At 39.1% G+C, this 72089-nt stretch overlaps 4 protein-coding genes and 1 pseudogene across 4 annotated transcripts; 2 read left to right on the top strand and 3 right to left on the bottom strand.

The window, feature by feature from the left end:
* The first annotated feature begins 8748 nt into the window (after positions 1-8748).
* Positions 8749-12421, top strand: LOC120434993 (digestive cysteine proteinase 1-like). Its single transcript, XM_039603675.1, has 5 exons — positions 8749-8803; positions 10200-10317; positions 11482-11588; positions 11749-11812; positions 12325-12421. Exons 1-5 carry the CDS (start codon positions 8749-8751, stop codon positions 12419-12421), a joined length of 441 nt encoding a protein of 146 aa, XP_039459609.1.
* Positions 12422-15074: 2653 nt separating this feature from the next.
* On the bottom strand, positions 15075-17293 carry LOC116327232 (annotated as a pseudogene).
* Positions 17294-21945: 4652 nt separating this feature from the next.
* Positions 21946-25203, top strand: LOC120434992 (cathepsin S-like). The gene is made up of 4 exons (XM_039603674.1): positions 21946-22045; positions 22244-22386; positions 22535-22732; positions 25180-25203. Exons 1-4 carry the CDS (start codon positions 21946-21948, stop codon positions 25201-25203), a joined length of 465 nt encoding a protein of 154 aa, XP_039459608.1.
* Positions 25204-38304: 13101 nt separating this feature from the next.
* On the bottom strand, positions 38305-40714 carry LOC116327228 (procathepsin L-like). The gene is made up of 8 exons (XM_031748754.2): positions 40630-40714; positions 40252-40367; positions 39973-40115; positions 39667-39855; positions 39402-39593; positions 38845-39007; positions 38635-38740; positions 38305-38468 (listed from the first exon to the last, which is right to left on the bottom strand). Exons 2-8 carry the CDS (start codon positions 40349-40351, stop codon positions 38369-38371), a joined length of 993 nt encoding a protein of 330 aa, XP_031604614.2. The 5' UTR covers positions 40352-40367; positions 40630-40714; the 3' UTR covers positions 38305-38368.
* Positions 40715-59903: 19189 nt separating this feature from the next.
* On the bottom strand, positions 59904-64104 carry LOC116327229 (procathepsin L-like). The gene is made up of 8 exons (XM_031748755.2): positions 64020-64104; positions 63642-63757; positions 63363-63505; positions 63049-63237; positions 62764-62955; positions 60810-60972; positions 60605-60710; positions 59904-60402 (listed from the first exon to the last, which is right to left on the bottom strand). The coding sequence occupies exons 2-8, from the start codon at positions 63739-63741 to the stop codon at positions 60303-60305; spliced, it is 993 nt and encodes a 330-aa protein (XP_031604615.2). The 5' UTR covers positions 63742-63757; positions 64020-64104; the 3' UTR covers positions 59904-60302.
* Between the last annotated feature and the right edge of the window lie 7985 nt (positions 64105-72089).

Raw genomic sequence — 72089 nt, 5'->3', positions numbered from 1 at the left:
ATGCACAACATTTAGGTACATACAGGATGTGACAAGACAGGACCTACACATAACATATAATAAAGTGTTCCACAGTGCGCCCTGGAAAGTAGTGTACTTGTCTACTTGACGTAGTCCCAGGTTGTGGTTGGTAAGTGTTTTTGTTTTAATGCAGCATAAGACTGTAGCAGCAGTAATAGTAATATAAATAATATAAATAGTGCTAAAGAAAATACTAAAAATATATAGCAGCAGGTGTGTGCAATTGTAATGCAGAGGTAGTCGTTTCCAGTCAGGAATGTGGAGAGTGTTTCCTTGTTGTGGAGTGTGTGTGTGTGTGTGTGTGTGGGGGGGGGGTCCAGTCTGTCTTCCTATACTCCTGCCAGTCTGGTGGTTCTGCTGGCTGGGAGCCGGAGGAGAGAGTTCAGCAGTCTCACAGCCTGGTGGATGAAGCTGTTGGTGAGCCTGGTAGTGCGGGAGGCGGAGACTTCTGTATCTTTTTCCGGAGGGCAGGAGGCTGAACAGACAGTGCGCGGGGTGGGTTGCATCGTTGACAATTGTGATGGCTTTGCGGGTAAGGCGGGTGGTGTAGATGTCTTGCAGGGAGGGAGTGGTACACCAACTATCCTCTCAGCTGTTCTCACAATGCGCTGTAGAGCTTTTCTGTTATAGTCAGTGCAGCTACCGCCCCACACAGTGATGCAGCTGGAAAGGATGCTTTCAATGGTTCCTCTGTAGAATGTGGTCAGGATGGGTGGTGGAGCACTTGCCCGCTTGAGTTTGCGCAGGAAGTAGAGGCGCTGTTGTGCTTTCTTGGCCAGTGATGCTGTGTTGGTGGTCCAGGAGAGGTCCTCACTGATGTGCACCCCAGGAACTTGGTGCTGCTCACCCTCTCCACCGCAGCGCCGTCGATGGTCAATGGGGGTGACAGGTGTGGTCTCTCTGGAAGTTGACAATAACCTCCTTGGTCTTGCTAACATTTAGCAGGAGGTTGTTGTCTCTGCACCACGTGGTCAGGAGCTCAACCTCTTTCCTGTAGTGGGTCTCATCGCCCTTGGTGATGAGCCCCACCAGCGTGTGTGTCGTCCGCAAACTTCACAAGGTGGTTGGAGCTGTAGGTTGGTGTGCAGTCATGTGTCAGCAGGGTGAAGAGCAGAGGACTGAGCACACAGCCTTGTGGAGCCCCCGTGCTCAGGGTGATGCTGTTTGAGACCTTGTTGCCCACACGCACCGCTTGAGGCCTCTGGCTGAGGAAATCCAGCAGCCAGTTGCAGAGGGAGGTGCTGAGGCCCAGTCTGTCCAGTTTACAGATGAGTTGTTGTGGTATTATGGTGTTGAATGCTGAGCTGAAGTCTATGAATAGCATTCTCACATATGAGTCTTTCTTGTCCAGGTGAGTTAGGGCTGGGTGGAGGGCAGAGCAGATTGCATCTTCTGTGGATCGTTTCGCTCTGTATGCAAACTGGTATGGGTCCAGGGTGGGAGGCAGGGTGGATTTGATGTGTGACATGACTAGTCGTTCAAAGCACTTCATGATAATGGGTGTCAGTGCCACGGGGCGGTAGTCGTTGAAACAGGCTGGGGATGGTTTCTTTGGCACAGGTATGGTGGTGGCAGTCTTGAAGCGTGATGGGACAGTGGCTTGCCTCAGGGAGATGTTAAAGATGTCTGTGAAGACAATCTTCAGCTCCTCTGCGCAGTCTTTCAGCACACTACCAGGGATGTTATCTGGACCCGCTGCTTTCCGGGCGTTGATGGTGATGAGTGTCCTCTTCACGCTGGCAGCAGACAGGCACAGAGGCTGGTCGTGTGGAGGTGGTGGTGTTTTCTGTGGGCGTGTGTTGTTCTGTGCTTCAAATCGTGCAAAGAAGCTGTTCAGGTTGTTGAGCAGAGTGGTGTCGCTCTCACAGCTACTACGCTGCAGGCTTGTAGTCTGTAATAGCCTGGATGCCTTGCCATAGGCTTCGTGCGTCCTTGCTATCATTGAAGTGGGAGGTTATCTTGTGTGTGTAGTCCTGTTTCGCTTTCCTGATGCCACGGGACAGGTTGGCTCTCGCTGTTCTCAGGCCTATTTCATCCCCAGCTCTGAAGGCCTTGTCTCTGGCCTTCAGCAGCCTGTGGACATCTCCTGTTAGCCATGGCTTCCGGTTGGCTCGAGTTGTGATACTTTTCATTTGTGTAACATCATCAATGCATTTGGTGATGTATGAGCTCACCGTGTCTGTGTACTCCTCAATGTCTATGATGTTATTGTAGGTGGCTGCTTCCTTGAATATATCCCAATCAGTTGACCCAAAGCAGTCTTGAAGAGCAGAGGTGGCCTCCTGTGGCCACACTCTTACCTCTTTCATAACAGGTTTGGTGACTTTCACTCTCTGTCTGTATGCTGGCATTAGCATAACAGTGAGGTGATCAGAGGTGCCGATGTGGGGGGGGATGGCTTTGTATGCTCCTTTTTCCTGTGTGTAGACCAGGTCCAATGTGTTGTCTCCCTTGTTGGAAAATGTACATGCTGATGAAACTTTGGGAGAACAGTTTTAAGGTCAGCATGATTAAAGTCTCCTGCGAGGATGATGAAACCGTCTGGGTGTGTTGTTTGTTGCTCACTGATGGCCTGATACAGTTCGTTCAGCGCCGCATTTCTATCGCTGTTGTTGCTAGATGGAGGTATATAAGTAGCGACCAACAGGATCGAACTTATCTCCCTGGGCAAGTAGAAAGGGCGACACTTCTCGATCATGAACTCCGCCAATGATGAGCAGTGTTTGTGTACTACAGTGGCATCACGACACCATTCGTCACGGATGTAAACACAGACCCGCCACCTCGGGTCTTGCCTCCGTCTCACGAGAGCCCTGTCGGCTCTGTAGCATGCTAGCTGCTCCAGTTGTATGGCCGAGTCCGAATGTTGTCATTAAGCCATGTCTCAGTGAAAACTAGCACACAACAGTCACTTACTCTGCGATTCGCTGATCTCAGAAGTCGAATGTTATCCATTTTATTGTCCAGAGATCGTACGTTGGCCAAGAGGATCGATGGTATGGCTGGGCGAGTTGGCTTAGCCTCGAGCCTGACTCGGACACCTCCGCGCTTGCCCGCTTCCTTGTCCTAGCGCACCGCCTTCTCGGCGCCTCCTTGCCCGGGAGGGGTAGCAGGCGAGTCCGGTGAGTTGCTAGGCCAGCTAGCAGGCTGCCGCAGAAGTCCTATCTCCCTTAGCATCTCAACGTTCGTGTTCAAAACTTGGCAAATCTTGCTTCTCCGAATGTGTAAGAGAGCCTGACGACTGTACACATATTCCGACGTGGACTGACGAAAAACACTTGCAGAAAGACACTTACTTGACGAACAAAACACCGCATTTTCAGGAGAGCGTGAGGTCGCTGCGTCTACACACGCCGCCATCTTGATAATAACAACCATGTGAAAAAAGCAAGCATTCAAAAACTTTGGAACTTTGTCAAAAACATTTCAGCTCAAACGAATGACTCATTACACTTAAATTCACTTAAAGCTGCCGGCCCAGACAACATCCCCAGGCGGGTGTTGAGGAACGGCGCTGATCAGCTCTCTTGGGTCCTGGCAGACATCTCTAACTCCTCCCTCATCCAGGCAGCTGTCCCCACCTGCATGAAGACTGCTACCATCATCTCAGTCCCCAAGAGCTCTGCAGTGACAGCTCTAAATGACTATTGGTCAGTAGCCCTCACGCCAATTGTCACAAAATGCTTTGAGAGGTTGATTGTAGCCCACATTAAAACTACCATCAGTGTCACTTCAGACTCACACCAGTACGCCTACCGGAAGAATCGAGCCGGAGAAGACACCATTTCTTCTGTGGATCGCACCACCCTCACCCACCTGAAGCAGAAAAACTCTTACATCCGTATGCTCTTCGTGGACTTCACATCTGCTTTCAATACAATGATCCCGCAGACCCTAGTTGATATATTACTTACCCCTGGACTTAGCTCTTCTCTTTGTAACTGGGTTCTGGACTTCTTGATTAATAGGCCGCAGTCTGTGAAGATCAACAATGTCTCCTCACCCTCCATAGTCCTCAGCGCTGGCTCCCCTCAAGGCTGTGTGCTAAGTCCACTTCTGTTCATGCTGCTGACATATGACTGCTCACCTATCCACCCTGGCTTTCATATTGTTAAGTTTGCAGACGACACAGCTGTGGTGGGATGAATCACAAACAACGACAAGACTGGCTACAGGAAGGAGGTGGAACAATTGGAGGACTGGTACAGGAAAAACAATCTCTGCTTAAATGGGAAGAAGACGAAGGAGATGATTGTGGACTTCAGGAGGGGAAGACACACATACACACCCCTGCACGTCGGAGGTTCTGCTGTTGAAGTAGTACCCAGCTACAAGTACCTTGGTATGCACCTGGAAAAACAACACGTCCAGTCTGATCCGGAAGGCACACCAGAGGCTCTACTTCCTGAGGCGGTTGAGGTGTGCAGGACTTGAGAGCTCAGTCCTCATCTCCTTTTATCGATGTGCGGTGGAGAGTGTTCTGTGCTCCGGCATCGACGCGTGGCACGGAAACTGCACTGTGGCAGAGAGGAAAGCCCTTTAGAGGGTGCTGAGGGCTGCACAGAGAGTTGTCGGAGGTAGCCTCCCAACTGTCACAGAAATATACACCTCCAGATGCAGGTAGAGGGCCACCTGTATCATGAAGGATTCCACTCACCCAACACACACACTCTTTGTCCCGCTCCCCTCAGGCAGGAGGCGAGGAGCATTAAATGCAAAACCACCAGACTGAGAAACAGTTTCATTCCAGAAGCGATGAGACTTCTCAATGCATAATGGACAAGAAACTGCTACTGTAGCACCTTAATTACTACTGATACTAAAATATTTATACCTACACTTCTAAATCTACTCAATACTGTTACTCAGGTTGTTGCACTTCATTCATTTGTATTATTTGTATTACTTATCTGAATTATTTATCACTTATTTGTATTATTTTATTACTATTTGGTATTATTTTATTACTTGTCATTCTGTTGTTTTTATGGAAAACCGGGACCATGGGTACGTAATTCCATTCCACCTCATGTAAACATGTGATGAGAATGACAATAAAGCTTCCTTGAATCCTAGATATGGCACAGAAAACTAGACACATAGACAAGCGCAAATACACTTTTCAGCAATGCATTACAGAGATTCATTCATGTGAGAGAATCTGAGGGAGGGATGAAACAAAAAATGTAACATTCTCTTTAACATTGTGATGGGAGATATCCGCAGCGCTGAACTACAGTGTGCAGAAGATTAACTACAAAATGTGCTTCTTAATTCACCACGATGTGTTCTACCCCTGTTGTTTTATGCAGCTCATTTAAATTAGAACAGCATGTGAAAAATACCACTGTAATTTGCTGCCAGACTGCAGAAGTGCAATTGCTTCTTTTGACAATAAAATGTTTCTACCAGGCACATTGTCATTTTTGGAACTGAAATTGTAAAATGGAAACATATGTTCCAGACAACATTCATAAAACCTGAGCTTACACTATTATTTTGGTTAATAGCCCTACAACTCTCTCCCTCATGCTCCCTCATGGGTTTTCTGATTTTTGAGCCATTAATTTGCACTGTGCTTGGCAGGATGCTGATCCTGTAGTGAACTGGTTGCATTATTGTAAGTTAATGACAGCATTTGTTAGTAGATCACACTGCAACTGCAAGATCACAATTAATTTCCTCACTTACTAGATCTAACCGATAGCCTATAAAATTATCCATCCATCCATTTTCCCTTTTTTGGATTTCTTTTACTGAAGTAAAATAAACTCCATCCGTCGCTTTTCCCAGCTGACCTGAAGTAAAAATTAATTTATGATAATCCTAAAGGCTTCAACACAGACCTTACTAATGCAAACTGATTATTCAGAAACATATACACTTATCACAGCACAGTTAATATAGCTGATGATAATCACTAGAGAGCTTATATAAATTATCAGTTCATCAATAAATACAACAAAAAACAGTTTTCAGCTTTTCTCCTCTCCTCTCCTCATAAAGGATAACCCCAGTATACCCTGCACTAAAAGAGGGAATAAAGGGAACATTGAAGATGTTTTTTCCTTAGAATTTGGAGAATATGAACAGCTCTGATTATGGTTGCAATGCAGATAGTTGCGGGTGATGTCTCTCACTTAGAAACCTTGCTAAAGCACAATGAACTTTTGGAATGCATCCACGGTAATGAAACCCAACAGTAACACATGACTGCTACTTGATTGATATTGAATTTATGTTAAATTAAACACAATATTGTTAAATTCAGGATCTTCATCAAAAGTGAACAACCTGTCAGAAGTGCTTATAAATCATATTTTGATCAGCCGCTAATCTAATTAATTAATAATTTAGTTTCTATTACCATAAGTCCTGTATAATGAGAATGATTATTTTAATTAAACATGAAAGAAAATATTTAACATTTTTTATTTTATGCTTCAGTATCTCAAAATATTAGAATATTTGCAAAGAGTAATCATAAGGCAGTTTACCATTCAAAAGTTAAGTTAGAATATAAGAAATGATATTGGGTAATGTTCTAAATGATGATCAATTATAATTTATATGTGATTTTGCTGATAGTTAATCATGCTTGGTACTAACAGGAATATAATCAAGTACAAGGTTAACCTAAATCTAATCTGAGTAATGAAATGATTCAAATAACAGGCCTCTCACTGAGATTCTGTTTGGAGTGGCTTGTTTGTGGTAACAATGAACTTGGAGGATGTGTGTGAGAGGAATGGGACGGTAAAGTGAGAGAGACATTAAGGAGACACTAACCTTGGAGAATCTCTGACTTTACTGTGTATAATTTTTAAAATAAGAATTTATGAATTTATGAATTTATGTTTCACAAACTGTTCACGTCTCACTTCACTCCTGTTGCAATCACTCTTGACTCCAACTGCACCACCCTTTCTTCCACCCTTACGGCCTTTGTACAGAAGGGCCTACTGTTCATCATACTATTGCACGTCTCTCATTCAGTATCATTACAGAATTGACATTGGCATCTTACCCGGAGATGATGCCAAGTTTGTGATGATGGAAAGATGGAAATTGGAAATGCTTCTGTTTTGAGATTAAAATAAAGTTTGCATTCCATTTGGTAATCATAGTCCTAGAATTTGGAGAAAGAGGCACCAATATCTCAATCGTGTATTGATTCTTTTGGCTGTATCTCTTAAAAGAATAATACCTCATTATTATACAAATCTTAGGACAATAGAAGCCATGCAGAAAGGTCAAGTTTGACAAAGAATATGAATCTAACAAAGTATAATAAAATAGCTAGTACTGTCGGGTTTAGAGGGCTTAGGGCTACTATTTCAGCAGTAGTATACATTGCTTTATACATTGCCATCATGATTAACACACCCTGAAAACTGCTGCTCACTCAGGGACCCAGCTTTTTGTCTTCACGGTGTTCTGACCCTCTAGTGAGTCAATCTTTAATAAGGATTAGTCCATTTCAAACCAGACAACAGTTTAGCAAATGTTCCTATTTTACAACCAGTCTCTCACCCCAGCTTCCTCAAAATGCTTTGCATAATTTTACAACACATTGCTGTTTTTTTCTGGGTTTTTTCATCTGTATTTCTATCAGAGAATGAGGAAAAAATGCTTGACAACACATCGCTATTCCTACCTTCATTAAAAAGTGATTACCTCACTTTTTAATGAAGTCCTGATTTCCCTTTCAATTTCTCCATAATTTAAATAAAAACATTTAAATATATTTTGTTTAGCAGGTGCACAGATTTTCATGTGAACTTCATGAACAAATCAGAAAATTTCAGGATTTAGAAATATTTGAAAACACAAGAGGTTCCAACATAAGGAAAATGCTTATAGGTTTGGAATACATGCCCAAATTTCTGAGTTAATTCTATTGAAGAGGAGATTAGTGGCATTAACATAATGGTGCTTGTAAGTAGACAAACCAGAGAATTATCCCACAGTCTTTCAAACCCACAGGTATTTTAAAATTCAATTTCATCAGCCAGAAATGCAATGACTTACACACATACCTTGCTTAAATCAGAAACACAGCAGAAACACCACAAACATACATGTGTACCTTGCTTTGACCAGAAGCTCACAAGTAATACTAACTTCCTCAAAACGCCTTGGTTACAGAAACATCAACTTCCTCAAAATGCCTTACTTGCAGAAACGGTAACTTTTCTTAAGCAAGGCATTTTGAGAAAGAAAGTGTCTGTGCTGTGTTTCTGGCTTAAGCAAGGGACTTTGATGCTGCAGTGTTGTTTTGGAGCATTTTAGCTGGTTCATCATTTAGCAATGATGAACCAGCATTTTAAAATACCACAATGACACAGCATTTTAATCTGAAAAAGAAGGGAAGAGGAAAAAAAACAAACATCTGTAAGTATCAATGCACAAATCATAAAACGAATTTAATGTGATGCTCCGATAAGGCATACCCAACGCAACATGTTATTTGATTGGATTTCTTTGGACTTGCTTTAGCTTTTACACCATACAACACTATGCATGCTTAACATTCAGTCACCCATCCAACTATTAACACACTGAAAGCACTGATTGTTACACCTTATTGACTACCACATGTTTAAACTTTTCTTTTTGGTTTTATGTTACTTTTTTTTAATCAATCAGTAAATCAAGCCTTTATTTGTCACATGCAATGTCACACATACATATTACCTGCTGTGAAAATTTGACCCCTCTCCCACCATGCATACATTGCACAAGCATCACATTGGGAAGACAGGTCGGAACAAGTTGGAAGGTAAGAAAAACAATGAAAATAATACATAAGGGGAGAGGAGAAGAAAAAAGAGTTCCACGCAGACTGAGTTCCTAGAGGAGGGATGTCCAAATGGACAGTTTTTCTTCCAAACTTGCAAGAAAAAGATTTCATTCACCTCTGAGCTCAGCCAAGTATATTTATCTTTTATCGCATTTATCTTTTTAGTCTTTCCTCAGGGAAGAACTCTAAAAAGATTTGTTTTTGAGAGCCTGCATGTTTGTCTAAATGCACTGTAGTTATTACTATCTGCAATGTATGACATGAATTTGTCAATTATATTTTTTTCATATTTTGGTATTTTTATTGTTTATTGCTATAAATTAAACATGTAATACATTGTACATGATTTCACAGCATTTAATTAAATGAAGAATACGAATTAAAATAAAATTAATATGCTAGAACAGGATAGGTTGTGTCAAAAGCACAGTTAAGCACACCAAAAAGTAAATATGTCATTAGATGATCAATGCTCAAACAAGCACCTCTAAACCACCTCTCAGGAGAGGAAACTGAGGGTGAAAAGTCTTTTTTTAACTGAAAAAGGCTAAAGTGAGATTAGTGACATTAGCAAGATGGTACTTGTTAGTGGACGGATAGGAGAAAAGTTTGTACCAGTTTCAAACCCACAGGGTTGCATAATCATGGCTGCGTTGTGCAAGTCTGTTTGTAGTTACAGGTCAATGCAAATGAACCTGAGGAATCGTACAAACCAAATCAGTGCTTAATATGAGAATGAATAAACAACTTGACTTGATCACTGTATTTTTCCATGATTTTAGATTATGAATTGTAATTATTTAATTACTTAAAGTTTGCAGATTAAGCATTTGTTTCAGTAGCTTCAGTTACCTACTTTCATATATAGCTTATTTATTTAACAGTGATTTTTGTTCTGCTCAAAATACCTTAAAGGTGATTAATACATTTTTACTATCCAATTGGTATAAATGTATTAATTACATATTAAATTAAATTTTAATTACAGTCATGCTTTCATAGACATCAGGTTAAAGAATATTGCAAAACAAGTTGAGCTTTTCTGGGTAATGTGAGTGAGAGCAGAATTTATCCTCATATTATTAGGGGCTTAATATCAAGAATTTTGATCGTACTTATCTGGACTGACATAAACTAGTTTCAGTTAACAAAAAAATAATTAAAAATGAACAATTTTGTTGTATAAAAACGCGAAATGTGGACTCAGTTGCCATGTGAAACATTGGCTGCTTATATGGCCTTAGGCTTGCAAACCTCAGAAGAAGGAGACAAACTGGAAAGAAATCTTTTAAATGAATGTCTTCTCTTGGTTTGCAAAGGTTTATGTAAGATTTTTATTAAAGGATTTTAGCTACCGCTCACCATTTGTCTGCAGGCTTTATTAAAGGATTGTATGATGAGCCTGCATGCAGCAATGAAACGTACTCCCATGCTGTGCTGGTTGTGGGTTATGGTACTGAGAATGGAAATGACTACTGGCTGGTCAAGAACAGGTAAATACCCGCATGTGATGTCTATATTAAAATTCATGCATTTCGTTCCTGCTAACATTCATTGAGTGCTGATACACAGCCAGTGTTGGGAAGGTTACTTTTAAAATGTATTCCACTACAGAATACTGAATACATGCCCCAAAATGTATTCTGTAACGTATTCCGTTACGTTACTCAATGAGAGTAACGTATTCTGAATACTTTGGAATACTTAATATATTATCATGCTGTTTACAACTACATGAATGTCCTATTGCTGTGATTTATTACTGTTACTGAAGGTCCGCGGCTCCGAAACGTAGTAAAGGGACCTCTGGCTAATACGTCGGGTTCGTGTCGGGCTGGTAGCCGAAAAATAGCTTTACTTTGTTGTCTGGGTCAACTTTGCTTGCGGGAGACAGAGAGTGGCGTTGAAAGGCTGCTCCAACGGAACTTATTTTTTCCGGAGGAAAACACGAACACAGTGTACAGTTGAGTCTTAATAGCTTACTTACAGCTGGGCTCGTCAGGCACTCTTCTTGGCTGCTGTGGTTATTATTATATTTACATGCTTCCAGCTCCCGTTTTTGCTCCGTGACAGCTCGGACTTTTCCTTTCTCTCCCTCCCTCGCTCACAGACACATAACGGGTATGGTAGTCCATTCTCCCTGCAGCACGGACTACACTGCCCATCAGGCTACATGCTTTAGCGCTATGCCTGTAGCATTCTGCCTTTTAGCTTAGCACAACAACAACAACAAAAAAGCGCTCTCTCACCCAGGAAACACGCAGAGAGAGAGCGCGTCACCCTGTAACCATGGCAACCGTAACGCTGCCGCCTGGAACAACAGAACGTAGCTGTCAAACAAACCCAAACAATCCTGACCCGCGACAATATGAAACAGGGAAGTACCGCCGTGTATTCCATTTATTTCAACAAAGTAACTGTATTCTGAATACCACCTTTTTAAACGGTAACTGTAACGGAATACAGTTACTCATATTTTGTATTCTGAATACGTAACGGCGGTACATGTATTCCGTTACTCCCCAACACTGTACACAGCTGCATAAAGGCATCTTATTTATGGCTTCACAACAAATTACAGATCTACATGCTGTCAATCTGTCAGTGTGAAAACAACCATTATCTCCTAAGTGTTGTTAATTTCTTTCTTTCTGCAGCTGGGGTATTAACTGGGGAGAGCAGGGATATATTAAGATGAGCAGGAACAAGAACAATCAGTGTGCAATTGCTACTATAGCAAGCTACCCTCTGGTCTCAAGAGGCGGTAAGAAACTCAGCTGTATCTTTCTTTCTTGTTCTAGCTTAACCAAAATTGGTTCAAAATTACATATTAACATCTTAACCCCTGATAATCTGCACAGATTAGGCTAAAAATATGTTTGCATCCTACAGATAATTAATTGCTATTTTTATTGTATTTCCAGGTCCTGCACTTTCCTCAGTGAGGTGGAAACCAGTGGTGCTTATTTTCTTTATGTATTTAATTAGGTAATTAATTAATTAATTAGCAAGTTTTGTAATAACATATTGTTTTGTTTCTGGTGTGTTGTTGTTGATTAGGGGTATAACTCTTTAAAAGTTATCAATAAATGTGGGGGGGAAAAAATGTTGCACACTGAAATATAAAAATTTCCTTGTGTGTTTTTCAGTGTGTTGGTGATGTGTGGTTTTTAGCACGCATTTTTCAGAGAGAGATATTTTGCATCTGTGTGCACAGTTTTCTGCAGACTTTTGTGTTCCCCAAAGAATAAAACCTGCTTACTGATCAATTCCTGTTTTTTCCTGTAGAGCCTCCAAGGATGATATTTTTGTTTAAATGAGTTTAAATATCTTTAATTAATTTTTTTTTTACCATTTAATGAATGTCTCAACCTGCAGTTGGTACTTCATAACAAATTAATAACAGTTTGTTAGTAGTAAAACCTGTGCCTTGAGGCTACAATGTCAATGAAATGTATAGAAAGACTCTACTGAATTATAGTCAGGTTTTATTTTTACAGTGTGAGTTCACAGCAACAGTGGCCTCAAGCCCTTTCTGTCAACAGAGAGAAACCTCCAGCAGAACAAAGTTCAGGGAGTGACTGCAATCTGCCTTGATCACGTGGGGGTGAGGCGAAAAAATGATGAGTCATGCACCTGGAGGAGGTCCAAGTCAAACTCCAACAGGAAATAAACAAACTGACTTGATCATCTTCCTCAAATATGATTTCCAAAGATTGCAGATTAAGGGTGTGTCCCATGAACTAGATTCAGTTCCTTTACCTTCTCTCAGAGTTTATATGTTTAACAATAAATTTTGCTCTAATCAAATTACATGAAAGGACCTTTGATGTTACAAATGCTTGCTTTATCTTATTCACGCCTAATTTCAGCAGAACTAAACTAGTTTCAGCTCGTATGGCAAGTGGAGTTTACCTGAAGGCAAGCTGTTTGTTTTGGCTGATGACAAATAACAAAAGGCGAAACCTAAATCTTGGGAACGCTGAAATTAAACTCGTCACAGCTGGTATGGGAAGTGGAGTCTATCTGAAAGTGAGGTGTAACAAAAGCTCAGCTAAACACAACAACAGAAGACAAGACAAGGAAAAACTAAAATAGTGCACATTTAACAATTGAGAAAACTGAAAAGGAAAAACAGAGACACATAAATGAACATAATATGGAAATCCTGAGAAGGCAGGATGGAGGCATGAGGAAGGAATTACAGTAAACACTAAAGCTACTAGAAAAAGAGAACAAACATTAATATGCTTAGAAAACATAAAAGAAATATACACAATAAACAAACCAGGAATCAAAGACAGAATGTTTAAGTAAAGCAAACGAATAAACAAATTCAAAAATGCTGGGTAGCTGAGCCTCCACTCAGGAAAAATGATTCTTTGTCCTTATTATTATTATTATTATTATTATTATTATTATTATTATTATTATTCTTAAGCGATTATTTTGAGAAAAAAATGCAACTGAAATATTTTAAAATCAAAGGTTTATTTAGACAAATAATTAATCCATCCATCCATTTATTTTTAAAGACAAGAGAAACAACCCTCCATTTGTGTTAATGTTTGTCCACCAGAGGGCAGTCTAAGCAGTGTGTTTACTTTAAAATTATTTTTCAGGCTCTAGATGCTCTCCACTGTACACTTGTAAAAGGCCAGAGCCTCCTCAATAGGGAGGCACATAAGGGTGGTAAGTAAGCATATACTTTAGCCTTTGCACACACTGTGCTTCTGCATTTTGCATATTTTTTGTTAAAGAAATAATGACACGGTGTAACATGTTATGTTTTGCAGTTCATGTGAGGTTGTGGTTACTTCATTTTAAGAACATTGTAAAACCTTAAAATTTGAAAGGGGTTTACTTCCTGTTTTTTTTACTATAAAAATATGTTGTCTAATTTGTTTTTCACATTGTGAAATTCACTGCACAACAAAATGAAGTTAATGGTTTTGTTTTATTCAGAATGCTACGTGGTGTAAGCGTGAGGGTGAAGTTTGAGTCTCATTTGCATATAAACCTGTGATTAATCACGTTTCAATCCACTGGGATGAGTGTGGAGGTGTTGCTGTTACTCTTCTCAGAAATGGCTACAGATTGTAGTAGAGTCTGACAGCGGTATCACAGTAGGGGGGCAGAGTTGGCTCCACAAATGTCACTAGTATTTTTAAAGAAGCAAAAAGACATGTAAATTTCCGACATGAAGAGATGGAGTGACATGTATGAAAAAGAGAAGAGGAAGATGAGAGATTATTTTCATAAGTAAGGACTGCTCATACAAGCCAGTGACCTTTGCCAAGTTTTCCGCTTTCACCATGACAAAGTAGTTCAATGCAAGAACTGAAACAAAGTCTCCCACTCTGTGATCAGGTAGAGCTGGTCTACTTTTAAATTAATTTCCAGGCATTTATTTTCAAAGGAATACAAAAGTTATACCGAAAACAAGGTCTGTCACTTTTAAAATAGAGTTAATGCACTGTAAATATCACAAAATGACATTGCATATTGGATAATCACAAATATTACAAAAATAAAGGAACAGGTGTTACAACACATCTATGCTTATATATTGTAATTATCCTGCTTTTTGGCTATTTACTTATCAAATATTAGCTTTATTTACTTTATCAAAATCTGTAGTCTATAAAGGTTTGTGAATGTTAAATCAGAATACTGGATAAGTAGTAACGTATTCAACTAAAAAACTGTAAAATGCTAAACTTTATTGACCTTTGAGTTTTGTTTGAAAATGAAATGTGCATTACTCATCTTGTATGTGACTGTATTATTTTGTGACAAATTTTAAATCGTCATGATTTTTAAAATCTAATGAGACATTTCTGAGTGAAGCCTCTACAGGAACAAATGGGGGTTAATCAGTGAGTCAGCTTTATTTTCTGGGAAACACAAAAGTCTGCAGAAACCCTGAAACCCCATCTCACAATTGCTGAATATCTCTGTGTGGATGAAAGTGGATTAATTAACAGTTTCTAATATTAAAAACCACTGCATGGTTATTGATTCAACAAAGTGAAACAGACACAAGTAAATTCTTAAGTCAGTGTGACACATTTTATTTCTTAGTTATTTAATTAACCACCAACCAGGAAAAAGTAAGGCTCTTGAATCCATAAGCAAACTATTAGTTTTTTAACTTTAATTAACTAAAAAAAGAATTTACAAATTGTAGAATGCCACATGTTTTAGGTTAATCTGTGCAGACCACCAGAGGTATATTATGTCTAAATGCCATTTTAAGTACATTTTTGTCAAACCAGAAGGAAAAAATGAGAGTGTGTTTACTCCCACCTCTTCAGACTAGAGGGTATCTTGCTGCAGAAGCAATCCCACACTGGTTTTTCTTGTTCCTGCTCATCCTAATATATCCCTTCTCACCCCATCCAAGACCCCAGCTACAGAAAGAGACAAATGATCAACATTTAGCAACTAAAACGCCACAAAGGTTGTTCAACAGCACTTAATAATCTGCATCTCTTCGTGAAACCATAAATAAGATGCCTTTATGCAGCTGTATATCATCACTCAGTAAATGTTAGAGATTAGCACATAAATGAAAATATGAGAATCACGTGAGGGCATTTACCTGTTCTTGACCAGCCAGTAGTCATGTCCATTCTCAGTCCCATAACCCACAGCCAGCACAGCATGGTTCAAGAATATGCTTCCACATCCGTCATCATAATATACTCCTTTAAGTACATATCAGTTAGACTGACAGTTGAAAACTAAACAATATTTTAAAGATATTTTGCTTTCCACTTTCTACAGTTTTTCAATTCCTGCACCTGATTCATAGAGTTGGAACGATGGCCGAGATGCATCAATAGTTACAGATATTGGTCCAACGGTGGCCACAGCCTCCTTCAGGGCTTGTTCTTCAAAGCGTTTAACAATAATATAGCCGGAACATGTGGCACCAATAGAATCATGGTTGTAACGGCATAGTCCATTCTAATTGAGAGAAAATAATTCACTAAACTTTTTATGATACTGACACATTATGAAGTGGAGATCACTATTATAATAATTCAATTCAGTTTTATTTATATAGTGCCTCCTTACAACAAAAGTCAAAGTCAAAAGTCAACACTGTGGGCTTTACAAGTCTCGGAGCTACTATATATCTAGCAGTATTATATATTACTTCATGCATGTGGTATATATGTAGTACTGCTTCAAGATTAATACTATCTGAATGAGTTTTCAACTTGATATTTATCAAAAATAATCATAGTCGGGTGATGAACACCTCATAGTTTACATTCAATGACTTTGACTTTTAGATAAACGAGACATCTGGTGTGACATGTTTTTGACAAACTGTTGTCTATTTACCTTAGCCTCATAAGGGTAGGACTCCTCGGTGTCAATACCTCTATTGTATTTGATGTACTTAAAGGCAAAGTCCATCCAGCCTCCCATGCAACCACTGTTACCAAAGTTGGAAGAGCAGTCGACCAACTGTTGCTCACTCAGAGACACTAGCTTTCCTGTCTTCCTGAAGTGCTGACCCTCCAGTGCACCAGTCTGCAATAAGAATGGGTCGCTTTGAAACCAGACAACAGATGAGCAAAGTTTCTCACTAACAGAGAACTCTGTTATGTGTACTCACTGCACTGAAGGCCCAACAAGAGCCACACTGTTTCTGATCCTTGACTTCAGTGACATATCCCTTATCCCTCCAGTCAACAGTGTCGGGCAGAGCTGTACCATTAGGAAGCTGGACAAAGGTAGAGCCACGGTGAGGCAGAGAAGAATTGAAGGAGCCCAAGGCAGCCCTGGGAAACCAGCTGTTTGTACTCTTCGTTTTCCTGGTCAAGAGAGAAAAAAAGATAAAAGGGTTTTTATTCAAATATAATTTTACCAATTGCAACTACATATACCGATGACAATTAAAATGGTGACAAGTAAAAACCTGAATGACATGTTTTTCTACACATACCATGTCAGCAAAGTAGGTCATACCAAGGCGGTAGGACTTCAATCCCTGATCGGTCAAGATGTTGTGCATTAGCACAAGTTTACGGTTGCTGAGCCAGATCTGCTTCCGATGAGCCTCCTCTGATGGAGAGTCATAGGATTTTTCTGCAAGTTGGTAAAAGAGATTATAAGAAAGAGAAAGAAAGGAATGTATGTAATCTGTCATGATCATATTATTAAAGAATGAAAATCTAATGTCAGGTGAGGGATTTTACTTTATTCCTTTTAAAGCTTAACACAAGGAAACATGGGGATGAAATCATACTTCTCTCCAAATTTAAAGTTAAAGTTACTGATCACAAAACATAATCAACAGCATCTGACAAAAAGCTAAAAAAAAAGAGGAAAGAAAGTGTTTGCTGTCTCACCAAACTTGAGTTTCCAAGCGTGAAACTCCAGATCTTCCAGAGAGAAGCTGGCACAGCTGACTACAGCCAGAACAGCAGCAACAACAAGCAGCAACTTCATCTTAACTGCACACAAACAGAGAAAGACAGATATCTTTGTGACTCACAAGAAGCCACACAGACTGTTTTCTGATGTTTTTTTTACCAGCTGTAGAATGGTTTATCTCATAAAATGTCACTTTAACACTTCTGATTCTTTGAGTTTATTTTTCATCTCACCAAACAATTCTTTATCAAATGTATCAATCTTGCAGTGCATTAGCGAAAAGTGTATTTGCACTTGCCAATGTTTGCTGCTTACCTGTGTTGGTGTCTGTTGCAAAAACTGAGGTATAATCACCTGTCAGTTATATATCCATCTATGTCAGAGAATAGTTCTTATATGGCTGATTACAGTTATGACTGCTGGTGGCTATCAGCAGCTTGTCAACAAAGAGAAATGATGCCAGAAATAGAAAAAGGTTGGGCTATATATTAATACGACGATCGCATGACACCACGCCTTTAACAAAACGTTTCCACCACCCACAGTTGTTCATTGGAGTTGAGGTCAGGGTGGAGATTCATTGTGACAGTCAGCAGTCCTTGATCCTCTTTGTTCTCAACTTGTTTTTGTATCCTCATCTTCTCTTCAAACAAAGTATGCAATATATTATGCAAAAAACCCCAAATGTGTCAGAATAGCTTTTAAATCTTTAACTTTTGGAATTTTGTTATTTTATAACAATTCTATTTTTATCATATCAGAATTATTAAGGAAAAAATGTACCATAAAGAGAAGATTTATTGATGTTGTTTTGTCTTGTTTACTCAACATTCACCGGCGTCCATGTTGTCTTCACCCGTGAAATTAACTAAGCTTAGAGTATAAAGCTCTAATGAGAAAACACAATGGCTCTCGTTTGGTATTGCAACATTACACAGAGATACAGTACAAAGCAAATCCCCCCAGCTATCCAAACATGTTGCTTTTCATATTGCCTGTTGTTGCCCACAAAATGCCTTCCATGGCCATGGGGGCATCTGTTGACACTGTTACCTTTGCATTTCCTGTCCAGGTGCCTCTACTCTATTCTCCACTCCTGCCGGTAAGACTAGGTAAAGGAAGTTTTACCAGCCGTCTCGACAACAGACAGCTCCTTTCTGCCTCTGGCTGTTTCTGTATCCGGGAGTTTTTAAGGCACAAAGAAAATCAGCAAGCATGGAGACCACAATGACCTCAAACACACACAACAACCCCTCTCTTATTAACACACATACTTGGTGCTGCAGGTTCAACCCGTTTAGAGGAGCTAAACAACAGCTGAATACACAGATGTTCATTTAAACAGAGACGTTAATAGAAAAAAAGCATGGCAATGCATCGTTAGCTGTATGTTTATAAGAACATCATTTTGACTACAAAACAAAACACAGAGCCAAATTTGCATAGATGGGAGAAGAGCATTATTTATTGCATTTTTTTAAGGCCTACCCAATTAAAGTGGTGCAATTTTAGTGCCCAAGTTTGATAAACGTAAGAAGGTTTGGACACAAAATTAAACATTATTTTTTTTAAGATTTTATAAGATTATTTATAATTATTATGGGCGGCCTAGATTATTTAGTTGATTTCTGAGATGCCTTACCACCATAAAATTAATAATAGTATCAGAGTGTAAGAAGGTTAACAGGCTAATACCAGTCCTCTATGCTTCATCAGTAAAGAGGGTCCATCTGTGTAACAGACAGTGAGTAAGAATTTTTTAATTCCACATGAAAGACAAATCATTAAAACAGCAACCAAATAATTTATTGAATGAATTTATTTCATTCAAGAAATGAATGAAATTTCTTACAATTACAGATTAAGCATGTCTTTCATGAAGTAGCATCAGTACCCTTTTTTTTTTTATTTAGAGCTTATGTGTTTAACAATAATCTTTGTTCTCCTCAAAATATCTGAAAGGGGCTTCATAAATTCTATAAATATACTTTTTAATAAAGTTTTTCAGTAAAATCAGGTTAATTAGTGAGTGTGCAAAGAAAGATGAGCTTTTCTAAATATAACATGAGTGAGAGCAGACTTTATCCTCATATTCTGGGGATTAACATACCTGAATTCACTGTTTGTACTCGTTTCAGCTGACATAAACTAGTTTAAATTGACATAAATAATTAGAACTCAACATTTTTTGTTTTTCAAAAAGCCTGAAGTGTGGACTCATCCTGGAGAGGGAGGAACGCTGGTTTGAGCGGGGAGTCAAGGACGCCATCTCTGAATAGAGGAAGGGGCCTAAGGGTGCATCTTTCACCATCTTACACTGTTGTGATTGCAGCCATTCCGCAACTCTGTGAATGGTACCTTACCTTTGATCAGTGGTCTTTAATTAGTGGTTGTTGATCATGGCCATGACAATTTGCATCAATAAACTGACCTCACAGCCTTGTGAGATCATTATGCATATGTACTGCTTATAGGGTTGGGGAATCTTGCAGTCAGCTGAGACTGAAGAAGTCACTTGGATGAGTGACGAAACGTTTCTCCCACTGAAAACGCTACGTCCAGATGAAAGGAATCAACTTTTTGGGACTGGTTTGCAAATGTTTATCTAATATTCAAATGCAAGTAGTAGGCAAGTAGGTAAAAGAGGTGATTGGACTGAAAAATGTGAAGATACTGTACAGTAACAAAGTAATGGAGCCTAGATTTGATATTTTTTAGCTGACTTTATTATCTGTTGTATTAACAAGTCAGTTTCAAAGGAAATTTCTCAGTGGTACATATTTTGACTTGTATTATGATCAATATATTTTATCAATACTTAACTGCAGAGTGTGTGAATTATAACCAAGCATAGCTTGAGAAGTCTGGGCCTGTCGAGTGCAACTAATCTGCTGCTCTCATGCCATCCAATATCAGCTCATGGCTCATGCTCAGACAGAACAATGTCTCTAAACAAAAACAAACTTGAGAGGAAAGAAGATCCAGGAATGCTGACTGTCATCACTGTTGTTTCCAGTGAACAACTGTGGGAGTTGGAAAAGCCAAGCTTTCAGTGATCTCTAAAAGCTCTGTACAACTTTGTCAGATCCTACAACAAATTGCAGAGGACCTGATGTACCCTCAAAAAGGTTTTGAGCTTTTGAAGAATGATTCGTGACACTTAAATTCACTGCTTTTGCTGAATAAAATGTTTTGTTAAAAGAGTGGAATCATCACTTGACAATGTGGGTACTTGAGTATGTGAATGAGCAGTCATAGGTCAGCAGAATGTACAGCAGTGGTTTCAAATACATTTAATTCTCAGCATCTGACTCAGAAATACACCTTTATGACTTCCTATGGAAGGAAGCAGTAGCTTTTGTCACAAACTGTTTCTGCATTTTCTCGTAAGTTTTGTGAATTAAATAATGACTTGATGTAATATGTCATGTTCTGTAGTTTAACTGAGGTTTTATTTACCTCATTTTAAGACCATTTTAAAACCTTAGAATTTAACAAGGGTATACTTTCTTCTTTAACATGACTGTACAGAATCATCAACATTAAGTAATCAAGTGAAGTAAGTAATGCATTTCTGGCTGATTAATTTTAAAATGCCATTATGATACACCTTAATTAAAAAAAAGACAAGAAAAAAATCATTTGTCAGGAGTCACTTATATATCTCGAACCTAATTTAATCGAATGCATTTTAAGATACTGCTTTCAGACCTACACAACTGAAGTGCCGTACTTTTAGTGTTACATTCTGATAAACATAAAATAATGTCAGAAAAAAAAATGCTCCACTAGCAACAGGGAGTGCAGGCAAACACAAATAAAATGAGCTTTAAAGCCCACATAAATACAAAATATCCACTTGTTTTCAGTAATGACACATTTGAAGAAAAAAAAAAATTATGAGGGACTCTACCAGCAGGCACATAACACCTAAACATATCTGGTGTTTAACTGGAAAAAGAGGTTATCATTTTTTCAGGTTTCTCAACACTTATTCTTTGAGCTTGTCCACAAATACATCCAAAACCAGGTGTTTGTTTTCACAGAAATGTAAACGTTATGCTGCCAAATTCACTGAATATGAATATGTGAATTAAATAATTAATTAAAGTTTTCACTGAAACATTCAGAGAACTTTTATTGACTTTGCAGCTGATTAACAATCATTATAATCGAATGCTTTTTAATAAAGAGAAACATGGAAGAGATGAGGAGCTAGTTGTAACTTTGGAGGACAAAGATAACATTTCACTCACTTGCTCTGACCTCAACCAAATATATTTTATTTTGAACAGTGTCCAGTAGGGAAGTGGAGGATTTTAACAGTTTTAAATTCCAGTGGATATTTGTTACATTTAGTAATTAAATCTTTTATCACCAAAGCAGTGAGTGTTTTACCTTCCCACTATCCTCAGGTGCTTTCTCATAGGGGGTCATCTGATGCTTTCTCTGAATTATTGTAGGGTCTTTAGGACACTGGGGTGACTACAGTCTAAATAAAACTGATTTGAATTGAATTATATATATTTACTATAGCTATATTCTTGAAGTATACAATGAATTTATAAAATGCAATTGTTTCTTTTTGTATTAGATGGACAAAAAAGTTTTACAGTATCATGTTGCAATTTTAAACCTATTATGTTGTTTTTATTTTGTTTTTGCTGTATATAAATTATAAATTACATTTTTTGTAATGTAGTCTTACTGTAATGTATTCAGTCAATATGAAGTTGCTGCTTGTTGTTGCTGCTGTTCTGGCTGTATCCAGCTGTGCCAGCATCTCTCTGGAAGATCTGGAGTTTCACGCCTGGAAGCTCAAGTTTGATGAGACAGCAGACTCTTTCTGTAGTTTCTCATTTTTCCTTTTTGTCAGAAGCTCTGATCATGTTTGTGGTCTTTAAAATATTTTCTCAAATAAAGGAAAATTCTCTTTGCTAATGTTAGACTTTTATTCATATGAAAATTGACTACACATGATTTTCTTTTAGTCAGTTTCTGATATTTGACTTTTCCGACTGACAGGAAAATCCTACAACTCTCCATCAGAGGAGAGTCACCGGAAGCAGATCTGGCTCACCAACCGCAAAATTGTGCTAATGCACAACATCTTGGCCAATCAGGGCTTCAAATCCTACCGCCTTGGTATGACCTACTTTGCTGACATGGTATGTGTAGAAACAGAAGCCAATCAGGTTTCAGAATGACACATCAAAGTTCATTATTTGAGTAGCCATGAGTATTTTTGGTTACAATTTGCATATAACGCCTTTAAAAATTACACTTAAAACCATGAATTTTGATCTTCTTCATCAGGAAAATGAAGAGTACAAAAAGCTGATTTCTCAGGGCTTCCTTGGCTCCTTTAATGCTTCTCTGCCTCGCCGTGGCTCTACCTTCCTCCGGCTCCCTAAAGGTATTGATCTGCCCGACACTGTTGACTGGAGGGATAAGGGATATGTCACTGAAGTCAAGAATCAGAAGATGTGTGGCTCCTGCTGGGCCTTCAGTGTAGTGAGTATTTTGGAATCAGTCTTCTTCATTGTTGTAACAGGTATTTTGCTGAACTGTTGCTTTTTAAAAATTGACTCAGTCTTATTGCAGCCTGGTGCACTGGAGGGTCAGCACTTCAGGAAGACAGGAACGCTGGTGTCAGTTCAGCCTTTTTTACATTGGTGTGCATAATGTTTTCAGCTGGTTATGTTTTCATTAGTGTCTAATACCTTTAATTTGACTCTCTTTACAAATCGGTCTGACCGATCATCACTACAGGTACACATAAAATAATGTGATATAGTTTGTTCTCTTTTTTATTTGTTTTTTGTTTTTCAAAAACAGTTGAAGAATAGAAATTAAGACAATAAAACTTCTTCTCTTAAACCTTTGTCACACATTCTTGATGAGATTTTCCAAGATAAGGTGATAAGTTAGTTTAAATTGCAAGCAGGACCTGTGGATTCAAAATATGTGATTAGTAACAATTTGCTCATCTGATATTAACTTAATTTTCTCCATCAAAATCTACAGTCCATGATGGTTTATGAGTTTTAAATCAAATAAAATGTTGGATGAGTAGTATTCTGTCCAACTAAAAAAATGTAAAATATGAATCGTTACTGACCTTTGACTTGTGCTACCTATTTGTATGTGACTGTATAATTTTGTGACAAATTATTATTAAAACGTAATGAGTTGTCAACCTGAGTTGTCGGCTCATTTATTTACTGAAAAATATTAAAGATTGACATGAATGTGGGAAGGAAGAGGGTCCGTCTTTAACTGTGTCGAGAATGTAGATGTTACAGTGTCTGTCCACCAGAGGGCACTCTGGGGGACTCGGAGCAGCTTTCCTAAAGTCCGCGTTTCTTTTGTTTTCTTTACAAGGATGCATGAGTTGTTTGCTCTGAGCCATGACACCAGATGTTCTATTGTTAGCCTCTACTTTGTTACTTAACAGTCATGGATTAGCAGAATGTACAGCAGTGGGTTCATGTCCATTTAATTCTCAGCACCTGACAGAGAAATACACCCTAATGGCTTCTTATGGAAGGAAGCAGCAGCTATTTTGACACACTGTTTCTGCATTGTGGCTAAATTTTTGTGTGTTAAATAATGACTTGGTGTAATATGTCATGCTTTGTAGTTTGTCTGAGGTTGTATTTACCTCATTTTAAGACCACTTCGAACCTTAGAATTTAAAGTGGGTATTCTTCCTTTTTTTTTAATATGACTGTACAGAGATTTGTTTGTTTGCCATAATGTGAAATGCCTTCCACAACAATTAATGATTTTGTGTTGTTCAAAGTTTAGATGGAAATCCTGGACAGTTAATTGTAGTGGCCTGTGATCACTTGGTCACTTTTCAATCCACTGGCATGAGTGATGCTGATGTTGCTCTTGTCAGAAATGGTCACAGTCTGTAGATTAAACAATCTGGCAACTCTGTGTTGAGTTGTCTGTAGCTACTTACCTGTCTCAGTATCTGCGTCTGTCACAAAGACTCAGGTATAACACATGATACCTATCTGTGATATATGTCTATGTCAGAGAAGAGTTCTGATATAGCTGAGTGTAGTATGATTGCTTCACTCCGGTCTGGTGACTATCAGTAGTTTATTAACAAAGAGAAAATGTCAGAAATGGAAAAAGGTGGAGCTCTATGTTAGGAGGAGATTTGAATGACACCACTTTTAATGAAACCTTTTATGCAATGTCAGCAAAAACAGTGAATTTAAGTATGATGGGTCATTTGTTTAGAGGTGAAATATTTTTCAGGACAATGAATGAATCTGCAGTTTTATTTGTAGGATTTGATCATGTGTCACAGAGCTTTTAGAGATTTCACTGAATGCTTGGCTTTTTACACATCTAGCAGTTGTTTACTGCAGTTGAGGTCAAGTAGTTGCTGATTTGGGGAAGTACTGAATGGAGAAACACTTGAATATGAGTTGAATATGAGCTGAGCCATGTGATGATAATGTGGACACTTTGCACTTATGTGGCTTTCAAAACTAATTTATATAATGTTTGCAATGTGGTTAGTCCCCTGTTACTGTTGGACTGCTTTTTACAGACTCCAGATTTGCCATTATACAGTACTGTGTGAGCGACAAATTTGTACAGTGAAAGAACTTTTTATCCCACTTGAAAGAACATATAGTAGAGCCTATTGCATATATAGTAACTGGCTATAAAAATATGTTTTCTTTGAAAATATAATTCTTTGACATATGTCTGGAAACAGGGGCACAGAACAGAGCACAGAACTCTGGTCCTTTCATATAAGGAGTCTCCGCAGAGCCACTTTTTTCTCAATGCTTATCTCTCAGACATTAGTTCTTTTTCAATAGGAAATTGAGCCACACACTGTTTGTGTGGTTCAACTTCTTGAGTGGATGCACACAAGTAGATCCTCTGCTGGGCCTTTTTGATGATAGTGTGTATATTGGGTCCTATTTCAGATCCTGGCAGATTGTGGATTCTAGAAACCCAAAGGTTTCCACAGCAGACACAGTGCCATTGAGTAAGGTGAGGGGGGATAGTGGAGAGGGGCTCTTCCTGAAGTCCACTGTCATCTCTACAGTTTTGAGCATATTCAGCTGTAGGTTGTTCTGACTGGCCCATAGGGCCAGCTGTTCGAACCCACATCTGTATGCAGACTCATCACTCTCCTTGATGAGTCAGATAAATACCTGAAGAGTACAAAGGCAAGTACAAAGGAGTCAGTTAAAGACAAAGAACAACAATCAATATGTACATCCCCGAGTCATCAGTGCTGGGACCAGAGAAGGAGATGGAAGTACTGACATCAAGACAAAAAACCTCCTTAGCATCCTAAGACTGAGACTCTATGGTACAGTAAGTGAAGGGAAGGAGGAAGAAGACTAGTCACGTTCAGGATCACCAACCAGGATGAAACAATAATATAATACAAAAATATAACATCCATGAGTACATCAGAAAGAAGGCCACAGCTGATCATGTGCTTAGTAAATACCTCAGTTGGCAGAAACACAAGAAAAAAGAACAGCAAGAAGAGGAATCACGGTGGAAGGACAGGCCCATGTATGGCATGTGGTACCAGCAGATAGAAGAAGTTGGTGATAATGAAAAATCCAACCAATGACTAGACAAAGCTGGACTGAACGACAACACAGATGCACTAATCATGGAAGCACAGGAACAAGCACTAAGCACAAGGTCGATAAAGGGTGGGGTCTAGCACATCATACAAGAACCCAGGTGCAGGCTGTTTAGAGATGCTCCTGAGATTAATCAGCACATAACAGCAGGGTACAAGATGCTGGCTGGCCATGCATGGAATGCTGGCTTAGTATACAGGAACACTCTGTGTATACTCAGGAACATACTCTGTGCCACGCTTGAAGGACAAACAAAGTTTTTGTGTTTGTTAGGGATTAACATAATTAATTGACATCAACACGTTTCTCTTTCTGTTGAATCAAGTCAGATTGTTCAGGTAGAAGTGGAGGAAAAAGACTGCTATGCAACATGTTATGGCACATGCTAATTTTACTTGTGGTTTTGGATAATGATAGCCTTATTGAGAGAGAAGAGTGACTTACTGAAGAAACTACTATTGTAAGGTGAGAATCTTTATGTTGTAAAAGTGTTCCTTGTATTGCATATTTTAAACAGAAAATAATGTAACTATGTGACTAATTATTCAGTTTCCTTTTTTTTGCATGAAATACTCAACTTCAATATTGCTTTGAGTAATTGCACAACTATGTGAACATAACTGGATAGTCTACGCTGTTTTGACTGACCATGACGGGCTGTGCAATTTTTTTGTCCTAGTCCAGAGGTAATGCCTCAAGGTGGAGTGATAACTAGTACTGCCATAATGTAGTATAACAGCTCAAAGCCCTGTAGTTTCCATCTACTTTATCGACTTCTTTGTTAAATTCACATTCTTCATCAAAAGTGACTGACCTGTGTAACTTGGCCTCTATTATCACAGCTGAATGCTGAATTATTAAAGATGACTAAAAGCAAAAGTGATTTAGTTGTTTGTTATTCTTGAATAGACATTTCAAATGTCAAAGTATTTCTTTTTTTCCCCTCATGATTGTTATATTTTTGTTTAATGGCACAAGAAGTATATTCTGATTTTACTTGAATAACTGAATGGCTAACTTTAATTCCAGTCCTGATTTTCCTGTAGGATCACTGTGGAAAGAAAAAATAAAATCAAAAGCACATGGCCAATAACTAAGGGTCCAATTAGCATTTAATTAAATTACATTTAAGCCTGAAATTCTTCCACCCCGAATTCCCTATGACAGCTGGAATAGGCTCCAGCACCCCCCGTGACCCTGAAAAGGATAAGCGGATGGATGGATGGATTGATGATGATGATGATGATGATGATGATTATTATTAATATTATTATTATTTTTGTTGTTGTCATTATTGAGGAGGGTCTGTTTGTACAGTAGATAGTAGGGGTGCAACGGATCACGGTTTATCCGAAATCCGAACCGATCCCACTCCACGGTTCGGTACGCACGTGATCCGAAGATTCGAAAAAGAAAAAAAAGTATGTGTATGGTGCGCGTCGTCAGTCTGTCAAGCGGTAGCGCTAGCGGTCCAAGTAGCGGAGCAGAGGAGTTTGCGGCATTTAAGCAGCCCTTTGCTGCCCAGTCCGACGGCTAAAGCTAAAAGCTAATGGGGTGTTTAGCTGCAGACGGGAGGCCGTCGTCTGTTGTGCAAAACAAGGTTTAAACTGTGATGAACGTGCTTGACCCACGCTATGATATCTCGTTGCGCGTCCACTTCAGTGACAAGATCCTTCCAAGCATGTATGAGCACGAGAAGTTTAAAGTTATGGCTGAACTGTCCCAGGCATCTTCTGTTGCTCCAACTACAAATGGGTGGAGCTCCAGGGCAACGGAAAGCCACGTGACCGTGACCGCCCGTTATATCACAGCGGAGAGGTAGATACAAAGCCCTGCACTGCCCTATAGATTACATTAGATTAGATGAAACTTTATTTATTTCTCGGGTGGGTTCCTCCGGGAAATTCAGTTTCAGTAGCACAGCACCCACAGAAGTTGCAGAATGTGAGCAGAAATATACAATGTTTACACATATATAAATACAGAGTATACAAAAGGGATAAATAGAATAAATAGGAATAAGGATACAAGGAACGGCACATTTCAAGTATTGTGAGTCTATTGCACCGTTGGATATTAACAAAAACTATTGCACAGTGAAAAGGCACTACAGCTTACTTGTTCCCCCCTCCTCTGTCCCGTTTCCCCTCCAGCGAGGAGTTAAACAGTTTGATGGCGTGTGGGACAAAGGACTTGACTTTGGGAGAAGCAACCTGTCACTGAACAGACTCCTCTGGTTGTTTATGGCCATGTGCAGATGATGCAGAGGCTGCCCAGCATGGTCCATAATGTCCATATTGCACCTTAATTTGTTTTTATATAAGTGCGTGGAATGAGTCTTCAGTTGAATGTTTTTAATAGGCAAAAATACTTAAATAAGTAAACGGCGGTAGAATTTTTGTCTTTTTTTTCTATTTTGCTGATCCGAAAATTGATCCGATCCGTGACTTTAAAACCGTGATCCGATCCGAACCGTGAGATTTTTGATCCGTTGCACCCCTAGTAGATAGTAAGGTATTATATACAGTAGAGAGGGTGAGGGAAGTAAAAGGAGAGAGGAAAATTAAGGTTGCCCTGAGGGTGGTGGGAACAATGAAGAAAGGGCAGAGTGTGTTACAAAAGTGTTAGAAAACTCAGATCACATTTTTTCTTTGTGGTGTATGAACACACATGAAAGTTGTGAGTGAAGAAGAAATACTCAGGTCATCATGGGAAGCCTAGGCATAACTGTTGGATATTTCAGAGTCATCTGATCCAGCCCTCACTACAAGCTTTCTCAAAAACAAAAGTTTTAAGACTAATCCAACCAGATTTAAATATTCAGCAGCAAGTCATGGATCATGGGAGAGCATATACACCGATGTTCTCCAGGATGCTTTATGACAAGCATAGTTGGCTAACTGGATATCTGGTGAGAAATGGCTTCTTTTACTTTCCATGTCTGCTGTTTCAAGTTTAACTTGAAAACAAGGTTCTAGAAATATTAGTGTTTGTGTTGATTTTAGATTTTGCTGACTTGTAAGATTCTTTACATTGTTTGATAAAACTGACATAATTATAAGATACCAAAACTAAACATGTTATTTGAATACAACAAGCTTCGCTCAAATAAGCGGAGGTCTCTAAGCCATCCCTCTGGAATGGAAACGAGGGTTGAAAAGTTCCTTTTACTGAAAAATGGAAGTGTACAATCAGTGGCATTAACAGATGGTGCTTGTAAGTAAAGGAACATGAGAGAGAATTTTCCCACAGCCTTTCAAACCCAAATTGTTGCATAGTTGTGGTTGCATTATGCAAGTCTCTTTGTGGTTACAGTGATTTGCAATAGTACAGAAAGCATCAAGTTACAAAATAACTTGGTTGTTGAAATTAAATTAAATAAATAACTTGTATTAAAAGTGTGCATTTTAATGATTCATAAAGACTGCATATTACATATTTCATTGGATTAATATACCTGGATTCATTGTTTGTACTAATTTAAACTGACCTAAACTAGTTTCATTTCACATGAAATAATTCAAAATCAGGCCGGTTTTTTAGGTCAAAAACTATAAAATGTGGACTTGGATGTCATGTGAAACACTGGCCGCTTCTATGGCCTTCAGCTTGGATGTCACAGCACTGGGTCTGGTAACCCAGTGTTTGTGTTTTTTGGGTTAAGTTGCACTCTTTGAATTATGGTTTTCTGTTTTGTATTATATTTACAGTTTCTGGTTTCTAGGTTTCTGTTCTGTTTCTGTTCTCTCCGTGTTATATGCTTAGTCTTAGTTTCTTTATGTCTTCCCTGTGTCCCACATCTTGTTACTTTTAAGTCTGTCATATTTCTATTTCTCAGTGTCAAGTCCACATCTCTGTGTTACGCTTCCTGTTTTACTTTGACGGCGGTGTCCTTTGTCAATGTATTCTGCTTTTCTTTCTTTGTCTCTTTATGTCTGATTTGTCCCAGCTGTGTTCCCATCTGTTCCCCATCCTCTCGATCTTGCCTGTGCATTTAAGCCCTGTGTTCCCTTTGTCCTTTCTTGCGTCGTACCCTCACTGTGCTGTGCTTCTCCCTTTGTGTTCCTGATGAAATTCTAGCTCTCAGTCCTTGGTTTGTTTTTTTGTAGTTTGTGTTTCTCATTTTCTAGTGTCCAGTCTTCCCAGGCTGCTGCTTTAACCCTTTAAGAACTACCATAGAACCAAGTCTGCCAGAGACTTGGTTTGGGAGCATTTCAAGTTGCTATACTGTTATAGCCCAAATTTTAATAATATGTATGCATTAAGTCCATAGTAACTACAAAAAAATTCAAAATCTTTTTTTTTTTTTTTTTTTTTTACATATATTTCTAGTTAGAGAAATTTAAGAGATTTATCCCTCAAAACTGTAAAAATCTTTAAAAATCACCCAAATTCATAATTTGGAAACATGATCAAATTCAGCAGTTTATTTCCTGTCACAGTTTGACCTGGAACTTGAACTGGAACTTTTGTGATGACTCGTGCACCCTTCCCCACTCATCATTCTTTGCCTTCACCGACAACTGGTCAAGGCAGACTGTTGTCACTCCCTGTGCTTTAATCTTTTTTAAAAAAGAGGCCTTGAGTTGATCGTTGTTGTGATTTAGCTCTGTATAAATAATTAATGCACTGAATTAAATTAAATCCAATTACCATTATAGCCATTTGTCACTGCAGTTGTAGAGTTTCCTAATATAGTTTTTCTCAATGGACTTTGCTCAGTTCTCACAGCAGAAAAGTCATTCTCAATACCCCTAATGCAGTTATCAAAATGCATTAGGTACATTGTTGTTTTTTCCCAAATGGGTCCATGTGAAATGTAGGTTTAGTCTGCTGTTCTTAGTGGACAGGTATGACTCCCAGTGTGGTCTTCTGTTGCTGTAGCCCATCTGCTTCAAGGTCAGATGTATTGTTCTTTCAGAAATGCTCTTCTGCATAACTTGGTTGTAAAGAGTGGTTATTTGAGTTACTATTGTGTTCCTATCAGCTCAAAATAGTTTGGCCATTTCTTCTCTGACCTCTGACATCAATTTTTTCACCCAGATAACTGCTGCTTATTGGGTATTTTGTCATTTCAGGCAGTTCCTTGTAAACCCTGTTAATAGTTCAAGTTAAATCTCCCATTTAACAGGAAGAAAACCTCCAGCAGAAGCAGTCACACCAAGGCATGGCCATCTGTCAAAAATGGTGAGCGGAGCAAGACAGGATAAAAAACAGAGATTAATATTAACTAATGATTAAGATATATAAACACATAGTGGGTGGAAGAGCTGACAGAAGAAGGAATAGTAAATGTATCATGGGACTCCCTCAGTAGCCCCCCGTAGACCAACTGCAGTGTAACTAAGGGAGGATTCAGGGTCACCTGATCCAGCCCTAACTATATGCTTTAGCAAAAAGGAAATTTTGTCTCCAGAATCCAAACTAGATGCTGGTTTCATAGAAGGGGGGCATGAAAGCTGAAGGCTCTCCCTCCCATTCTACTTTTAAATACTGTATAAACAACTAAGCCACAGTCCGAGAGCAAAGTGCTCTAATGGGGTGATATGGTACTATTAAGTAATTAAGATGAGATGGGGCCTAATTATTCAAGACCTTGTATGTAAGGAGAAGGATTTTGAATTCAATTTTGGATTTATAAGAGAAGCCAATATAGGAGAAATATGCTCTCTCTTTCTAGTCCCTGTCGTTATTCTTGCTGCAGCATTTTGGGTCAAATGAAGGTTTTTCAGGGAGTTTTTAAGACTCTGATCTTTTTTAGGGCATGAGTACTTTAGCAGGCTGTCTTGACCATGTATACATACCTAAATGCTTTGAGTTGCTGCTGATGTGAAAGGCTGATTAGATATTTGGATTACTGTAATGAGTAGTCATAAAGTAGTTGCTGAATGTATGTAGAGTGACTTTACTGGACTATATGGTAGCTGGTGCTCTGCTCTCAGACTGTATATATTTTCTTTTTCTGTTCTCTGATGCATATAGTTTCACTGATATTATTTTGCATTTCTCCATTTCATCAGCTTTGTAAAGTTTCAAAAAAATCCTTCACATTTCATTTTTGTTTCTGAATGAATTTTACTCCACATTAGGTCTACATTTTGGAGAACACTTTCGAAAGTCAGTAAGTGTTTGAGAAAAAAACAAACAATCAAAGAATCTAAATATTTTGATCACTGTCTCTAAAGGGTGGTGAAAGGTTTTTATTCATTCATCACAGAATTGACATGATTGACTGAGTTTTCATGTTTTGACAAATGTGAAAGAGGTTTTTATTGTTGCTGTGTATTTTGCACAGGTGACTACAAGTCATTAGTGAGTTTGGGGGTTTTTGTTTGTTTTTTTTACATTCTGTCCACAAAAAAGGACATTTTCTATGAATTAACAGAATCTTTCTTTTTTATAATTAGGGCAAAGATCTTTTTTTTATACAATTTCAAACATTTATTCCTTAAAATTTAAGACCAAAGATTCATGCTGTAGTGATCTGACCAACTTAAGATCAAACTATGTGGCCCTTGAAATACAATGAATTTGACATCCTTGATTTAGCAGCTAAAACTCAGCCGTGTTTACATGATTAGTTTAATAGCATGCAGAGACATAATTCTCTGATTGCGAAAACATAAATAATGCCTTTCTTCAGCTGTGTATCACCACTTAGTGAATGCTACCAGAAGTGAAACATGAATTAGAATATGAGCATCACATGTGGGCAATTTACCTATTCCTGACCAGTCAGCAGTCATATCCTTTCAAAGTACTATAACCTACAACCCTCACACCAAGTCATGGCTCCTGCAATCAAGCTCATCGCATACTGACAAGTGTGAAAAAAAGTTTTCTTGGCCTTTTCATTATACCATTTCCATGTCCACATGTAATACAAACAGTAGGAAGAACACGTGAGAAGCGTCAGTGGTTGAAATACTGGTCAGATTGTGGTGACGGCTTTTGCCAGGGCATCTTCATCATCTTGTTTAGCATAACCATGGCCGGTACATGTGACACCAATACAATCTGGCTTGTATCGGCATATGATCCTAACCGACCGAAATTATGCTATAGGTCGCTAAATATTTTACAACACTGAAAGATTATGAAGTGGTTATTTATTCATTTATAAAGCACTATGTTGTTAAAGATGGATTATGAAAGTTGTAGCTAGTGTTATAAACTAGCTACTGTATATTTTGGCCACAAGATGGCATGCTGCACCATCATGATTAACACTGTCTGAATGAGCGGAGTTGCACCTGCAACTTTGATCTTTAGCAGGATAATGATAGTTAGGCCTGATAGCACAAGATCTGTGACTGGTGATTTTTCTGCACATACCAGGTCAGCAACATAGGTCCCACTGAGGCCAGTAGAACTGCATTAGCATAAATTCATGCTTTCATACCTTCTGTCATGATGTTGGATGTCACTTTCACACAACCACAGTATCCACTGTATTTCCAAGTTTCTTTGTGTTTTTGTTTTATCTCTCTCTCCACCTCTTTCTTAAATGCATTAATCTCTGCTCTTCCTTTCCATCTGTGCATTACAGAAAAGTATATTTGCACTTATCTGCGTGTCTTGTTGTGTCTGGGTTTTAGACATTTCTCTGCCACAGTATCCATATCTGCTGTGAAGATTGGTAAATAGTAAGTGGGCCGGTACTTATATAGCACCTTTCTATTCAGTTTAGCACTCAAAGTGCTTTCTACTGTGTCATTTACTTATTCACACAAACACATACAGCACTTTGCTCATTGACAAGACTGGCAAAGGATACCAGCTACAGAATGGAGCAAACATCAACCACCTCCCCTACATGGATGACATTAAACGGTAAGCCAAGAGTGAACGAGACATTGATTCTCTGATCAGTACCAACTGGGATATATAGCAACCACACTGGAATGTAATTTGGGCCGGAGGTGTCTCCAGCTACATTGAGGGTCCAGAAGCACTTTTATCCATACCACACATAAACTTTCTCTGAGGGATAGAGTCAGACTCAGAGATCGATCCACCAACCTTCCGACAGGTAGAGAATCCACTTTATCACCTGAGCCAAAGCTTATATTGAGGTATAAGCACCTGTGGGTGATATGGTCCCCGTCATAGAGGAGTTCTTATATAGCTGACAGTTATGACTGCAGCATTGTAGTCAGGAGACTGTAGCTCACAAACAAAGAGAAAGCATGTGATTCATTGACATGGACAAGCAGTATATTAAGAGTCTGTGTAGGTTTTTTAGTCATCAAACACATCATAATCTCAGCACTTGAAATGAAAACAACTGGATATCTTTTTGGCCAAACTAAAGATCCAAACACTGAGCTGCAGCTGCAGTCCTAGGAAGAGATACTACACCTGCGCAGGACTCTGCGCAGCTTGCTGTGAGGATTAATAAGCATCACATGTGGGTATTTACCTATCTGTTCCATAACCCACAGCCAGCACACCATGGTTCAAATGCATGCTGCTACATCCAGGTTCATCATATAGTCCTGGAAATACATGTCATCATCATTAACATCAAACTGACAAGTGTAACACCAAAATAAACTTCCTATTTCTTTTTCTATTTGAAGATACTTTTCTTAGCACTTCCACAAAGTGTTTCAATGTCTGCATTAATGACCCAGATTATAGTCAGATGGTGGCCACAGCCTCTTTCAGGAAAGCTCAATCAGCTCATTCACAAACGCAAATGCATTGGGCAACAATAGTATCACAGTTGTAATCGCATTGTTCATCCAAATTGAGAAATTGAAATCTTATAATTTGACAAATGTTTTACTGACATATTATGATTGACTAGTAATCATAGTTATATTATCAAACTATGATATCAACGGCAGCACATTCACAACAGCCTCACAGTGCACACAGACGTACAGGACACACACACTCAAGCTCATACACGCTTGCTCAAATTAGTTAATATGCTCATACATAGTCAGACTTATGGAGCATATTGCCACACATTTTGCCTCTCTCTATTTACAAAGAAATTATTTATTTCCATTTCCCCCACCCGTCTAAGCATCACACAGTGTGCATCATTAGCTATACACACAGAACTATGGGCACACTAAGGTTTGTCACATGGAATGTGCATGGAGCTGGCTCCAGAGAAAACAGGATAAAGATATTTAACGAGCTTAAAAAACTACAGGCAGACATTGTTTTATTACAAGAGACACACGGACCTGTCACAACTATAAATATACTTGAGTTTCCTAATGTGTTCTCAGTAGGGCTGGGTATCGTCACTGATTCGATCCATGATTTTGATTCGATTCGATTTGAATCGGGGAAATTTTGCCTCAGACAGTCAGAAATATTATATTTCTGATCATTTATCAGTACTGACACTTGTGAGACTTTATCAGAGGTGTAAGCATCACAGCAGAAGCCTTTGTGTTCAAAGTAACTGAGGATAAAACACATAGAAACAAGAAGGAGATTTTCCTGGCCTGGCTTTTTATAGCAGATACCTTAAAAATATTCTGCAGTAGAAAAAAAACTGAAGAAAACCATGAATCATCATATGAACATTACCTGATGCAGCTGAAGTGAAGCAGAGCAAAGTTACAGAGGTTTTATTAAAGACACAGCTAAGCGTTTTGCAATTTGTCATAATTTTAAAAAGTTTGCATTTCTTCAGTATTAAAAACAGCAGAAATGAGGCTTTCTTTTCGGAAGTCATTAAAAAAAACAGCGGCCGACAGTGCTGTAAACAACGGTATACTGGTGGGTAATAAGCAAGCGAATAATGCAGAAAACAGATTTTTAGATGGGAAACTGTTCTTGAAGTACACTGAGATGGGAAGCGTGATTTTATCGTGGTGGAAGCAAAACAGCAAAGATAAGAGGGAATTCATGACACCTAGACACCTAGAGTGCACATTTGTTCTTGGAGGTGACCTTGACCTTGGACTAAATGAAGATTTTTTGAATAGGCTCAACACAGCTGGAACTCAGCGCAATTGGCAGTCCACAAATATAATTAAACAGTATATGACCGAGTTTGGGCTTTGCAACGCATGGCGCTCCCTACACCCCAATTGTAAGGAATACACTTTCTTCTTCATGTCCATCGCTTATACTCTCATCTGGATTATTTCCTAATCAGCAGATCACTGTTGAGTGACATTTCAGGCACTGAGATACACCCTATAGCTGTCAGCGATCATGCTCCTGTATCTTTAACACTAATACATAACAAGAACACTACACAAGTAAAAACTGGAGATTTAACACATCACTGCTCAAAGATGAAGACTTTATTAAATATTTTAAAAAAGAGAAGACTTTATATTTAGACCATAATGACACTCCTGGAACATCAGCATCTGTTGTCTGGGAAGCAGGGAAAGCTGTGATAAGAGGTAAAATAATTTCTTTCTCATCACATAAAAAGAAGAAAACCAAAATATTCAGGAACTAGAAAAAAAACATCAAACCCTTAGAAAAAGCCTACGTGTCCCACTAAGATCAGGAAATACTGAACAAAATACGCAAAACTAGCATTAAATGAAATCATTAATAAAAAAAACTCAATTCTTAGTACAAAGACTTCACTTGCAAAATTTTGAACACGGCAACAAATCCAAGCGATTCTTAGCTAACCAGTTAAAAAGAAATAAATGAAAGTATATGTGGGGCAGCACGGTGGCACGGTGGTTAGCACTGTTGCCGCACAGCAAGAAGGTCCTGAGTTCAATTCCGACATCAGGCCGGGGTCTTTCTGTGTGGAGTTTGCATGTTCTCCCGTGTTTGCGTGGGTTCTCTCCGGTACTCCGGCTTCCTCCCACCGTCCAAAGACATGCAACTTGTGGGGATAGGTTAATTGGAAAATCCAAATTGCCACTAGGTGTGAATGTGCGAGTGAATGGTTGTTTGTCCCTGTGTGTTGGCCCTGCGACAGACTGGCGGCCTGTCCAGGGTGTACCCCGCCTCTCGCCCTATGACAGCTGGGATAGGCTCCAGCGCCCCCCGCGACCCTGAAAAGGATAAGCGGAAGCGAATGGATGGATGGATATGTGCTGTTGAAGATTTATCTGACAACATAATAACAAATCAGTTTCTTGACAATTTAACTCTTCCAAAATTACTGGACAGTCAAGCAATGCACTGGATTTGCCATTGACACCAGGTGAACTCTAGGAGGCCCTGATAAGTATGCCCAATAATAAGGCTCCAGGTCCAGACGGCTTTCCAGCAGAATTCCACAGAATGTTGCATGAAATCAAGGAAAATGGCAGACTACCACCAAATATGAATTCTGCCAACATTAGTCTCCTGAGAAAACCTGGCAAAGACCCTGTTTTTCCCTCAAGCTATCACCCAATATCCCTAATTAATGTAGACCTCAGAATAATCTGCAATGCCCTCTCAAAAAGATTAGATAAGGCACTCATCAACAAATACACGTAGATTACTTAATTTGATAGACTACTCATGCAATAAAAAAATTGAAATGGCAATATTATCTCTAGATGCAGAAAAGGCATTTGACAGACTTAACTAGAAATTTTTATTTGCAATTTTACACAAATTTGGTTTTGGAAACTCTTTCATAAACTGTTTAAAAATATTATATAATTCCCCAACATCTTGTGTCAGAAAAAAAGATCAAACATCCTCCAGCTTCTGTCTTGTGAGGGGCACCAGGCAGGGATGCCCACTCTCTCCTTCACTGTTTGCAATTTTTATTGGTCCACTAGCAGCAGCAATTTGACAGGGTACAGTAAATAAGGGCTTAAAGTGCAAGAATGCAGAACATAAAATCAGTCTTTATGCGGACAATGTGTTGCTTTTTCTCCAAAATTCACAAACCAGTCTCTCTGGATTAATTGCATTCATAAACTCTTTTTCAAGAGTTTCAGATTATTCAATAAATTGGTGAAAATCTACAGTTCTTCCAATTAATTGCTCCTTCTCTAATTCTTCTTCTACCCCACTGCGATCTAGAAATATCAGTTATTTAGGTATTAATGTCTCTTCTTAGCTTGCAGATTTAACTAAATTAAACCACATCCCCCAAGTAGAAGGCAATCTGGCTAGATGGAAATCTCTACCCATATCACTGATGGGAAGGGTTGCCGCAATAAAAATGATGATCTTGCCAAAAATAAATTATTTTCAATGATCCCAAGTAAAACATCACAAGATTGGTTCAGGTCTGTAGATTCATATATTTCTAATTCATGATGTACTACATAACAAAAATATGATTAACTTTCCTGATTGGAGTTGTAAAGGAATTAAATACTTGGAACATGTGTGCACATCAGAATTCTGACTTTTTCTCAGAAAGTGTGCCCACTTTTTTTTTTCCGGAGGCCCTAATCCTCTTCTGTAGAAAAGAGAGATTCTTGGCACCATTAAAAAAAATGCACACACCTTATTTTTAAATGCTCAGAAGTTTATTAGGTTTATTAAGTTTTCAATGGGACATTTTGGTCAAAGCAGAAGAAAAAAAGATGCAGATGAGTTTTCTTCCACCTCTTCAGACCAGAGGGTAGCTTGCTTTATTAGCAATCCCACAATTGATGCTTTTGTTCCTGACCATCTTAATGTATCCCTCCTCTCCCCAGTCAAGACCCCAGCTACAGAAAGGAACAAATTAACAACATTTAGCAGCTAAGAATGAGTTATGTTCACACTAATAGTTCAATAGCATTTAGAGACACAATGATCACCACTCAGTAAATTAAAAAAAAAAAAGAGTGAAGCACATGAATTAAAAAATTACCATCACATGTGGGTATTTACCTGTTCTTGACCAGCCAGTAGTCATGTCCATTTTCAGCACCATAACCCACAATCAGCATAGCATGGCTAAAGTGGTTGTTGCTGCACCTCTCCTCAACATACACTCCTAGAATTACATGTCAGTCAGACTGAGAAGTACAAAAAAGAAACACTTTCTATTTCTTTTTCTTCTTTTTAAGATATTTTTGTTGGCACTGTCAATAGCCACACCTGATTGGTAGAGTTGGAAGGACTCATGAGAAGCATCCACGGCTATAGATATCGGTCCGATGGCGGCCACTGCCTGCTTCAGAGCTTCTTCATCCTGTTTCACAGTAGCGTAACCACTGCATTGGGCACCAACAAAATTTGCGTTGTAATGGCATTGTCCCTCCTAATTGAGAGAAAAAATATCATAATTTATTACAATTTGTTACTGTAGTGAGACATTATGAAGTGGCAATCAAAGTTCTATAGCAAACAGAGCATTTACAGTACTATGTTGTTAAAGATGGATTTTTAAGACATTAATAAAGTAGCTTTTACTGTGGGCTATACATGACTTGGAGCTACTATGTATTTTGGCAGTATTGTACACCACTTTATACACTTTTGTCATTAATAACAATTTCTAAATGAATTGAGCTGCAGCTCCAACTTTGATATCTAGGAAGCGATAGGAAGGTCAAGCGATAAAATACCTTATAGTGTAAAAAATTCAACTATTGTTATTTACATCAACAAGAAATGTGATCTGACATGTTTTTTAAATATTGCTGTCTATTTACCCCAGCTTCATAAGTGTATGATTCCTCAGTTTGAATTCCTCCATTGTCTTTGATGTACTTAAAGGCAGGGATCATCCAGCCTCCATCGCAGCCATGGTTGAAATACTTTCGAGTGCAATCGACCAACTGCTGCTCACTCAGAGACACCAGATTTCCTGTCTTCTTGAAGTGCTGACCCTCCAGTGCACCAGTCTGCAATAAGAATGAGTCAGTTGAGCAAAGTTTTCAAAGTTACAAAAATGCACACTAAATTATATACACTTACTGCACTGAAAGCCCAGCAGGAGCCACACTGCTGCTGATCCTTGACTTTAGTGACATATCCCTGTTCCCTCCAGTCAACAGTGTCGGACAGGACTGAACCTTTAGGCAGGCCATTGAAGGTAGAGCCACGGCGAGGCAGAGAGGCATTGAAGGAGCCAAGACAGCTCAGCTTTTTGTACTCTTCATTTTCCTAAAGAGGGACAACATTCATGAGGTTTTTGTTGCCAAATGCCATGTAAAATTGCAACTGAACATATTGATGAAAATATAAATGCTGAACCAAAACAACATCTTTTTCTGCACATACCATATCAGCAAAGTAGGTCATCCCAAGGCGGAAGGACTTCAAACCCTGGTCAGCCAAAGCATTGTGCTTTAGCACAAGTTTACGGTTGTTGAGCCAGATCTGCTTCCTTTGAGTCTCCTCTGATGGAGAGTCGTAGGATTTTTCTGTCAGTTAAAAAAGGAAAATTAAATATCATCATTAAGTATTAAAAGAAAAAATTACAAATCTTGCCAAACATTATTAAAAGCATTTGGCAAAAGGCTAAAATAAAAATGGAGTGGAAGAGATCTACTGTCTCACCAAACTTGAGCTTCCAGGCATGAAACTCCATGTCTTCCAGAGACATGCGGCCACAGCTGGATACAGCCAGAACAGCAGCAACAACTAGAAGCAACTTCATCTTGACTAAAAACAAGCTGAAACAGACGCAGATCCTTTTGACTTACAGGAAACTAAACAGCTTGTTTCTGATGTTTCCAACATCAGCTTTAAAATGCTTTCTGTCATGATGTTGGATGTCGCTTTCCATTATTGCAGTATGCACTCTATTTCCTTCTTTCTTTTTTTTAAATTCTCGTTTTTCAAATGAATAAATCTCTGTTTTTTTCTTTTCATGGGTACAACACTAAAATGTGTATTTACATTTGTCTGCATGTTATCTGTGTTGTAGCTACTTACCTGTCTCAGTGTCTGCGTCTGTCCTGAAGACTGAAGTATAACCACATGGGAGGAGTGCTTATATAGCTGACTACAGCTATTCCAGCTGCTCGTAAACAAACAGAAAGAATGTCAGATATTCATTCATTCATTCATTTTCATTCATTTATTTGTTCATTTCAGGCACAACAAAATACATATATTGAACATAAAGTGCACAAAACAAAAAACAAACAAACAAAAATTACCTGAAAAGGAGTGGGACGAAGAAAACTTATTAAATCTCACCCCTATACTCACTCATCAACAAAACAATAAGCTTCCAGCTACGCCCATCGTTGCAAAGCATCATACATATACATACATACATATATATCTACACACACATGTACATACATGTACATACATACGCACACACTTTTTTTTTTTTTTTTTTTTAATCCATACCAGCAATGGTAAGAGAACAGACATTACAGAGCACACTAAAACCATCATTGAGTATACTGTGACCAGACCAACTGTTTGTAGAGGAATTTAAATCTATGAATATTTTTGCATTGTTTCAGTTGTAACTCAGACTGTTCCAGATTTTCACACCACATACAGACACACAAAAACTTTACGGGTTGTTCAATTCTGGGTAATTTGAATTTTCCGAAGCCTCTCACATTATAACCTCTTTCTCGAATTTCAAATATAGTTTGTAAATTTGCAGGTAGAAGTTTATTAAAAGCTTTGTATAAGATTATGGATGTATTGTAATTAACCAGATCCTGGAATTTAAGTAACTTTGTCTGAAGAAAGAGTTTGTGAGTATGATCTAGATAACCAGCCTTGTGAATAATACGCAGTGCTCGTTTCTGTACTGTAACTAATGGATTAGTTGTATTTGTATATGTGTTTCCCCACACTTCCGCACAATATGTAAAATATGGAAGGACCAGGGTACAGTACAGAGTACGAAGTGCATCTTTATCAAGGTATGGTTTCACTTTGTTCAAAACTGCAAGGCTTCTGGAAATTTTGGTTTTATGTGTGTTGACGTGGGGTTTCCATGAAATTTTGTTATCAATTACGACTCCCAAAAATTTGTTTTCACTCACATTATCAATTGGTACACCTTCAATGATAATTGGCAATTCTATATTATATTTTAAATTACCAAACAACATTGCTTTAGTTTTACTTATATTTAATGATAATTTATTTATATCCATCCATTTTTTTTAATAATTTTAGCTCCCTGTTTACGATCATTACAAGATCAGTATAATCATCGCTGCTGAAAAATATGTTGGTGTCATCTGCGAACAGTATGAGTTTAAGTACTTGAGAAACATCAAAAATATCATTTATGTATACATATAAAAAGAGGTGGAGCTATACATTAAGAAGAGGATCACATGAGAACATTTTATTTAACAAAAACAGCAAAGCTAGTTAATTTAAGTGTCACGAGTCATTCTTTTGATGCATAATCACCAAATCTGCACTTTATTGTATGATTTGACATAGTTGTACAGAGCTTTGAGAGATATCACTGAATGCTCTGTTTTTGATTTTAAATTACCTTATGTCAAATGAAAGTAGTTTAAGCTAGCTGAGTGCAAACAATTTCATTTGATATATTAATCGAATGAAACAAGTTTAATCTGCAATCTTTTGAAATACTTAAAATACATAATGTAAAATCATAAAAATACACACTTAAGAGACATGGTCAAGTTAAGTTATTTAATTTTACTTTGACCACCAACCTATTTTGTAACTTGAATTCTTTTGTACTTTTGCAAGCCACTGTAACCACAAAGAGAGTTGGATAATGCAACCATGATTACGCATCATTGGTTTGAAAAGTTGAAAAGTTCTGGAAAAATTCTCTCTTATGTTGTTTTACTTACAAGCACCATTCTGTTAATGGCAGTTATATTTTTCATTAAAAGAAACTGTTCATCCCTTGTTTACCCTCCAGAGAGATGGCTTAGAGACCCTGGCTTATTTGAACAAAGTTTGATATATTGATCTTACAATGACATATTCACTTTAGCTCTGCTAAAGGCATATTTATAATTATGTATTGTCTTCGAGGCATATATCAAAATCTAACTGCAGCATCAGTGGAAATGGTACAACTCATAGATAGGGATGGCAGTTGAGAACAGGTTCTCTACTAGAACAAAATTTTGCAGTGAGAGTACTGACAGGGACTGACAGGGAAGACAGTGTGTTCTAGTGGGAGGGTACATTATTGGCTAACAGGCAAATTTAAAATTCTTTCCCTTACATCCAAAGTCTTGAATAATCAGGAGCTATCTTATCTTATAGACCTCATAGTGCCTTATCACCCCAATAGAGGATTTTGCTTTCAGACTGCTAGCTTATTTGTAGTTCCCAGATTATAAAGTGTAAAAGTAAAATGAGAGGCAGAGCCTTCCAACGGATCTATCTCCCATTATGGATGTGGGAGACAGACACCCCCTGTACTTTAACGATTAAGGTTAAAACCTTCTTTTTTGACAAAGCTTACAGTTAGGGCTGGATCAGGTGAATTGTCCAGTAATTATGACTAGGCCCACAGCAGCCTGGGCCTTCCCATGATGAACTGAAACATTTCTTCTTCACTTAGTGCTTCTCTTACCGCATTTAATGATTAGTTGGTATTCATCTCTGTCTCTCTTCCACAGTGTGTCTTTATCCTATCTTCCTCCCCTCACCCCCAACCAGTCATAGCAGATAGTCTTCCTCTCAGCAGGTGGAGATGACTTAAACCCTTTTTGTAGAGTGCATTTGTGTTCGTGGACCAGTCCAGTTTGCTATTGAGGTGAACACCCAGGTATTTGTACTCCTCCACCGTTTCAGTGTCCAAACCCTGGATGTTCACTGGTGTAATAGGGGGTGGCTTCTTGCTGAAGTCAATCACCAGCTCCTTCATCTTGCTGACATTGATGCGAAGATGGTTCTGTTTAAACCAGCTGACGAAGTCATTGATGACCCACCTGTATTCCAGTTCGTTTCCCTCCGACACCCGGCCCACAATGGCGGTATCGTCTGAGAACTTCTGGAGATGGCAAGTGTTCATGTTATAACTGAAGTCCGCAGTGTACAGGGTGAAGAGGAAAGGGGCGAATACTGTTCCTTGTGGGGCCCCCGTGCTACAGACTATCACCTCAGACACACAGTCCCGCAGCCTCACATACTGGGGTCTACTGGTGAGGTAGTCAATAATCCACGAGGACAGCTGATGGTCCACTCGCACTCCCTGCAGCTTATAGTTAATAAGAACAGCTTGTTAACTCTGTTGTGTTCCAATTTGGGTTTGCATATGAATAAAAAAAAGTATTTCACTGGAATTTTTCTTCATTCACATGAACTGAAGTTTTTGTAGTTCTCTCACTGTGTTTGTGAAAGAAAAAAGGTAAAACATCAATTTTAACTTGGCACCATCTTTATAATGTCAAATAGCCCTATGTGCTGCAATGTTTGCTGGTGTTTTTTATTTTCCTTTTAACTTGTATAGGGAGAACGAGAAGAAACAATGGAAAGCAAGGGTTTTGGAAGGTCACTGGAGGCTAGAAACCCATGTAACATGAGGTTTTCTTTTTTTTTTAAAGCACTTTCTAAGCTTTATTTGCTAGGCACAGGGAAGAAAGGACAGGAAAGTGGGAGCAGAGAGGGAAGGGAGAAGACATGCGGCAAAGGCCAGTGGGTCAGATTCAAACCCAGGACAGCCGCTCTCAGCCGTTTGGCATGTGGTTGCCTGCTCAATGCACTGAGCTAAACCGGTGCCCATGAAAGAGCATTTTAAAATACTACAGTGATGGCTTTTACATCTTATGGCAACTCGGGTGTCAACATTTAGACTAAGTATACTTCAGCAAAAGAAAAGAAGAAGCTGAGGACAGATCCACCAACCTTAAATTTGGAAATCAACTAAATTAAAATTTAGTTTCATTAGCCACAAAAATACCAACTTCCACAAAATGACTAGCTTAAGCAAGCCAAAATACCTTGCATAAACAAGATTGATGAAATGCTATTTTTATGAAATAGCATTAATGAAATGTTATTTCATTAGCCTTAAACACACTGGCTTCCTCAAATGCCTTGCTTGTGTATGGGCAGAACTTTGTGGCATCAGAAACTGAATTTGAATAAGTTAAACTTGAATTTGAATTGCTCAGATTAAATCTGAATTGCTCAAAGTGAATAAAAGCTTCTAAAACTGAATTTGAATTAGCCTAATTTGAAATCCAATGTACTGGTTTGAAAATGATCATCACTAAATTGAAACTGAATTTTATATTTTGAAAATGAATGTATTCCATCCTTTAAATTTAGCTCTTGAATGCCTTCAGTTTCACTGCTTACCATTCAATTTCAATTCTACAATTCAGTTTTGGGGTCATACATCCGGGTCCTTTGTGAAAGCTGCAGAGTAATCGAGTACCGTTTAATAGAGCTACGTTGTACCTGCGAACCCAGTGTTACTGAGCAGACCTACAGCATCTTGAGCTGGAGCGGGGCACAGATTAAGTATTCAGAATTCATTCTTCATGTCAAATGACCGGCGAATATACTCTCAGGTTGGTAATAAATGTATTACCTGTATGTAACCCAGCTGGAGAAACGGGTTAAAATAAGATAAGCTTTGTAAGTGATTTGGTTAGTTATGGATTGTTCTTTTATTTGTTTTATTTTATTGTCACAAGAAGTGATGATGTAAAAAAATGTGTTTTAGTTCCACACTTCCCCTGCTGTGGAAGGTTTACCAGAAGTTGTATGTTAACATGGTGTGTTGTTACCAGCCATTCGAAGGAAAAAGAAAAAGCAGACACTATCTTGATTAGCAGCAGAAACTGCCTCGGTTACGGAAGCAAAGCTTCGTAAAAGTGTCATAATCCGGCTGTGTGGCAGGCAGGAATTGGACCCAATCGCAAACTCACAGGAAACAGGACTGAACTCAAAATACAGCTTTATTGTTGAAAGAAGGAAAAGGCGATACAAAGTAATGCAAAACTAAACTGGGAGATTCTAAAGGAACTAACTCACTAGGAAACACACGGAGGGGCACACAGTCATGAGGGAGGATGCGACACAGAACTGAGGGAGACGCGGACATAAATACACAGAAGCATAATGAGAGATGTGGGAGCACACAGGGAACACAGCTGATACTAATAATTATAACAAGACAGGGCAGGAGCAACACAACGTGATCTACACTTACGGGAGACTATCAAAGTAAAACAGGAAGTACACAGAGATGTGGACAGGAGAGAGAGAGTGAACACGGGGAGAGCACAGACATAACTGGCTGGGGAAAACATGGAATAAAACACAAGGAGGAGAAATGAGGCATGGGAACTCACAGATACACGGAGAGGGACACAGGGGGTAAATACACGAGGGGAAATCTAATAAACTAAACTGAATAACCTAGGAACCATGGAGTAAATAATGAACAAAATACAAAAACACAAGAGAAGTAAGAACACTGGGTCAAAATTACCCAGGACCATGACAAAAAGTTGTTAAAAAGCTGCCGAAATCAGCAGAGGTTCCACGTGTCTCGGTCAGGCCTTTTAGTGAGCTATAAGCGCCATGAGGAAAGACCAGTGATTCCAATTGTTGGCAAGCCTCCCAGTGTGATCTTCAGTGTGATTTCTGGTAGGATTCCACCAGTCATCCCGACTGGCAACAGTGAACCGACAAAAAGAGTGCATTCTAGACTATAAATACACCAGGCGTGAAACTTCACTAGACTTGTGAGCAGAGATGGGCAGTATACAAGTAACACGTTACTGTAATCCGATTACTTTTTCAAGTAACGAGTAAAGCAAGGGATTACTATTGCAAAAAAGGTAATTAGATTACTGTTACTTTCCCGTAAGCATGCTGCGTTACTAAAACCGTGATTTTTTTGCGAGAGTGTCTCATGACAATGACGTAAGCGAGTGCGGCGTTGGTGGCAACAGGTGTGGGCAGATCAACAATGGATAATATATTGAGTGCGGGAGAGCATATGACCGTGCAGCGTTTAAAGTGTGGAAGTACTGACCTTACTTTGAGTTTGATTCCGTAAAAAGTGATAAAAAATTAGCGTCCGCTGTTCACTGCGTGGGAAGAAAACTTCTTTTTACAGCGAAAAAACCCCCTAAACTTCTGAGCAAGCACCGAGTACGCTGCCACGGGAATGTGAAATTCACACAGAAACTCCCGGATCCTTCCAATGACATGACGGCTGCGACACACCTTCACCAGGGTAAACCTCCACCTGCCCCACTCCTGCTATCACTAGAATTACTGAGCCTTTTTTCCCTGGTGCAAGTCCCTACTACTAGATTTACTGGCCTGCGCAAATTTGCGTAATTTCCCCCCGACCTTAACACCTCTTGGCACCCCGCTGAGATTTTCACAGGTCTTCAGCTCCATTGTTCTCCTGCTTTTGTTGTGCAAACACACCCTCCCCCAACCCCTAACCATGAGAGATTCAAGTTTTTCCTTCCCTGCAAGGCTGCTTTCCTTCCTTACCTGCCTGCATGCCTGTCCATAAACATATATACACAGAGTTGTACATATATTTATATATTTATATAGCCACACCTTATATAATATGCATAAAGTGTAGTTATACACACAGACACATCTATATCATATATACACACACACACACATATATATATATATACATATATATATATATATATATATATATATATATATATATATATATATATATATATATATATATATATATGAAATGTTTGTATAGTGCACTTTCTATACTGTGCTCTGTCCACTTTTTTGCAATGACAATGCAGATTTTCCACTTGTGGGACAAATAAATGCAGATTTGCTGTGTGTGTGTGTGTGTGTGTGTGTGTGTGTGTGTGTGTGTGTGTGTGTGTGTGTGTGTGTGTGTGTGTGCGTGCAACATTGGCATTTGTTTACTCAGATCCAAGGCAGGCCAAACCTCTGTGTTACAACCTACATACAAAAGAAACACATTCACAATATATGGGTACACAAGTCTGTTTTATTTCAAAGTGTTTCAAACTTTACAGCGTTTGCAGACCCAGTGTCCATCATCCCTGCATTTGGCACAGGTGAATTTCTTACATGTTGCACAGGTAAATCTGCTGCGATTCCTGTTGCAGCTCTCTTGATTGATTGATTGATTGATTGATTGATTGATTGATATACCTTTATTAGTCCCACAAGGGGGGAAATTTGCACTCTTGCACCTGGCACTGCGTTGTCTTTACAGTCCCTGGCACAGCAGCTGCAGCAGCCTGCCTCTGTGCTAAGATTTCCTTGTGCTGCATGAATCGGCTACGAAGTTGCTGAGCTAGAAGACGCAGAAACAATCTTCTTTTGCCTGTCCACCCTGTACATGCCTTGTACAAAATGTAGGCATTCACTGCCGCCAGGTCCAGCATATTGTAGAAAACCGCTACTGGCCACCTGCGTGTTGCTGATCTTACAGAATACATCCGTGCCATTTGGTCCAACACGTCTACACCACACTGTAAAAGCAGAGCGAGAGAGTCATGAGTATATGTTTTTCTATAGGCCTGTATAGCACACATCAGAAAACATTGTAGCACTGGTGTAAAATTGTACACACATTCACACACCTTCATGTGGTTGTAGTCTGTGATCGTGTTGGGTTTCCTCTTTCTGCCGTCACCGATCGTCACGTCTTGGTGCATGGAACTTAGAACACACACAGTCTTGTTTTTTTTAGGTGCATAAATTGTCAAGGACACACTGCCAATTCTAAGCACTGAAGTGGAGAATACCTCTCGCTTTGCAGTATCTTTTGCAAGTTGAGGAAGTTCACGCCGGACTTTATTCACCGTGCCCAGTAACGTTGTTTTGCGCGCTGCAGCAGTCTGTGCGACAGTGACAGTGAAGTAAAGAAATTGTCCGTTGTGACATTTCTTCCATCATCCAAAAACGGCTCCATCAGTTTCATGACCACGTTCTCTGCCAGCCTCTCTCCCTTCTGACGACTGGGGTCCTTTCCCAAGTAAGGAGATGCACTGCAGACATATTTGGTGTCCAAATCCGTGGCCATCCAGAACTTGATCCCAAATTTGTCTGGCTTGGTTGCAATATACTGGGTGAATGGACAACGAACCTTGGTAGGGAACAGCTGTTCATCTATGGTCATGTGTTCCCCTGGAGTGAAACTCTTAGCACAGTTCTCGTTGAAGCGTGTCCAGATGTCGGAGATCGCTGCAAATTTGTCTGTTTTCACCCGTTCTGCCCGCGTGTCCCTGTCATCAAATCGAAGGTGTTGCATAATTGAAATGAATCTATCTCGGGCATTGTCTCTTTGATTAGTGGCACCAGAAAACTTTCTGACCAGCAATCCACAATGGCACCAACAGGACACATGATTGCTCTTACAAACAGGATTGAAATGGATGCCATAAGTTCATGAACTGCCAAATTCCAGTCCGGCTCTGTTCTGCGGGCTTGATGTACCGTGCACTCTCTGATGGTCTGCAGCATTCCCACGTCTAACAGGCAAAGGAAGCTTTGGAGCACACTTGTAACTTTATGCTGTCGGAAGATAAACAAATAGAAAATGGTAAATTTACATGAACCTCACTCTAAATGGGTTTATATAAATATCATATCTAATATGGCAGTGACAAACCTTAGCAGACTCTGTGGGTCCAGCTTGCGCAGTGAAGCACGAACAATTTGCTTCTGCACTGGGCATTCCAATGTCCTCCTCAACCCACACAGTGCCATCTTTTGCCGTGTGGTTCTGGCTGGGCTTCCCAGTACCACGGGGCCTCTTCCGTGGAGGCATGTTGGGTTCTTGTTGCATCTCATTTTCAGATTCTTCTGAGGAGGTATCAGTGGCCTGCTGGACAAATGAAACCTCTCCTCCATCAGAATCTGCTTCATCCATTTCCCGAAGTAAGGCCAAAGCCTGTTGCGTGGAGAGGTTCTTCCTGCGTGGCAGTGATACGGAGGCCATCCTGATGTGCGTTCTCAGAAATGCGAACAAGAAATGATTCTCCGGCCTGGGTCGGTCTGCTTTTATGCACAGCACTGTGCTGTAGGCAAGCAATGCCACTCCCTCACATACACAGTGACGATGGAACAATGGAAGATCTCAGCACAGATCTTCCATTGTTCCATCGTCACTGTGTATGTGAGGGAGTGGCACATACACATACACAGTGACGATGGAACAATGGAAGATCTGTGCTGAGAGTCAAGGAAGGTGTGAATGTGTGTCTTTTATATTTGCAGGTCAGTCAATGTGTGGGATATTTTGTATAGATACGGCAGGCATTTCTGAAAGTTGTAACACAGAGGTTTGGCCTGACTTGGACCATTCTTTCCTTCCCTGCAAAGCTACTTTCCTTCCTTACCTGCAGCGTACTATACACCATGGTAGTTTCTATGTGCAATATTTCTCATATGCAATGTTAGATCTTGTCAATCCTTATCACTACATTGGATGCCTGGCCATAAACATATATACATAGAGTTGTACATATATTTATATAGCCACACGTTATATAATATGCATAAAGTCTAGTTATACACACAGACACATCTATATCATATATATAAAAAAAAAAAAAACACCCAGCACGCCCCTGCGGGCGGTTTATCCTTCAAGCTCGGGTCCTCTACCAGAGGCCTGGGAGCTTGAGGGTCCCATTGCAGTATCTTAGCTGTTCCCAGGACTGCGCTCTTCTGGACAGAGATCTCCGATGTTGTTCCCGGAATCTGCTGGAGCCACTCGCCTAGCTTGGGAGTCACCGCACCTAGTGCTCCGATTACCACGGGGACCACAGTTACCTTCACCCTCCACATCCTCTCGAGCTCTTCTCTGAGCCCTTGGTATTTCTCCAGCTTCTCGTGTTCCTTCTTCCTGATATTGCTGTCATTGAACCGCTACATCGATCACTACAGCCGTCTTCTTCTGTTTGTCTACCACCACTATGTCCGGTTGGTTAGCCACCACCATTTTGTCCGTCTGTATCTGGAAGTCCCACAGGATCTTAGCTCGGTCATTCTCCATCACCCTTGGGGGCGTCTCCCATTTTGACCTTGGGACTTCCAGGTTATACTCGGCACAGATGTTCCTGTACACTATGCCGGCCACTTGGTTATGGCGTTCCATGTATGCCTTGCCTGCTAGCATCTTGCACCCTGCTGTTATGTGCTGGATTGTCTCTGGGGCATCTTTACACAGCCTGCACCTGGGGTCTTGCCTGGTGTGATAGACCCCAGCCTCTATGGATCTTGTACTCAGAGCTTGTTCTTGTGCTGCCATGATTAGTGCCTCTGTGCTGTCTTTCAGTCCAGCTTTGTCCAGCCACTGGTAGGATTTCTGGATATCAGCCACCTCCTCTATCTGCCGGTGGTACATACCGTGCAGGGGCCTGTCCTTCCATGATGGTTCCTCGCCTTCCTCCTCTTTCTTGGGTTTCTGCTGCCTGAGGTATTCACTGAGCACACTGTCAGTTGGGGCCATCTTCGTGATGTATTCGTGGATGTTTCTTGTCTCATCCTGGACTGTGGTGCTGACACTCACCAGTCCCGGCCCCTTCCTTCCGCTTAGCGTACAACCTCAGGGTGCTGGACTTGGGGTGAAACCCTCCATGCATGGTAAGGAGCTTTCTTGTCTTGATGTCAGTGGCTTCTATCTCCTCCTTTGGCCAGCCTATTACCCCAGCAGGGTACCTGATCACCTGATATATATATATATATATATATATGTGTGTGTGTGTGTGTGTGTGTGTACATACACACACACACACACACACACAGATAGATAGATATGTGTGTGTGTGTGTGTGTGTGTGTATACATACACCAATATTTTTGAATACACGTGTCCATATTTATGTTTCCAGATTGTTTGTATAGTGCACTTTCTATACTGTGCTCTGTCCACTTTTTTGCAATGACAATGCAGATTTTCCACTTGTGGGACAAATAAATGCAGATTTGCTGTGTGTGTGTGTGTGTGTGTGTGTGTGTGCAACATTGGCATTTATTTACTTAGATCCAAGGCAGGCCAAACCTCTGTCTTACAACCTACATACAAAAGACAGACATTCACAATATATGGGTACACAAGTCTGTTTTATTTCAAAGTGTTTCAAACTTTGAAACGAACCTTTTCTTGCAGCTGGCAACAACAGTCGTGCATTCAGTATAGTTGTGACTTCCGCAAAAAATGTGGTCAAAATCTCATGAGTAAGTTGAAGCATTTCTACCAGGCATTTCTGAAAGTTGTAACACAGAGGTTTGGCCTGCCTTGGATCTGAGCAACTCTGAGTGAGCAAATGCAAATGTGCCAGGCCTGAAGGACAATGGGTGGTTTGCACAACAAAAGCTGTAGGAGAAACAAGCTGACGACCTGTGAAAATCTCAGCAGGGGTGCTTAACACCTCGGGACTTGCACCAGAAAATAAAAAAGCCAGTAATTCTAGGGGGTGTTGGGTTTAGGGAAGTTACGCAAATTTGCGCAGGATAGTAAATCTAGTGCTATACAGGTGAAAATAGAGCAACAGGAGCGCTGAGTCTTTGATTTTATTTATTTTCTGCTGTGTTTTACTTGCATCTATTTGAAAGAGTGAGTGTAAACACAAAAACTATTTTATTTTATATGCTGGAATGTGCAGAAAATAGGTTTAAATGTTAAACAAATTTCTTCCAGTCAGAGAATGTTGCAAATAATTTAATTTTTGCTTGATGCATTAAGTTAAAAGATTAAAACTAATGAAACAAGTTTTAAAAATAGACTTTTTCATTTGATTAAATTTTGTATGATGGATTATGCAGAAAAAGTAGAATTGGGCTGAAAGATCTATTGCTTTATTACCTATTCAGGTTGTAAATCGTGTTTTAAAAAGTAACTAAGTAACTAATTACTTAGTTACTTTGAAAATCAGTCATCACGGGATTACTTTTTGGGGGGAAGTAATCAGTAATTAGTTACTGATTACTTTTTTCAAGTTACTTGACCAACACTGCTTGTGAGTTGCTGACTGACAGATCATTACAGATCATTCCCTCACCTGATCTGTGCTTTGACTTGACTGACCCTCTACTCTAGAAAACTCAGAACAAAGGAACTAGGGACAAACTAAAATATAAGGTTTGCAATCTAACAAAGTACCTTCAAAGGGACAATTCCAATAATTAAGGACAATGCATTTTATTTTATTTTAATTTATTTTATTTCATTTTATTTTGTAAAGGGCCCTGGTTGTTATTTTTGTTTTGAAACTGTTAACTGTTTAAAACTAAAGTCACAATTAACTGAAATTTCTGTGTGTTGTGATTATTTGCACTCATGTCCAGCTCCTCCCTAGAGGGAGGTGTACTTACCCAGGAGTGGGTTACATGTATGAGAAAAAGCATCATGTAAATAAATGATAGCCTAACAGTAACTGTTGTGCTAATTGTAGCTGTTAGCTGAAAACGCTAATTTAGCTTAGTTTGCCCTGGGTTCAGCTTTGACAAACAAATATGATCGACTCTTTCTAGTAGTATTTCACAGTTGTCATCTTGTACTCTCTCAGAGCCACATATGCTTGCAGACACCCCTACAGTAGGGAGATGTGCAAAAGCATGTCCAAACCATTGTATTTTAGCTTTATTTATGTCTTACACAGCATCCCAACTCTTTAGCTAACTTAATAACTTTAGCTAAATTTAATAGTCTAATTCATTAGTGCAGCATTACTGGATCGCCTCTGTTTGAAATTATATGATATTAGCATTTTTAGCTAACAATAAGCATAAGAGTTATTATTAGGGTATCATTTGTTTACATGCTGCTTTTTCTTATACAGGTAATACATTTATTACCAACCTAAAAGTTTATCTGCCCGTCATTTGACATGATGAATGACTTCTAAATACTTAATCTGTTCCCTGCTCCAGCTCAAGATGCTGTAGGTCCGCAGGTACAACGTATCTCTATTAACCGGCACTCGATTACTCTGCGGCTTTCACGAAGGACCCAGACGTATGAACCAAAAACTGAACTGTTGAACTGAAATTGAAAAGTGAGCAGTGAAACTGAAAGCATTCAAAAGCTAAATTTAAAAAAGGATGGAATACAATTTCAAATCAAATTAATTCATTTTCAAAATATAAAATTCAGTTTTAATTTAGTGATGATAATTTTCAAACAAATACATTGAATTTCAAATTAGGCTAATTCAAATTCAGTTTTAGAAGTTTTTATTCAACTTGAGCAATTCAAATTCAAATTTAATTCAGTTTCTGATGGCACAAAGTTCTGGATCATTATTATTATTATTTTTATTTATAAGCAGAGTGAATGTGGCATATATTTAAAGCACTTTCATTAGCCACAAAAGCTGCACTTGCCTCACTGGTTTTCTCACCACCTTCAATTGAGGAACACAAGCAAAAAAATTGAGGAAGCCAGTGCACTTTAGGCTAATGAAATAGCATTACATTGATGCTATTTCATTAAAACAGCATGTCATCAGCATTGTTTATGCAAGGTATTGCTTAAGCGAGTTATTTTGAGGAAGTTGGTATTTTTGCGGCTAATGAAACAAAATTTTAATTTAGTTGATTTCCAAATTTAAGGTTGGTGGATCAGTCCTCAGCTTCTCCTTTTCTTTAGCTGAAGTATACTTAGTCTAAATATTGATTAAGTTTCTGATGACACAAAGTCCTGCCCATACTTGTGTTCCTCAAATGATGCTGGTGAGAAAACCAGTGAAGAAAGTGTAGCTTTTGTGGCTAATGAAAGAGCATTAACTATATGCCACATTGACCCTGCATCTAAATAAAATAATAATAATAATAATAATAATAATAATAATAATAATAATAATGATGATAATAATAATAATAATAAATGGTCATTCACATTCAGTGCATTTATTTGGGTCTTGTTAGAGCTAATGAAAAACCAGACAGCACACCAACAAACTAGTTGTGTAAAAATTTGGGCACCCTTGTAATTTTTAGGATTTGAATGCATGTAACTGTTTCATACTGATTACTTGCGAGGAACATGAGAAAGGCAAAGTACCAGAAACCAAAATCCTAGGACTAAATATATTACAAGCGGAGCCAAAACCCATGAATAACAATAATCGTAGATTATAAATAAAACACACAAAAACCCTGGGTCGCAGACCCGCTACCATGACAGTGGGGCTGTGTTGCTAGTTCAGGGACCTGGGCCCTTGTTAATGTCGAGGGTCAGATCAATTCAACCCAATATCAACAAATTCTTCAGCATAATATTCAAGCATCAGTCACAAAGTTGAAGTTATGCAGGGGTTGGATATTCCAACAAGACAGTGACCCAAAAAACTAGTGCTGTCAATAGATTAAAAAAAATTAGCTAATTAATCGCACAATTTTCTGTAACTAATCTTGATTCGCAATTACTTGATCAATAGCCTGGTTGCAATGACATTCGATCAACTTTATATTTAAGCTTGTAACTGACATTTATGCAATATAATGAAGAAAATGCAGAATAAACACAAAGAATGTATGTTTAATTTCAAAGAGAATTTGATTAGTTTTCTTCAACATACACTAATATATAATATATATTAGTGCTGTCAAACAATTAAAATGTTTAATCTGATTCATCACAGGGTTACTGTGGATTAATTTCGATTAATCATGATTAAATGTCATTCATTTTTATTCAGTAATTTCATTTTGCATGAGCAAACAGACTCGAGAAAAAAGGGAAAATATACACACTTAACATGTTTATTGAACATCTAAAACATTCATGTTAACAAAAAAAACTGTTTGTTACAAACATTTATCCATTCTCTCTCTCTCTGTCACACTTGGGGAGGCACTTCAAGTCATTGAAACGAGGAACCAAAGCTATGTAAAGCGCGTGTTCTCAACGATACTAATAGGTCTGCAGTTTGTTGCAATCCACTTGGCAATTGTGTCAGTGAATATTTCCCAGGTAGACTTACTGAGTCCCCGATGCTCCGTGAGTGGTTTGTCGCAAGCTGGGTGACGCATTAGCCAAGGTCCTAGCAGCATCCCGGACTAACCTATGCTTCGTGTCAATGTGATATTTTAAGCTGGAAGCGCTTCGGTGAAAATTCCTTCTTGCACAATGTGCATAATATTTTATGTTCGTCAACTGTTCCGTTTTGTTATTTTTTTAATACTCAAATTTCCTATCGAGAGGGCCAATGTGCGTTTATCATCTTCCATATTGAGTTGATTGGTTCAGCTGCCCGTCACTACCAGAGCAACTGCCCATTTGCGCATGTGCGAAGGTAACTCTACTTGGACAAACTGCCCGAAATGCATTGACAGAAACATTTCAGGGATTTTGAGTCATTCTGCACTCCAGATGCTTTAATTGCATTAAAAAATGTAATCGCCTTGACCGTGATGGCGGATTAATTTGCGTTAACGCGTTAATTTTGACAGCACTACCCAAAACACAATTCGAAGTCTACAAAGGCATTCATGCAGAGAGAAGAGTACAATGTTCTGAAATCGCTATCACAGTCCCCTGACTTGAATATAATTGAAAATCTATGGGATGATTTGAAGCTGGCCTTCGATGCTCCGCAGCCAGCTTGACTGAACTGGAGAGATTTTGTATAGAAGAATGGTCAAACATACCTCCATCCAGACACTCTTGAAATGCTATAGGAGGCATCTAGAGGCTCTTATATTTGTAAAAGGAGGCTCAACTAAGTATTGATGTAAAATCTCTGTTTGGGTGCTCAAATGTATGCTCGTGTCCAATTATGTTATAATGCATATTTCATATTTTCTGTTAATCCAAAAAACCTCATGTCTCTGCTGAAATAATACTATTTCCATAAGTCATGACATATATTAAAAGGTTTTAATATATATTTTGTTTAGCGAATGATTAACAAAAATTAAGAGAAGTTCACAAACATTTTCATATGACTATACATATGTATGTAATTTATAAATACAGATGTAAACATTTATTCTTAATAATATAATTCATAAAAGGTTCATGGTATCATTTATAAAGTCTAAGTAAGTAGATATCAAAGTTGGAGCTGCAGCTCAGCTTATTTAGAAAGTGTTATGAATCACTAAAGCGTATGTAGTGGTGTACAGTATTGCGAGATCACTGATCAGCTAATCCTGTGGATATTGGACTTTGTGACCAACAGGACTCTGAAAGTTGAGATCAACAACTCCCTTTCCGGTCTCCGTTCCACCTCCACTGGCTGTGTGCTCTCCTCCCTGCTCTTCATCCTCTACACCAATGACTGCAGATCCACACAGCCCAACTGTGTTCTCCTGTCAGTGCTGTCAGGCCCTTCACAACACCACGGGCCAGCTCTTCAGGAGTTTGTTAGAGTGGTGTGACAGCTCCAATCTTGAACTGAACGTGAGCAAAACCAAAGAGATGGTGGTGACCTTCTCCAGTAGGCAGAGGGATCTGGCTGCTTCAGTCACCACCACCATCCATGGGAAGCCAGTGGAGGTAGTTGAGGAGTACAAATACCTGGGAACCATCTTTGACAACCTCCTGAAATTCTCTGCCAACACAGAGGAGATTCTCAGGAGCACACCCATCATGATGACTTTTTACTATGCCTTCCTGGAAAGCATCATGACCTTCTTCATTACCTGCTGGTTTCACTCCCTCAGCTTTCAGAACAGGAACAGACAGTAGCACACTGCATCAGTGTGCTCTAAAATCATTGGCCTGCCTGTCAGAACTCTGGCGCAGGTTTTCAGCCAACAGGCCATTAGACAGGCAGCCAAAATCATCAATGACCCCTCTCTCATTCTTCACCCCGCATTTCAATGGCTCCCCTCTGGGCGATGCCTCCGCTGCATTTCCTGCAGGACTGAGAGGAGGAGAGCCACCTTTGTCCCCAAAGCCACTCTGCTCTTTAAGTCCAGCCGATAAGACCATTTCCCACACCAGAAACAAACTACTCTACACTCTTTTATACTGCCGACTCTTTATTCACTTTTAGTCACTTACAGTTATTTATTCACCTATTCAGTCACTTTAATTTTAAAATTGTGTAATTTTAAAACTGTGTATATACTGTATATTCTGTGTATTTATTATCTCATTCTTATTGCCTGTTAATGCCCTGTCCTTATCTTCAACGTCATGTTGCTCTGTTGTACCCAAATTGCCCCTTGGGGATAAAGTCTTTATGATTCTGATTCTGATTACTTAGCTGTTTTGAATATCACTGTATCATTTCATGATGATTTTCTCATAACTATTGAGACATTTCTCAGTGAAACATAACATTTCCATGGATTATATAATCCATGGAGCTGCTACAGGAAAAGCCAAGGGTTAACCAGTCAGTTGACTTTATTCTCTGGGGAATCAAAAATCTGCAGAAGACAAGATAGAAAGTCATCCCAACAGTTGCTGAATATCCAGTGTTGGGGAGTAATGGAATACATGTACCGGCATTACGTATTTCAAATACAAAATATGAGTAACTGTATTGTGTTACAGTTACAGTTTAAAAAGGTGATATTCAGAATACAGTTACTTTGTTGAAATAAATGGATTACATGGCGGTCTTTTCATGTTTCATATGTTAGGCTATGCCCTCTCTATTTTTGGTAATTCCACGGCGGTGGAATCCCAAACAAAACACGCATTAAGAAGCTCTAATGCCTGTGTCTCAATCTCCCGGCCCATGTCACCCCTTGCATAATGACGTGAAGAAATATTTTTTTAAATTATTATTCAAAAAATGATTTAATATGAAGGCAATAGGCAGAGTATTACAGGCCCTAAAGAATGTAGCCTCATGGGCAGTGTAGTCCGTGCTGCAGGGAGAATGGACTGCCATACCCGTTATGTGTCTGTGAGCGCGAGGGATGGAGAAAAAGAAGAGTCGAAAAGTACGAGTTGGTACCGACCAGAAACAGGAGCTGGAAGCATGTAAATATAATAATAACCACTGCAGCCAAAAAGAATGCCTGAAGAGTCCAGTTGTAAGTAAGCTATTAAGACTCGACTGTACACTGTGTTCGTGTTTTCTTCCGAAACCATAAGTTCCGTTGGAGCAGCTTTTCAACGCCTCTCCGTCTCTCGCTAGCAAAGTTGACCCCCAGACGAAAAAGTAAAGCTAGTTTTCGGCTACGAGCCTGACACGGAACCCAACGTATTAGCCAGAGGTCCCTTTACTATGGTTCATAGCCGTGGACCTCTTTTATATACGCGCGGAATAGTTTTCTATTAGTGATGTGCGATACCACTGACTTCCTTTCCGATCCGATACCAAGTAAAATTCAGGGTGGTATCGACGATACTGATCCGATACCGATACTTTGTACGAAAACTTATTTTATTTATTGTATCTTTTATTGTATCTCAAATTATAGTGTCATAATGATTACAGGACATCAGATTAATTGTTCTTATCACTTAGTAATGCAGAATTCATCATATAGAAATAAAAAAACTGAAGTTTTGCGCTATTTAAACACCTTGCCTGCCTGCAGCACTAAAGAGATGTCTGTCTCGCCCTAGCAGCACCTGTCCCTGTCCACTCCTCCTCTTCAGTTCGCCTCAACAAACACTCGTCATATTCTGTGTGATATGATTTACTGTGAGGCGTTTGACAAGGTTAGTGGTGTTGCCACAACACCTCACTTTCTTGCCACATGTATCGCAAACCACGTCTCGGCTGTTTGTGGAGGTAAAATATGTCCGCACATGACTCCATTTATGCTCAACCATTGTTGTGAGTGCGCTCGCCAGGGGCTGCGACACATTTATACAGCCGTATTTCGCACGTGACTATGAAAGGCGGAAGAGGAAGTAGTTCCTTCCAATGTAGACAATCTGAATGATATAGTTTCTTTCCACTGTGTTACTGTTAATGATAAAGTACAAATTTACCCTAAATTACTAAAATATCAATATTTTATTATGAGAATTGATTCTAGAACATAAATGACTGGTATCGGAGGAATTGATATTTCAGTATCGATCCGCACATCACTATTTTCTATGCGAGATTGCAGCAAAAAGTGCAGCCTTACCTAATGTCTACCCTACTGTTACTCATTTTATATTAAGATTTAAAAATGTAGTTGGTATTACTATGGCGAGTAGCCTTCAGTAATAATAATAAATCACACAGAAATAGTACATTCATGTAGTTGTAAAAAACTTGATAATATATTCAATAATCCAAAGTATTCAGAATACGTTACTCTCATTGAGTAACGTCAGGGAATACGTTACAAAATACATTTGGGGGCATGTATTCTGTAATCTGTAGTGGAATACATTTTAAAAGTAACCTTCCCAACACTGTGAATATCTCTGTCTGTATAATAGTGGCTTGATTAAAAGACCAGTTTCTAATGCTAAAACCACCTCATGGTTATTAAACCACCAGTGAAAACACACAAGAAAATATGTTTATAGTCTCTATAAAATTATTCCATTCATTATCAACCAGGGAAAAGAGACGCTTAACACCGTGAACAATAAGATACTGTCTTATATAATCTGATTAATTTAATTATTTTTTTTAAAGAAAACACAGTGATTAAACTGTAGAATGCACACATATTTTAAATGCGCAGAAGTTCATTATGTTAAAATGGCATTTTAAACAAAATTTTGGTCAAAGCAGAAGAAAAAAGATCCAGATGAGTTTGCTTCCACTTCTTCAGACTAGAGGGTAGCTTGCTTCAGTAGCAATCCCACACTGGTTGCCTTTGTTCCTGGTCATCTTAATGTATCCCTTGTTTCCCCATCCACTACCCCAGCTGCAGAAAGAAACAAATTAACAATATTTAGCAGCTAAGAATGAGTTTTGTTCACACTAATAGTTCAACAGCATGTAAAGACATAATGTTCTGATTAGGACGCATAAATATATGCTTTTATGTAGCTTTATATCACCACTCAGTAGATGATAAAAGGAGTGAAGCACATGAATTAATATGACCATTATATGTGGATTTTTACCTGTTCTTGACCAGCCAGTAGTCATGTCCATTCTCAGTACCATAACCCACAGCCAGCACAGCATGGTTCAAGTGTATGTTGCTGCACCAAGGTTCATCATACACTCCTGGAAAAACAACAGACTAAGTATAATAAAAACCAATTTCTTTTCATATTTGAGGTCATTTTTGTAGGCATTTTCCCCAAAGTGTTTCAGTGTCTCCACCTGAATGGTAGAGTCGGAACGACACACGAGAAGTATCAATCTCCACAGATATTGGTCCGATGGTGGCCACAGCCTCCTTCAGGGCATCTTCAGATGGACTCACATTAACATAACCACTGCATTTGGCACCAACAGAATCAGGCTTGTAATGGCATTTTCTATTCTAATTGAGAGAAAATGTCATAATTCATTATAAACTTTACTGTACTGACATGTTATGAATTATGTGGGGCAAGTTACTTAATTAATTAGTTATAGTTACTAGTTACTTCTTCATAAAAGTAATTGAGTTAGTAACTGAGTTACAATGTTATAAAAGTAGCTAATTACTAAGAAAAGTAACTATTGCATTACTTTTAAAAAAGTGTTCGCTCTCTCGCTGCCATCACTGCTAAAACTTCCCTCTCTTCCTAAACAACCAAATGCCATGTTTAGGGATGCAACGATACCAATTTTTTCAAACCGATCCGATACCGATACTTGGATCTGAGTACTTGCCGATACCGAGTACAAAAACCGATACTTCTGCCACACACAAGTTAAACTTAACCGGTAGTAAAGAAACGACCCCACACAACTCTTTAACACAAACGAAACGTTTGCTGAACGTAAGGGCAGAGACAAATACTGTACAACACATCCCTTTTTTAAACTCAAATGATATTCCAATTCCTTAACCAAATGAAATACACTGTATAAATGAAATAATTCCCTTTCAAATTATATTAAACAACCCAACTTATGTTATCACCTTTTGGTAAGTGACTCACTAATATACACTCCAAAACACGTTATATAAATCCACTAAACATACAATATTCACACATGGGCGCCACACACACTCACATTCACACTTGTTGCAGGCCTGTTTGCTGCTCACGGACGATGGAGAAAAATCCTCTTCTCCCCAGTAAGAGCACAAAAGTCTGACTTACAGTTCCGTTGCTCGGTAGGTCGCCATTCACCAGTCCCACACTAAATCCACTCCCCTGCGGACCCGATGCTGTCTCTGCTACAGCGCGTTAGCCAGTCACTGTCCAGCTCTCCGACAGTCCATAGCAGCTGCCTCCGTGGCGCAGCCAAGCAGTCCGGGCTAGCCTTTAGCCTCGGCGGTCATGGCTGGAAACACAGTTTTCCACGGACGGTGGTGCGACCGTTGAAACAAAAAGTCACTTCACCCACACTCTGTTGCGAAGCTCTCACACGGTTAGCTTTCTAGTCACACACTCTTTTGTGCAAGTTAACCTCAGTAAAACTAGCCGAGTCTCTCACTTTGGTTCAGCTAACCTCGTGCATCTCTCCATGCCGTTCTCTTCTGTGAACTGTGAACACCTTATGTGGCGTTCAAGTCCATGGGAATTATGAGTATCTACTACCAAATTCCCATCCGGGCTGCATTAGTATCGGTTCATGGTATCGGTTGACTTTTACGAGTACGAGTACGCACACATTTTACAGTATCGGCACCGATACCCGATACCAGTATCGGGATCGGTGCATCCCTAGCCATGTTGCCATATAATTTTTTGATTGGTCGACATGGTAAATGTTTCCACCAATATAAGGGGGTGGGGGTTGTGTTTGCTCGCAAGTTGAGAGTGTTTTCTAGCGCTTTCCTTAGAAGATGCTGTTTTTATCTTTTCTTCCTGCTTTAAACATGACAATATTATTCAGGAAAAAACATCGCTTATAGTATAGTAGTATAGTATAGTATGAGACAGCTTCAACTGTCTGTGTGTTGAAAAATAGTACCGCGTGAGCAACCACATTTTCTTGTTAGTAATGGTTACAGCGTTGTAACGACCGGAATAGTAATTCATTAGATTACTAATTACTGAACGCCCTTTTTTTCCATCACTGATTATGAAGGTATAATCACAATTATATTACCTGATTTACATACTATGCTTTACATCAACAAGAAATCAGGTGTGATATGTTTTTGACGTATTACTTTAGCCTCATAACGGTAGGACTTCTCAGTGTCAAGACCTCCATTGTATCGAATGTACTGAAAGGCCCAGTTCGCTTTTCCTCCTTTACAGCCATTGTTGCGAAATTTACGAGAGCAGTCCACCAACTGCTGCTCACTCAGAGACACCAGATTTCCTGTCTTCTTGAAGTGCTGACCCTCCAGTGCACCAGTCTGTAATAAGAATGAGTCAATTTTTAAAAAGCAACAGTCGAGCAAAGTTTCCCACTTTACAGCAACGAAGAAGACTAATTCCAATATACTCACTGCACTGAAGGCCCAGCAGGACCCACATTCTTTCTGATCCTTGACTTTAGTGACGTATCCCTGTTTCCTCCAGTTAACAGTGTCAGGCAGGACTGTACCTTTAGGCAGTCGTCTGAAGGTAGAACCACGGCGAGGCAGAGAGGCATTGAAGGAGCCAAGACAGCCCAGCTTTTTGTACTCTTCATTTTCCTAAAGAGGGACAACATTCATGAGATTTTTGTTGCCAAATGCCATGTAAAATTGCAACTGAACATATTGATGAAAATATAAATGCTGAAGGGTAAAACCAAAACAACATCTTTTTCTGCACATACTATATCAGCAAAGTAGGTCATCCCAAGGCGGAAGGACTTCAAACCCTGGTCAGCCAAAGCATTGTGCTTTAGCACAAGTTTACGGTTGTTGAGCCAGATCTGCTTCCTTTGAGTCTCCTCTGATGGAGAGTCGTAGGATTTTTCTGTCAGTTAAAAAAGGAAAATTAAATATCATCATTAAGTATTAAAAGAAAAAATTACAAATCTTGCCAAACATTATTAAAAGCATTTGGCAAAAGGCTAAAATAAAAATGGAGTGGAAGAGATCTACTGTCTCACCAAACTTGAGCTTCCAGGCATGAAACTCCATGTCTTCCAGAGACATGCAGCCACAGCTGGATACAGCCAGAACAGCAGCAACAACTAGAAGCAACTTCATCTTGACTAAAAACAAGCTGAAACAGACACAGATCCTTTTGACTTACAGGAAACTAAACAGCTTGTTTCTGATGTTTCCAACATCAGCTTTAAAATGCTTTCTGTCATGATGTTGGATGTCGCTTTCCATTATTGCAGTATGCACTCTATTTCCTTCTTTCTTTTTTTTTTAAATTCTCGTTTTCAAATGAATAAATCTCTGTTTTTTCTTTTCATGGGTACAACACTAAAATGTGTATTTACATTTGTCTGCATGTTATCTGTGTTGTAGCTACTTACCTGTCTCAGTGTCTGCGTCTGTCCTGAAGACTGAAGTATAACCACATGGGAGGAGTGCTTATATAGCTGACTACAGCTATTCCAGCTGCTCGTAAACAAACAGAAAGAATGTCAGATATAAAAAGAGGTGGAGCTATACATTAAGAAGAGGATCACATGAGAACATTTTATTTAACAAAAACAGCAAAGCTAGTTAATTTAAGTGTCACGAGTCATTCTTTTGATGCATAATCACCAAATCTGCACTTTATTGTATGATTTGACATAGTTGTACAGAGCTTTGAGAGATATCACTGAATGCTCTGTTTTTGATTTTAAATTACCTTATGTCAAATGAAAGTAGTTTAAGCTAGCTGAGTGCAAACAATTTCATTTGATATATTAATCGAATGAAACAAGTTTAATCTGCAATCTTTTGAAATACTTAAAATACATAATGTAAAATCATAAAAATACACACTTAAGAGACATGGTCAAGTTAAGTTATTTAATTTTACTTTGACCACCAACCTATTTTGTAACTTGAATTCTTTTGTACTTTTGCAAGCCACTGTAACCACAAAGAGAGCTGGATAATACAACCATGATTACGCACCATTGGTTTGAAAAGTTCTGGAAAAATTCTCTCTTATGTTGTTTTACTTACAAGCACCATTCTGTTAATGCCAGTTATATTTTTCATTAAAAGAAACTGTTCATCCCTTGTTTACCCTCCAGAGAGATGGCTTAGAGACCCTGGCTTATATGAACAAAGTTTGATATATTGATCTTACAATGACATATTCACTTTAGCTCTGCCAAAGGCATATTTATAATTATGTATTGTCTTCAAGGCATATATCAAAATCTAACTGCAGCTTCAGTGGAAATGGTACAACTCATAGATAGGGATGGCAGTTGAGAACAGGTTCTCTACTAGAACCGGTTCCCAGTAGACCAATTCCTTGGTATTATTAGTCTGCTTGACTGTCGATCTCACTTATCGGTTCTTGTGCTTGTGCTACATTCAGTTCAGGTGCCAGAGCAGGAAATTAGCAGTGCAGTCTACAGCGTTGATATGGAGATTAGTTTAACTTTTAGTGCACAAAGGGATGAGACTGCAATGGTAAAGTACAAATCTGCAACCAGAACACAACTTCGGCTCTTTGCGAGCATCTGCACAAATGACAATGAAGACAGCATGCCAACGCTAAGCTAGCCAAGAAGCCAGACTGATGTTAAAGCCGAGTGAATGCTAACCCCAGTCCGGCAGCCACACTGAACTTCAGCAGGTAACTAAAGCAGTGATGAATAGGCAGGCTGCAGCCTCCATTTGTTCCTGTTCATGTAGAATCATTGTGGTTATCAGCTTTGTGTTCATACCTAAATACTATGAGAAAGATCATATGTGTGTCTTTATTAGGATAGGGATTTGTGTTGGTATGTGGGGCTGTAGCCTATAGGTTTATATTGTTAAATAGTTATTATGTGACAATGGGTTTTAGGACATTTTACAGAGTAACATGGATGTAATTTAACAAGTTTTATAATTAATATTTCCTGGGAGTTATTAAGTAACATATTCCATTACTTTTAAGATAACTGTTCTGTGTATAATAAGTAATACATTTCTTTTTTTTGTGACGACCCCAACACTGACCACAATAAAGAGGGGATATACCTCCAACATGTCCAAACATTTGACCGTGGTGACTCTTAAAGCTGAGCCAGTGAGAACCCAATGAGAATCGATACACACAAATTATACACTCTTTAATCTGTGTGTCATGACTGGGGCAGCAGTCGTGTGATGTAGTGAAGGAGGACCCAAGTTACAGACAAAGGCGGTGGTGCGAGTGAGTTTATTTACAGTGAACGAGAATGAACAGAAGTGAGGACAAAACTAAGGTACAAAACTAAAAACTGGGAAAAACTAGTGAACAAACCTGAAATCATACCAAAATATGGGAAAAGGGCACAGAGAATAGGCCTGAGAGACACAGACATCCACAGACAAACCGACGATAAGCACAGACTGACACACACTACATACACACACACAAGGTAATTAGGAAATGACACACAGGAGGGAAGCACAGCTGATCCTAATCACAAGATGACGGGGAAACACAAGCTAAACACAGTTAAGTCACACACGGATCTACAAAATAAAACAGGAAGTTCCCAGACAGAATACAAAATCAGAATAAAACTAGAACACGAGAAAATAATCAAAACAAAACCACTGAGTCTGCAGACTCAGGACCATGACACTTTGTGCTTTTCCTGCTAGACCTCAATACAGCAATCAATACTGTGGACCATAATTTTTTACTACAAAGATCTCGGCTAGAGCTGGACTATTGTAATTCATCAGGATGTCCTAAAAACTGTCTGTAAAGCCTTTAGTTGATTCAAAATTTTGCAGTGAGAGGACTGACAGGGACTGACAGGGAAGAGAGTGTGTTCTAGTGGGAGGGTACATTATTGGCTAACAGGCAAATTTAAAATCCTTTCCCTTACATCCAAAGTCTTGAATAATCAGGAGCTATCTTATCTTATAGACCTCATAGTGCCTTATCACCCCAATAGAGGATTTTGCTTTCAGACTGCTAGCTTATTTGTAGTTCCCAGATTATAAAGTGTAAAAGTAAAATGAGAGGCAGAGCCTTCCAACGGATCTATCTCCCATTATGGATGTGGGAGACAGACACCCTCTGTACTTTAACGATTAAGGTTAAAACCTTCTTTTTTGACAAAGCTTACAGTTAGGGCTGGATCAGGTGAATTGTCCAGTAATTATGACTAGGCCCACAGCAGCCTGGGCCTTCCCATGATGAACTGAAACATTTCTTCTTCACTTAGTGCTTCTCTTACCGCATTTAATGATTAGTTGGTATTCATCTCTGTCTCTCTTCCACAGTGTGTCTTTATCCTATCTTCCTCCCTCACCCCAACCAGTCATAGCAGATAGTCTTCCTCTCAGCAGGTGGAGATGACTTAAACCCTTTTGTAGAGTGCATTTGTGTTCGTGGACCAGTCCAGTTTGCTATTGAGGTGAACACCCAGGTATTTGTACTCCTCCACCGTTTCAGTGTCCAAACCCTGGATGTTCACTGGTGTAATAGGGGGTGGCTTCTTGCTGAAGTCAATCACCAGCTCCTTCGTCTTGCTGACATTGATGCGAAGATGGTTCTGTTTAAACCAGCTGACGAAGTCATTGATGACCCACCTGTATTCCAGTTCGTTTCCCTCCGACACCCGGCCCACAATGGCAGTATCGTCTGAGAACTTCTGGAGATGGCAAGTGTTCATGTTATAACTGAAATCCGCAGTGTACAGGGTGAAGAGGAAAGGGGCGAATACTGTTCCTTGTGGGGCCCCCGTGCTACAGACTATCACCTCAGACACACAGTCCCGCAGCCTTACATACTGGGGTCTACTGGTGAGGTAGTCAATAATCCACGAGGACAGCTGATGGTCCACTCGCGCTCCCTGCAGCTTATAGTTAATAAGAACAGCTTGTTAACTCTGCATGGAATGATTTTATGAAATGTTGGTGAATGTATATGTTTGAAATAAAAATGAACTGAACTGAACTGAACTGAACTGAATTTGGGTTTGCATATGAATAAAAAAAAGTATTTCACTGGAATTTTTCTTCATTCACATGAACTGAAGTTTTTGTAGTTCTCTCACTGTGTTTGTGAAAGAAAAAAGGTAAAACATCAATTTTAACTTGGCACCATCTTTATAATGAAACCCATGTAACATGAGGTTTTCTTTTTTTTTTTAAATCACTTTCTAAGCTTTATTTGCTAGGCACAGGGAAGAAAGGACAGGAAAGTGGGAGCAGAGAGGGAAGGGAGAAGACATGCGGCAAAGGCCAGTGGGTCAGATTCAAACCCAGGACAGCCGCTCTCAGCCGTTTGGCATGTGGTTGCCTGCTCAATGCACTGAGCTAAACCGGTGCCCATGAAAGAGCATTTTAAAATACTACAGTGATGGCTTTTACATCTTATGGCAACTCGGGTGTCAACATTTAGACTAAGTATACTTCAGCAAAAGAAAAGAAGAAGCTGAGGACAGATCCACCAACCTTAAATTTGGAAATCAACTAAATAGAATTTAGTTTCATTAGCCACAAAAATACCAACTTCCACAAAATGACTAGCTTAAGCAAGCCAAAATACCTTGCATAAACAAGATTGATGAAATGCTATTTTTATGAAATAGCATTAATGAAATGTTATTTCATTAGCCTTAAACACACTGGCTTCCTCAAATGCCTTGCTTGTGTATGGGCAGAACTTTGTGGCATCAGAAACTGAATTTGAATAAGTTAAATTTGAATTTGAATTGCTCAGATTAAATCTGAATTGCTCAAAGTGAATAAAAGCTTCTAAAACTGAATTTGAATTAGCCTAATTTGAAATCCAATGTACTGGTTTGAAAATGATCATCACTAAATTGAAACTGAATTTTATATTTTGAAAATGAATGTATTCCATCCTTTAAATTTAGCTCTTGAATGCCTTCAGTTTCACTGCTTACCATTCAATTTCAGTTCTACAATTCAGTTTTGGGGTCATACATCCGGGTCCTTTGTGAAAGCTGCAGAGTAATCGAGTGCCGTTTAATAGAGCTACGTTGTACCTGCGAACCCAGTGTTACTGAGCAGACCTACAGCATCTTGAGCTGGAGCGGGGCACAGATTAAGTATTCAGAAGTCATTCTTCATGTCAAATGACCGGCGAATATACTCTCAGGTCGGTAATAAATGTATTACCTGTATGTAACCCAGCTGGAGAAACGGGTTAAAATAAGATAAGTTTGTAAGTGATTTGTTTAGTTATGGATTGTTCTTTTATTTGTTTTATTTTATTGTCACAAGAAATGATGATGTAAAAAAATGTGTTTTAGTTCCACACTTCCCCTGCTGTGGAAGGTTTACCAGAAGTTGTATGTTAACATGGTGTGTTGTTACCAGCCATTCGAAGGAAAAAGAAAAACTATCTTGATTAGCAGCAGAAACTGCCTCGGTGTCATAATCCGGCTGTGTGGCAGGCAGGAATTGGACCCAATCGCAAACTCACAGGAAACAGGACTGAACTCAAAATACAGCTTTATTGCTGAAAGAAGGAAAAGGCGATACAAAGTAATGCAAAACTAAACTGGGAGATTCTAAAGGAACTAACTCACTAGGAAACACACGGAGGGGCACACAGTCATGAGGGAGGATGCGACACAGAACTGAGGGAGACGCGGACATAAATACACAGAAGCATAATGAGAGATGTGGGAGCACACAGGGAACACAGCTGATACTAATAATTATAACAAGACAGGGCAGGAGCAACACAACATGATGTACACTTACGGGAGACTATCAAAGTAAAACAGGAAGTACACAGAGATGTGGACAGGAGAGAGAGAGAGAACACGGGGAGAGCACAGACATAACTGGCTGGGGAAAACATGGAATAAAACACAAGGAGGAGAAACGAGGCATGGGAACTCACAGATACACGGAGAGGGACACAGGGGGTAAATACACGAGGGGAAATCTAATAAACTAAACTGAATAACCTAGAAACCATGGAGTAAATAATGAACAAAATACAAAAACACGAGAGAAGTAAGAACACTGGGTCAAAATTACCCAGGACCATGACAAAAAGTTGTTAAAAAGCTGCCGAAATCAGCAGAGGTTCCACGTGTCTCGGTCAGGCCTTTTAGTGAGCTATAAGCACCATGAGGAAAGACCAGTGATTCCAATTGTTGGCAAGCCTCCCAGTGTGATCTTCAGGATCCAGATCTACACAACCAGTCAGACGGCCAATGGTTTATCTGATTTCTGGTAGGATTCCACCAGTCATCCCGACTGGCAACAGTGAACCGACAAAAAGAGTGCATTCTAGACTATAAATACACCAGGCGTGAAACTTCACTAGACTTGTGAGCAGAGATGGGCAGTATACAAGTAACACGTTACTGTAATCTGATTACTTTTTTCAAGTAACGAGTAAAGCAAGGGATTACTATTGCAAAAAAGGTAATTAGATTACTGTTACTTTCCCGTAAGCATGCTGCGTTACTAAAACCGTGATTTTTTTGCGAGAGTGTCTCATGACAATGACGTAAGCGAGTGCGACGTTGGTGGCAACAGGTGTGGGCAGATCAACAATGGATAATATATTGAGTGCGGGAGAGCATATGACCGTGCAGCGTTTAAAGTGTGGAAGTACTGACCTTACTTTGAGTTTGATTCCGTAAAAAGTGATAAAAACATTAGCGTCCGCTGTTCACTGCGTGGGAAGAAAACTTCTTTTTACAGCGAAAAAACCCCCTAAACTTCTGAGCAAGCACCGAGTACGCTGCCACGGGAATGTGAAATTCACACAGAAACTGACATGACGGCTGCGACACACCTTCACCAGGGTAAACCTCCACCTGCCCCACTCCTGCTATACAGGTGAAAATAAAGCAACAGGACCGTTGAGTCTTTGATTTTATTTATTTTCTGCTGTGTTTTACTTGCATCTATTTGAAAGAGTGAGTGTAAACACAAAAACTATTTTATTTTATATGCTGGAATGTGCAGAAAATAGGTTTAAATGTTAAACAAATTTCTTCCAGTCAGAGAATGTTGCAAATAATTTAATTTTTGCTTGATGCATTAAGTTAAAAGATTAAAACTAATGAAACAAGTTTTAAAAAGAGACTTTTTCATTTGATTAAATTTTATATGATGGATTATGCAGAAAAAGTAGAATTGGGCTGAAAGATCTATTGCTTTATTACCTATTCAGGTTGTAAATCGTGTTTTAAAAAGTAACTAAGTAACTAATTACTTAGTTACTTTGAAAATCAGTCATCACGGGATTGCTTTTTGGGGGAAGTAATCAGTAATTAGTTACTGATTACTTTTTTCAAGTTACTTGACCAACACTGCTTGTGAGTTGCTGACTGACAGATCATTACAGATCATTCCCTCACCTGATCTGTGCTTTGACTTGACTGACCCTCTACTCTAGAAAACTCAGAACAAAGGAACTAGGGACAAACTAAATTATAAGGTTTGCAATCTAACAAAATACCTTCAAAGGGACAATTCCAATAATTAAGGACAATGCATTTTATTTTATTTTAATTTATTTTATTTCATTTTATTTTGTAAAGGGCCCTGGTTGTTATTTTTGTTTTGAAACTGTTAACTGTTTAAAACTAAAGTCACAATTAACTGAAATTTCTGTGTGTTGTGATTATTTGCACTCATGTCCAGCTCCTCCCTAGAGGGAGGTGTACTTACCCAGGAGTGGGTTACATGTATGAGAAAAAGCAACATGTAAATAAATGATAGCCTAACAGTAACTGTTGTGCTAATTGTAGCTGTTAGCTGAAAACGCTAATTTAGCTTAGTTTGCCCTGGGTTCAGCTTTGACAAACAAATATGATCGACTCTTTCTAGTAGTATTTCACAGTTGTCATCTTGTACTCTCTCAGAGCCACATATGCTTGCAGACACCCCTACAGTAGGGAAATGTGCAAAAGCATGTCCAAACCATTGTATTTTAGCTTTATTTATGTCTTACACAGCATCCCAACTCTTTAGCTAACTTAATAACTTTAGCTAAAGTTAATAGTCTAATTCATTAGTGCAGCATTACTGGATCGCCTCTGTTTGAAATTATATGATATTAGCATTTTTAGCTAACAATAAGCATAACAGTTATTATTAGGGTATCATTTGTTTACATGCTGCTTTTTCTTATACAGGTAATACATTTATTACCAACCTAAAAGTTGATCTGCCCGTCATTTGACATGATGAATGACATCTAAATACTTAATCTGTTCCCTGCTCCAGCTCAAGATGCTGTAGGTCCGCAGGTACAACGTATCTCTATTAACCGGCACTCGATTACTCTGCGGCTTTCACAAAGGACCCAGACGTATGAACCAAAAACTGAACTGTTGAACTGAAATTGAAAAGTGAGCAGTGAAACTGAAAGCATTCAAAAGCTAAATTTAAAAAAGGATGGAATACAATTTCAAATCAAATCAATTCATTTTCAAAATATAAAATTC

This window comes from Oreochromis aureus, linkage group 19 (assembly GCF_013358895.1).
Source record: "Oreochromis aureus strain Israel breed Guangdong linkage group 19, ZZ_aureus, whole genome shotgun sequence".
Classification (NCBI taxonomy): Eukaryota; Metazoa; Chordata; class Actinopteri; order Cichliformes; family Cichlidae; genus Oreochromis; species Oreochromis aureus.
This window is presented reverse-complemented; position numbering and strand designations above follow the sequence as displayed.

Bases quoted from the DNA above. Each gene is read 5' to 3' on its own strand.
- LOC120434993 (XM_039603675.1), top strand. From the start codon at position 8,749: ATGCATACATTGCACAAGCATCACATTGGGAAGACAGGTCGGAACAAG. The intron at 11,589-11,748 runs GTAAGAAACTCA...TTGTATTTCCAG, and splicing joins CCCTCTGGTCTCAAGAGGCG to GTCCTGCACTTTCCTCAGTG. The intron at 11,813-12,324 runs GTAATTAATTAA...TTATTTTTACAG, and splicing joins TTCTTTATGTATTTAATTAG to TGTGAGTTCACAGCAACAGT.
- LOC120434992 (XM_039603674.1), top strand. From the start codon at position 21,946: ATGAAGTTGCTGCTTGTTGTTGCTGCTGTTCTGGCTGTATCCAGCTGT. The intron at 22,046-22,243 runs ATGAGACAGCAG...TCCGACTGACAG, and splicing joins CGCCTGGAAGCTCAAGTTTG to GAAAATCCTACAACTCTCCA. The intron at 22,733-25,179 runs GTGAGTATTTTG...GTCCTATTTCAG, and splicing joins CCTGCTGGGCCTTCAGTGTA to ATCCTGGCAGATTGTGGATT.
- LOC116327228 (XM_031748754.2), bottom strand. From the start codon at position 40,351: ATGAAGTTGCTTCTAGTTGTTGCTGCTGTTCTGGCTGTATCCAGCTGT. The intron at 39,856-39,972 runs GTATGTGCAGAA...GTCCCTCTTTAG, and splicing joins TGACCTACTTTGCTGATATG to GAAAATGAAGAGTACAAAAA. The intron at 38,741-38,844 runs GTGTGGCTATTG...ATGTAATTCTAG, and splicing joins CTTCCAACTCTACCAATCAG to GAGTGTATGTTGAGGAGAGG.
- LOC116327229 (XM_031748755.2), bottom strand. From the start codon at position 63,741: ATGAAGTTGCTTCTAGTTGTTGCTGCTGTTCTGGCTGTATCCAGCTGT. The intron at 63,238-63,362 runs GTATGTGCAGAA...GTCCCTCTTTAG, and splicing joins TGACCTACTTTGCTGATATA to GAAAATGAAGAGTACAAAAA. The intron at 60,711-60,809 runs GTGGAGACACTG...TTGTTTTTCCAG, and splicing joins GTTCCGACTCTACCATTCAG to GAGTGTATGATGAACCTTGG.